This window comes from Myodes glareolus, chromosome 24 (assembly GCF_982192425.1).
Source record: "Myodes glareolus chromosome 24, mMyoGla1.1, whole genome shotgun sequence".
NCBI classification, from domain to species: Eukaryota; Metazoa; Chordata; class Mammalia; order Rodentia; family Cricetidae; genus Myodes; species Myodes glareolus.
This window is the reverse complement of record NC_142049.1, coordinates 18,064,984-18,136,327: the sequence shown is the minus strand read 5'-3', so window position 1 is coordinate 18,136,327 and position 71,344 is coordinate 18,064,984. Positions and strand designations below refer to the sequence as shown.

General features: G+C 46.5%; 2 protein-coding genes across 3 annotated transcripts; one reads left to right on the top strand and one right to left on the bottom strand.

Annotated features, from left to right (window-relative positions):
- Window positions 1-42,943: 42,943 nt before the first annotated feature.
- On the bottom strand, window positions 42,944-52,228 carry Mrpl46 (mitochondrial ribosomal protein L46). Its single transcript, XM_048434859.3, has 4 exons — window positions 51,977-52,228; window positions 50,524-50,713; window positions 49,554-49,727; window positions 42,944-43,328 (listed from the first exon to the last, which is right to left on the bottom strand). Exons 1-4 carry the CDS (start codon window positions 52,202-52,204, stop codon window positions 43,078-43,080), a joined length of 843 nt encoding a protein of 280 aa, XP_048290816.2. The 5' UTR covers window positions 52,205-52,228; the 3' UTR covers window positions 42,944-43,077.
- A 70-nt stretch (window positions 52,229-52,298) lies between these two features.
- Mrps11 (mitochondrial ribosomal protein S11) lies at window positions 52,299-61,661 on the top strand. Of its 2 annotated transcripts, XM_048434861.3 has the most exons (6): window positions 52,299-52,604; window positions 52,729-52,836; window positions 57,840-57,938; window positions 59,571-59,700; window positions 60,678-60,743; window positions 61,319-61,661. In XM_048434861.3, exons 1-6 carry the CDS (start codon window positions 52,540-52,542, stop codon window positions 61,424-61,426), a joined length of 576 nt encoding a protein of 191 aa, XP_048290818.1. In that variant the 5' UTR covers window positions 52,299-52,539; the 3' UTR covers window positions 61,427-61,661. The 2 variants fall into 2 exon arrangements, with proteins under 2 accessions (XP_048290818.1, XP_085538748.1); XM_085682622.2 differs by lacking the exons at window positions 52,299-52,604; window positions 52,729-52,836 and adding an exon at window positions 55,016-55,247.
- The last annotated feature ends 9,683 nt before the right edge of the window (window positions 61,662-71,344 follow it).

The following is a 71,344-nucleotide window of genomic DNA, read 5'->3' as shown; positions in this document are numbered from 1 at the left end:
TTATCTCTAGCAAGTCTTGTACAACTAAAAGCCAGAATGAATCTAGGGCTGCGGTTTGTCAGATTGCGCTGGTGCTTGGACTCAAAGCCTTAGCATGTCTTTGGAAAAATGCATGGCTCAATAAAAACAATTTTTTAAAAAGAAGACAAAATAAAAAGAAAAGAAATTACCCCCTAAAAAATAAGAAAGAAAGGACAGTTGTTACAATATAGTACGACCCCAAGGACAGGAACAGTGTTATTCCGGAGCATCTGAGCGTCCTAACATGAAACCTAGCTTCTCTTTCCTTGCATCATGAAATCGGTTCCACCTTAAGCAAGGTCCCTGGAACAAACTTATGCGAGATAACTACACTGTAAGTTTTCTGAAAAATAAGAAGTAGAAATAAGGGATTAGACTAGAACTCGCAGAATGTTCTAGCTTTCCTCTGATATTCCCCAGCCTGTATCCCAGAATACCAGAAACCAAAAAACCAAATGCCAGGCATGGACAGAGAGAAACAAAGGAAGAGCCACCTGTCTCATGAAAGATCAAGAAAGAAAGCTCCAGGAATAGGGAGTAGCTAAGAGCACTTGATCTTTGATGTGGGATTCCCCTCTGTATGCTGTGAATATCATTGGTTAATAAAGGGCCTGTAGCAGAGCTATAGGGGAACAGAGCTAGGCAGGGAAAACTGCAATGCTGGGAGAAACGAGGTAGAGTAAGGGAGAAACCATATAGCCCTACCAGAAATAGATGCCAGAACTTTATCCAGCAGACCACCGCCTTGTGGCGATACACAGATTAATGAATATGGGTTAAATTAAGATGTAAGAGCTAGCCAATAAGAAGCTAGAGCTAATGGGCCAAGCAGTGATTTAATTAATACAGTATCTATGTGGTTATTTCAGGGCTGAGGAGTCAGGACCAACAAGTGGCCTCCTTACAACAGATCTTCAAGCAAGAGAGCCTGAGTTCAAATCTCCAGCGCTCACCTAAAACCCTGGGCATGGCTGCACGTGACTGTAAACCCAGACTTAGAGAAGAAACAGGCAGATCCCCAGAGCTGGCCAGCCATTCTAGCAAAAGTGGCATGCTTCTGATTTAGTGAGACACTGCCTCAAGGCGACAAGGCAGAGAAACACCCGGCACCCTGCTCTGGCCTCTGCATCAGACTCACGGGTGCACACAGCAGCACATTCGTGTAACATGCAACACACACACACACAAATATACACACACGCACACACGTGCACACACACACACACTCATAAAAAAACAAAAGAAAGAACGTAGGTTGCTCAAGGAACATGAGAAATTTCTCCCTTTCTCTCTACTTCCGGCTCCTGTGCACCATTTAATCATTCTCTAAGACTCCAACTCTCAGGTGTTGCCATGACCTGGGGACACGAGGAATGGACAGTGGACATTCTAATAAAACATCCACTTCTAATCAGAGGAACCATATAGTTCCAAGAGAAATAGGGGGTTGAAGGAAGGTCGCTTGTTGGATCCTGGCCACCCGGCTAGCTTAGACCCGAAATAGTCACACAGAAACTGTATTAATTAAATCACTATTTGGCCCATTAGCTCTAGATTCTTATTGGATAACTTTTATATTAATTTAACCCATTTTTATTAATCTGTATATCGCCATGTGACAGTGGCTTACTGGCAAAGTTTCAGCATGTCTGACTCTGGTGGTGGCTCCATGGTGTCTCCCCTACTCCACCTCCTTTCTCCCAGCATTCCATTCAGCTTTCCCTGCCTACCTAAGTTCTGTCTTGCTATAGGTCCAAAGCAGTTTCTTTATTCATTAGTGGTAATCACGGCACACAGAGGGGACTCCCACATCAATAGGGAACCCTGTAGCTTTTGTGTCTGTCCTTTCCCTTTTGCTTAGCTTCCAAGGTGAGGTCAAGTCACAGTATATGCAGTCACAGCCTTCTGAGAACCAAAACGACCAGGAACCCGAAAAGTCCCTGTATGGTCGCAAGCAGAAGAGTCCAGCAAACTGATCCTACAACGTTGCCTTTAAATCCCGAGCGCAGTCCTGAGTTTCACATCTGTGGATCAGACCATCAACAAAAGATCAAAGACCAAGACCTGAAACTATAGAACAGGCCACTAGTGACCCAGTTGCCAGACTGGCCACTCAGTGACACACATCGGGTTAGCACAGGCACTGAGGTGTGGCACCATGGTAGAGTGCTTGCCTAGCATACACAGGGCCCCCGGTGCTAGCAGCACTGCACCATGAACAGCAAATACTAAAAGTCCAAGATGCATTGAAAGATCAGCCCACGGGAGGCTGATTAGAACTCCCTGTCCATGCACAATGGGGTCGTTTGCCTGCTAAAACCAAAGCATCAACATTCTCCACAGAATTTATAGGAGACCTGGAAATCTCCTAATGTGATATTTTAGACGTTCAGGATGCAATCCAGAATTATCCAGCATAAGAAAAAAAAAACCCAAACTTGCACTGGCAAACAATCAAGAGATGCCAGTGTAGAGATATCACAGATAATGGGAATGGCAAAGACTTTAAAACAGTCCTTACAAAGCTGCTTCAGAAGTAAAGATCCACTCAAATCAAAAGACGGAAATCTCAGGCCAAAAGAGATAGAAGACACTAAACATAGAGAGTTGAGAACTGAAAAACACATGCACAAATGTAAAAACTCACTAAGCAGCTCAGACTCAGAATTAAGAGAATCAGTGGATACAGCTATTGCTTCACCCTCAAATGGTTCTGTATTTTAGTATAATTCCACCCAAAACCTGAGCAGGAATTTTTACACATAAAGCAAGCTAAGGATGACGTGTGTGTGGAACGCAAAAGCATAACGGTCAAGATGGTCTGGAAATGAAAAACCGAAGCTGCAAGAGAGTCACATGACCTACTGAGGGTTCACTGTGAAGCTACAGGAACTGACACCAGGGGAGCCTGGGAAATAGTTAGGACATGGGTCAATGGCCCAGAATGGAGGGACTAAAAATCAAAACACCCAGAGAGATAACTGGTTATTATCACAGGCACAAAAACGAGTTACTAAAGCAAGTCTCCACTTTAACAAAGTGTGCTGCAACAACCTGATGTCTCAGTGCAAAGGAAAGCGAGTCTGACCCTAAACCTTACAGCTTTTTTCTTTTTAGGGAGAAAGGCTCATTTTTGGTTTATTTGTTTCATGTTTTTGGAATTTTTATTTGATTGGTTGCTTTTGAGACTATAATTTAATTATGTTTATCTTCCTTCCCTTTTCTTCCTCTAAACCTTCCCCGCTCTCCTTCAAATTCGTGGGCTCTGTTTTTCACTAATTCACAGCTTATTTTTAATAACTCAAAATGATCAGAAATCTAAATAAAAACTTTCGGAAGAAAACACAAGAGAAAAGCCTTCATAATTTGGTTTAAACAAAAGTGTATTAGACATGACAGCAAAAGTGGGTCTTTAAAAAAAGTTGACTTCATCTGATTTGTGCACTTGTTCTGTGAAAGGCATTGTTAATAATGAAAAGACAAGTTGTAAGCTGGAAGAAGATATACTCAAACCACACATCTGACAAATATTCTTTTTCCAGAGCTTTTATAACTCTCAAAAACCCGTCCATAAGAAAACAGAAAACCCCATCATAAAACATAAAAATGCTTGAGCAAAGAGAATATGCAGATCAAAACTAGTACCATGAAAATATATCATTGTTCATTAATGAGTCACAAATTAAAATCAGGCTGTGTTACACACCTGTTAGAACATCGCACACAGAGCAGAAACTGATAGCACCCGGTGCTAATGAGAAGGGTAGCGACTGAAGCCCTCAGATGTGGGTGAGAGCAATGTTCGCGCTAGAAAGCAGGGTAGCTGTTCTCAGACCATTTCCCATACACTCACCATACGACCTAGCAACCCGACTCCTGACGCACCTAACCCAAAGAAAGGAAAGCGTAACACTCCCACAAGGCCTTGTCCATGGATGTCTCTAGGAGCTCTGTTCATGAGTACCACAGCTAGATGTTCTTCGGGTGAAGAATGTCTACACAAACATGGCCCTTTCATACAATCAAATAAATATTTAGCCGTCAACAAGAAAGGACTGTGGATGCATACCACAGACAGAAGTGGATCTCAAATCCATGTGCTGTATGAGGGAGGCCCATCAAAAGCCACATGGACATGATTCCATTCACGTGACGGAATATACACATGCATAGCAATGGTGCAGAGATCATTGAGTGGGCTTAGGAGTGGGATGCAGGTGTAAACAGAAAGACACCACACCTGGAAGTTTGGGAGGTGGTAGACTTATTTTGTATCTTTATTCTGGCAGTGCTTATGCAAATCTAGATGTGTTAAAACTTGAAATTATATTCCAAAGTCAATTTTACTGTATGTTCATCTTTAAAATTAGAAGTATAGTAAGGACTGGACATGGTGGTACATGCCTATATTCCCAGCACTTGGGAGGGAGGGTTTACAGGAAAAGAGGCTCAGCAATTCAAAGCAAGCCTCAGGTACACAATAGGTTTGAGTCCAGCCTGGGATACATGAGGCCAGCCTAGGATATATTTATATAAAGAACATGTGTGGGAATGAAGCTTCATGGATCTGGAGCACGAAGAGAAAAACGTAAGTTTTGATGATATGCTGACATCTGCCAGAGATTCTAGATTCCAAGCATGTATTCAAATACTGGTTGAGTCTATTCTACTCATTGGGTTGGCCGATCGATTGAAAACCAGAGTCTATATCAGAACCTGATATCCAGGAGGGAAATCCCAAAGAGTTGAGGCTGTGAGCACCTGTGGGAAACTGTGTTGTGCTCACAGACCTGTCCCAGAGATAAAGGGGTGCAGGAGGGACCATGACCTTGACAAGTGTGCAAACCATTGGGGCACGGATCCTTCAGAATCCCCTCTGAGGATATGTGCTCACGGTCAGCTATGAAAGCAGGAGGCACAGCCATGAAAGCAAGCCCCTTGCTTTAAGAAATCATACCTGGAACAAGGAGCGGCGAAGCTCCCAGGTGTCCTCGGCTGCCAGCGAAAGGCAGACCTGGTTCCCATAACAGGCAGCTGGGCCAGCACTGAACAGAATGGCCGGCCTGTGGGGATCTTGTAAATAATGAAGATTCTGCAACTGGAGAACGTGTTGCCCCCTAAGGTTCTACTCGACGGGCCTGTCAAAAAGAAATGCTGGACTTGATAAGCGGGAGATTGATTCGAGCCGCCATTAAAGAGACTCCCTACCTCTCACCCAATTCCCAGACCAAAATCAGTTCTCAGAGCCAGGGCTTTCTGATTGAAAAAGAGACTGGGTACCCTTGAAGAACAATTGTGTAGCACCGCAGAGTGTACTATAAATCTTTCGCCTAATGGTTACCAAAAGGACATACAAATGCTTTTCAGGGTAAGTTGTTCCTTGGTCAGGGCATGGGAAAAGAATACGTTGTTAACCCTGGCTTTCAGCTAACGCTGGGAACGGCTAAATCGCTCCAGTCTATTGCCGAGGTAGAGGCCGTGGATACAAGGGTTAAGTGGAGTTGGCTGTGAGTCCCGATATGGTTATTTTGCCACTTTATGATTATCTAGTTGAAAAAAGTAATACTCAGCCACAGCCAGACGTCCCGCGTTAATCCGGGCAGCTATTAAGTAAAGGCTGTTTTTGCAAGGAGGGTCAAGCAAGCGTCCTCAGGACTCTCTTTCCAAACATAATGACAAAACACTCATTATGGCATTCCTGGGGGCAATTCTGGGACGAATGCCACCCTCAAAGATTTCAAAGGTGGAGGTCCCATTTAATTTTTCCCTTTTGGCCTTTGTAAATAAAGAAAGAGAGAAATCTTGGACAATAATAGTACACTATTATATTGAATCATTCCGATCACAGCTACCAATCCAGGTGTGTTATATTTTCTGGGGAGAAACTAAGCCTGATCCCTGGAAAATAGTACTTCAGCCATGATCTCAAATATATGTTTTTCTCTATCTCCAGGAGCAGAGGGTTCCGGTGAAAGGGTTTGCTTTCACTTTCCATCAACTGGGGGCAGGGAGTGAAGCAAGCGATTCACGGGCACTTTCACATGTCTGTGACATATCAACTTCAGGGCCCATGTGGTACTTGATCCGAAAGGGCTTTCACTATTAAATATGACCCCAGACCATCACAGGGGGCCACTCCACTGATCCATCAATGTTGATAGTAGCTGGTAGCAAAAAGGGCCAACTAATCTGCTTGCTTTGGAGGGAGAGTGTGCCAAGCAGTGGAAAACAAACTTCATGAAAATGCAGGGAGGGTTCATCCCACCAAGTTTCTGGAGTCCAAAGTTTAGAGTCCAAAATGAAGTCCGCATGTGAACACTTCCAAAGAAAGGCAATGTTGGTTGACAGTTCACTTCAAGTTTAAAAGCAGCAGAACATATTCCATCATACTTTGATCATAATACGCCCATTCATCAAAAACCCATCAGACGGCCAACTTTCTGTGGGCTGTAGAGTAAGGGAAGTTTGGGGGAGGGCCAAGATACGATGCAAAACTCTAATCCTGAGCTTCCATTATCAGTAGATCTGTGGCTAACAGAAAGCAATGCAGTCTGAGGCCAACCCCAACAGAGAACCACAGTTAGCAATGTCTGAGGTCTTGAAGCAAAATCATGCCCTTTCTCAGGGGATGAATGCTTTTTGGAGAAACAGTTCCTGTCTCATTGCCAGGCCTGGTAGGAAATCTGGTGGCCTTGAAGTTGAGCTGCCCGTCAGGATTGTAGCGAATAGTCAGACCTGGGTAACACGCATGCTCTGAACAGTGAGAACAGAATGAAGTCTGAAGAATGGACTCCTCCCGTATTTCCGTATTCAGAAGTCTTATAAAATGGAGGAGGCGGACACTCAAGTCATTCCCCCAGTGCAGACACCTCATGAGTTGAGTGAAGAATCACTCTAAAAAATGTAAAATATTCTGTTAGTGACTGCTCCACTTGAGACTCCTTCTCAAACCAAGCAGCCATGGTTGGCACATGCCTGTAAACCCCCGCACTTTGGAAGTGGAGGCAGGGAGTTCACTTCAAAGGTTATCCTTGGGCTATGCCATAAGCTAACCAATAGTCTAGCCTATAAGAGGACCTGTCTCATTTAAATATATATGTGTGTGTATGTACCTAGCTACATACATACATATATGTGTATGTATGTATGTGTATACATGTGTATATATACTAATGTGTATATATGTGTGTGTGTGTGTATAGATATATATATATATATTAGTTCTCAAAGCCAAATCAGAAGTCTGCCAAATGAAAAACAGTAATGGATGGAGGGCAGGTAGAAGCAGCATCGTCAATGATACCGGAAGCTCTGGCTCATCCGTAAGCATTAAGCTATACATGGGATAGTAGCCAACACGCCCTACAGTTGAAGCCCCAACAACTCCTCTAGGTTTAGGATCCATCCTATTAGCACCGTCTGTTTGCCGAGCTAAACTCCAGGTCTTTCTTCCTTACGTCTGTGAACTTGAGGCTCTCCCTACACTTTCCCCACCTCTAGTCCCTTCCTTTTTCTTTAAAGAACTAACAAAGCCTGTTGTGGGTACCAGCTGGGCATGATAAAACCCCTGACATTTGCAAAGCACTCCATAAATGTAGCACTCCATAAATGTCTTCATTATGTCAAGAAAACCAGAGCTGACTTGAGCCTCGCTCATCCTATTGACAAACAGTAAACAACCCCATGTTGCTGGGCAATGATGCGATCTTGAAGATGAATGACCGCAGGAGAAGTGGAGTGTAGGCTGAGCCCATGGTCATATGCCCTTCGCCACACAGTTGTGCCCAATAGACCTCTTTCCCGGCTACTGATCCACATGGCCTGGGTGATTCTTCTTCCCTGGACAGGAGTAAAAACTGCAGACTAGCTGTGACCACAGGCTGGAACTGCCAGTGTATTCAACACAGAATTCTTCCCTGAGAAAATCTGTTCTAGGGAGGTAATTGCACGGGAAAGTAGATTCCTGTAGAAGGAAATATATTGATGCAATTAACAAAGGTTTGAAAACAATGCCCTGCAACACAGGATTGATTGCACAATTACACCGATTATGATATTAGTTCTCTAGTGGCATGCCCAAGTAAAATAATACAGATATTATATTTATTATCCAGGATATAATAAATGAGAAGATTATGTACAATGGAATCCTGTTCCTGTCAATCATAGAGATTTATTCGAATACACAGGGACAGTTGGAAAAGATGCAGTTACATAATGCATACATTTAGCTTCCTTCAATTCGACCCTAGAAGGTAGGGGCTGGGGAGACACAGAGACAGAGAGACAGAAAGAGACTGTTAGTGAAAGAGATCCAACCTGACTCTCTACTCAACTGAGCACACAAAGCTGCTGGAATTTCAGTCCCTTCCAGAATGTGAGATTCTTCCCGTGCTCAGTGTTTCAGGAAGTGTAAACAACCTGTCCCCTAATCCAAGCCAACTACTTCTTTCTACAACTCACCCAGCAAGACAGTGATCTTGCCCAGCCCAGAGGAAAACGGCTGATTCGTCTGGGTCTGGAGATGGTGAGTCTGCCCCCAGTGTGGCACATCCCTGAAGAATTATCCAGCCAGTGGTTCTCGCTATGGGCTGACTTCAGATCCTACTCCACCCCTGGCCGGAGAAGTTTTTGCGAACAATGATGATTCCAGCTAAGCCTGTTTCTTCTTCCTTTCTGACAATCTGTGTTTTCTAGTTTCCTTAAAATAAACACGAGCAAGATTATATAAGTATTTTAAGAAATATATTTGTAAAGGACAGACAAGACCCTCTTTTCTATGGGCATTTGAGAAAGGGATCCCAAATTTAGCAGTCCGTCAGGGTTCTCTGCAGAACCCAGTGCCTTTCTACAGGAGCCGGCAACGATCCTGTCCCTTTCTCTGGGTCCTTATCAAGGAGAATATCCCTGTGGGTGATAGCATTAGGCCAGGCTGGGCAGCACTGGATGACTGCAGGGCTCGGGGTGCCAGGCAGCTCGGGGCCATCTCAGCCCATGGCTCCCAGGCTCCATCAACTCCTGTTAGACCTCATTACCAGCCTGAGCCCAGACAGGCTGCCTCCATGCTGGGCCCTTGATTTTTCTATTTTGAGAGGGTAACTCGGGCCAAATCGCCAAATCAAGTTATGCCCCTGACGTCTTAGGTTTGCAGCAGTCTGACAGTAGCCCCCCCCCCCCGCTCAACCTGCCCACCCCCAATCCTCACAAGCTAAAGATGGTTGTACCCTGGTCTCCCGGGAGCATATGAACACACACTTCCATACATCCAAATGCTAACATGTCCACACATACACGCCACAGGCTCACAAGCTCTCATGTCAATAATTACCCTCAATGACTGATATGAATTCCCCACCCCGGGATCCTCAAATAACGTCTAGAACCCACACACCGTGTACAATCTGGGAGTTTGCAAAATATTCACGGATGAGAAATTTCTACTACCAAGCTCCAAAATTTGTGCCTATATGGGATGTTTACATTTAACAAATTATCGTTATATGTTTCAAATGCCATATAATTGTGCTATCCTCAAAACATTAAAGGACTTAGGAACTATTAATTCTTAGGGCACTGCAGGCGGCATGCTTCGGTAATGCAATGTACTTAGAACCGAATGATGAATGCCTTTTCCTCCGTGTCTTGTCAGCTTATCTCTCGGACTGCACATGTAACCTCATTTGGGGATAATATCAAGAGCCAACATCTGAAGCCCTTGGTGAGTGGGAGGCCCGGCCAAATGACTCCTGTCAACCCCCGAATGTACACACACTGGTAAGCCTGGGCCACACACTAGCTGCGTGGAAAAATCCGGAGGGCTTTGATTTGTTGATGATTCAGTCACCTCGTGCTGGATAAGAACAGACCGTCTGTGCTATCTGGACCCTCCCCTCTTAGGGCAGGGGCTGCTCCTGTAAAGCTGGGCTGGCTGACCACCATGGCTCGCCTGGCCCTCCTTCCTGACACAGTCCTGCCTGGACCGGTCCTTAGGGAAGGAATTTGAAATCCACCACATCTTCCTGTTCGCATCCTCTGTGGCAGAACTGCCAGGGACAGAAAAGGAAGCAGGGCCACCCTGTTCCTTTGTTCTCATCTGGGTACAAAAGGCTTTTGTTTCTACCCACCAGTGCCTGGAAAAACACAGTGCACACTCACACACAAGGACTTCCTTGCAGGCGTACCCTCATTCACATGCGCCCACACAGATACACATGTGAGCGCCCGTGCATTGTAAAAGTCTCTTTAACGGGAAACCGCAGTCTGAAGCCTCTTCTATCTCTTATTAGTGGTCACTTGAAAAGGACATGTGTCCTCTCCGAGTCTTAGTTTTACCTTAATTGAAAGCAGAGTCCCCCAGAACAGCCTCAGAAGTAGCTGGTAGGCTCTACCTGAGGTATTCATCAAAGTACTTAATAAGGTATAGGTCCCTTTCTTGGATGCTCTGTAGGACTGAGTTGAGGAAATGAGAGTCTTCCTGGCTTGGTGGCACAGGCCTGTAATCCCAGTTACTTGGGAGGCTGAAGGCAGGACGGTTGTTAAATTGGAGATCTGCCTGGGCTAGAGAGCGAGCTCACAGCCAGCCTGGGTAACTTTGTGAGACTTTGTCCCCAGATAAAAAATACAAAAACTGGGACAGTGCTTGCCTAGGATGGGTAGGGTCCTGGGTTCAATCCCCAGGAAGAAAGGAAAGAAGGAAGGAAGGAAGGAAGGAAGGAAGGAAGGAAGGAAGGAAGGAAGGAAGGAAGGAAGGAAGGAAAGAAGGCGGGCTTTCCTTTTTAAGTAAAAATAACTTCAATTCATCTGCTATCTTGCAAACTAAAAACTAACAATAATATTTTTAAATAATCTAAATTTGGTCTCTGGGGGCATAGCTGTTGGCAAATTTCTTGCCACGCAAACCTGAAGTCCTGAGTTTGATCCCTACAGAACACATGGAATCCTAATTCTGGGAAATCAGAGACCGGAGGATCCCAGCATCTTGCTGAATCAGTGAGCTGCAGGTTCACTGAAGCCCTGTCTCAAAATATTAAACTGAGAACAAACGAGGGAGACGCCCAATGTTGGCCTCTGACCTCCACATATATAAGCACACAGGCTCACACACACTCAAATATACACACATACCCTCTCATATGTATGTATATATGTACATATATGCACACAAACACATATAAATAAATGATAAAATTTAAATTTAAATGTCTTGAATGCCAGAAGGCCACATTCCTGAATTTGAAGGCAGATGGATGGAACCAGGAAAAAAAAATCCTCCTGAGTGAAGTAACCCAGACCCTGAAAGACAAACATGCACTCTCTCATAAGCATATATTAGCTGTAAAGCAAAGGAAATCATGCTACAATCCACAGACCCAGAGAGGGTAGGTAATGAGGAACATTCAAAGAGGGATGCATAGGTTTCCCTAGGAAGGGGAAAGAGAAGACAGACTGGATAGACTGGGGGTGGGTGGAGAAGGGGAATTGAGGGATCAGATTAGATGTTGGGTAGACGGGGCGAGAGCTAAGAGAGATGACTGGAAATGGGGGGGGGCATTTCAGGCCAAGGGAAACCCCCGCAAATCTACAAGGATGATCCCACTAAGACTCCTAATAAAAGTGCATCCATAGCCCTAATTGGCCCTCTCCTGTGATACTGGTGACTACCCCAACTGACAACAGAGAGCTTTCACCCAGTAACCTATGGAAACAGATGCAGAGACCCCACAGATCAGCATTAGACCAAGCCCAGGGAATCCTGCTGAAGAGAGGGAGGAAGGATCACAGGAGGCAGAAGGATCAAAAATATGATGAAAAAAACGCATAAATAACTAACCTGGCTCATAGGAACTCACAGAGTCTGAACCAACAACCAGGGAGCCTGCAAGGGACTGATCTAGGCCCTCCACATATATGTGAGAGTTGTGTAGCTTGGTCCACTTGTGGGACTCCTAGCAATAGGAGCACGGGCTGTCCCTAATGCTTTGATTGGCTCCTGGGAACCTGTTCCTCATACTAGATTGCCTTGCCCAGCCTTAATACAAGGGGAGGTGCTTAGTCCTACCACAACTTGATATGCCATGCTTTGTTGATACCCATGGGAGGCCTGCCCCTTTCTGAACAGAAACAGGGGAGGAGATGATTGGGGACAGGTGGAGGGGAGGTAGGGAATGGAATGGGAGGAGAGGATGGAGGGGAAAATGCAGTTGGGATGTAAAATAAATAAATAAAGTAAAAAAAAAATGAATTCCGAGAAAACTCTATTCCTCTGTTCAGTGGTGGACAAAGAACGGGGCCTGAGATCTTGCTCTAGCTCTCATTAAAATGACTTGCATGGCATTGGCAAGGCTGGAACATGCTTAATGTAATGCATGGGGATGAAGTAGCAGCACTGGGCCATGTCTTAGGTCAGAGCAAACAAGATTACTAACGCTTGATTAGTAGTAATATTCTAATGAAGGCTTTTGATCATGAAGTATCACACGTTTTATAGACACTTGTACTTGAAAAATAATTTTTATTTCACTGGAGATTCTCAATGTATTACGTTTATGTATTGACTTTCTTACTTACTTGCAGGTGCAGGTGTGTGCATCTGTGTGCCCAGATCTGCACGCTCGGAACCAAGGCTGTGGCGGTGAAGTCTTGAGACACAACATAGGCAAGCACTGGTAGAACTGTCTTGATAACCAGAGGTCAGAGGACAGCCTATGGGAGTCATCTCTCCCCTTCTGTCATGGGTCCTGGGCACTAAACTCAGGTCTTGAGTCTTGGCAGCAGGCACCCTTGCACCCTGAGCTATCTTACCAGCTCCTGATGATTTAAAAATGGATCTCATTTTCAAACATAAGTCCTAACACTGATATAGGCAGTCCTCATTATCTGCCTAATGATGGTTCTTCTTCCTGGGTTTGGTGTAAACGCAATAAGACACTCTCTCACCAGGCTGGCCAGTGGCAACCACAGCTCCCAGTTAACTCTGAAATTCCAAAGCAAAACAGCAATGTTCTGCTCTGTGCTTGTATCTAAGGTGGGATATTCTTGCAGTTGCAGCCGAGTGGGTTCACTGCATTTGGGGTTTCAGAGTCTCAATTCACAATGAACTTACTGGAACCTAACCACATCATAAGTGGAGGAGAATTCGAAGGTGAGCATCGTATGAAATAAATACTCAGTCTACTAACACAGAGTCCTGATAGGTGAAATCAGCAATCTTCAGATCAAAATAGGAAATCCAGCCCAAACTGGCTTCAACAAAAAGAATTTGATAACTAAAATGTCTACAGATTCTAGGGGGTGGACAAACTTCACGACATGCATACTACAAAGGGCTGAAATGGCGTCACTAAGAACAGGGAGGCTCAGCCTCCTTCATGGACTATTGAGTGTCCAAGACACTCTCTAGGGATGTCCAGAAGACAGTGGCTGCTCTGAGCCTCACGTTCTCTCTCTTCACAGTCAAGAGGGAAGAGGCATTTTCCCAAACTAGCAGCGACGTTTGGCTCTCTCCCTGGCTCTGAGTTAAGCTGTGGCCCATGCTAAAGCAGCTTATGCCCTGGGGTTGCGACCCTCGGCCCCAGTTGACTTCTAGGGTGGGCTCAGCTTTTTCTGGAATTTGAATATTGAAGGTGGGCCATCGGTGGTCCACACAAAGCTTAAAAACCTGCTGAAGATGCAGGGGGCCATGCAAGGGACCAACAGACAGCATTGGAACTCGTGAAGACAGCTAGACAGCTAGCAAAGCCACACCTGAGTGAACCTTGGAGAGGCAAAGCCCCAAGGACATGTCCTGAGGACCTCATGCTGCTATTGTTGCCTTCGAGGTCACCACATCCCTCATCATCTATGAGCTGTATGTAAACTCTCAGGGGGTTTCTAGACCCTCGCCGGGCAGTGTTACTGGTACTTACAATAGTAGTAATTGACTTTTTCCAAGCGTTGCTGCCGGAGCAGATTAGTGATTCAATCACCACCCTTAGAAAGAATTTAGACATATAGAATGGTAGGTTAAAGTGTTTCTGTTAATGGCTTTGAGGTAGAAAATCTTGGGGAACAATTTAAATGTTATAAAGACACACTTTTAGTAGTTGAACAAGGGACTCACTGAGGTCCGGGAACAGGAACAGTGGCAATGTGGCTATTACTGGCTGACATACCTTTCTTGCTAGGATGGGTTGGTGGTGGTGATTAACTCCTTGTACCCATTTCTTCCCTCCGCTTCCTGATATAAAACACAGTTGATGAGTGGGGCTGCACCCTGCGGATTTAAAGTAGAGCTGACTGATGGTTTATCATATACAGAAGTTTACAGTTGTGTTTCTTTTAAGATTTCTTATAGGATTGACTTTTGAGATAAATAATAAAGTGATCGACTCTTTCTTTATAACCACAAAATGCAGGCTGACAGTTCAAGAACTGGCTGAGAAAAAAGTACCTTGCTTACTTGCACTCTGTTAATCTATAACAAGTTGCTTGGCTATGACATATGTGGCTTCTTGGGACAACTTGTTTTTCACCTGCAGTGCATACAATGTTTAGTCATATAAGGGATATAGAAAACATGCTGTTTCTTACTTGTATTCATTGCAATCATTCACTTAAAAAAATGAAATGGAACCACGTTGTAATTTTTGTACTTCTTGAAAGATTTATCTGGGGCATATAAGCTGTAGCGGAATAATAAAGACACAAGAGAAGGAAACACCCAGAAAGATGTAGAAGGAAGACATCAGGAGAGACAGAAGGGAAACATCAGGGTAGAAGAATAGAACAGAAAAAAGAACGGAGTGGAGCAAGCAACAGAAAGAATAATAAAATGAAGAACTAACCTTTGCCCCTCAAAAAAGTCTTTGTCTGTCTGTCGTCTGTCTGTCCAGTAGTTCATCTGTTCTGCATCTCCTCTTCAGTTTCTCTGATCTTCTGGAAGCTTGCCATTCATCAGCACCCTAGGTGGAATCATGCCATGTTGCCATGTTGGAAATGTGTGTGTGTGTGTGTGTGTGTGTGTGTGTGTGTGTGTGTGTGTGTGGTTTCCTTTTCTTAACAGCTTCACAGAGTTAAGTTTTATTACCTCAGATAGAAAAGTCAAGTTGGGTGATCAGTTCGCCAACTGGGTGAATCCCTTCGATCCCTGAGCTGCTGCAGGCTGGTCTTCACGGCAGCCATATGAAGGAATCAACGCTGGGTGATAAAACCCTGGGTACACCTCTGGGCTCCCAAAGAATCCTGCACAACACTCTTAAATGATTCATTCCCGCAATTTTTTTTTCATCTTAGACTAAACTCGGGAAGACAGAGACTGCCATGTGTTGCCAATCCTTATGAAACACCCAGGGTCCTGTGGTTGCTCCCCCTAACCATACATCCAGTGAACACACCTTAGGGAGCCTGAGTGAGGACAGGCTGTCTAGGCCAGGACCCCTCTACATCATTGGCTGATAGGAGAGAGCTCCTCAGTTGCCTTCTCTGCTCTGCATGGTACCTGGGAATTTCCAGGAGAGCTTTTACAGCAGATTTCCTAGCCCTGCCCCCCAACTCTGAGATTCTGGTTCAGCAGGTCTGTTGGTGCTGCGGGTACCTGGTCACACTTTGAGAGCACCCACGGGAAAGCCTGGCACACCCAAGGAACCCGGTACTACTCAGTACCAGGCTATCATTCATGATAAAAACAACCGCATGCCAAATGGCACTCCAGCAGCTGCTGTAATAACTGGGAGTTTCCACGCAGCTTTGCTCGGTGGAGTTTGTAATGAAAGAACTAGAATTTTCAGAACTATCTGGTAAGAGATTTATTCAATTATGGTAATTCAATTTTTAAAGGTATTTGTCCCTTCGTGGAAGCAAAGCCATGCTTTTCTAATTAAAAGCTAATTACTGGCTAATACACAGGTCTCCCTGCTCGCGGCACAAGGAGGCCACGGGAGAGAAGGAGCCTGGTGGCTGCGCTGGAGCCTCAGGTAGAACAGATAGGCCCCTGGAGGGCCTAGGGAAGGAAGTCAATCCTGTGGTCTTCATCTGTTTCACAAGCACTTTAAAAGAAAGACTTTTCAATACTCAGTGTGACTTGGGTCACTCCATCCCAAGTCCTGATGCAGGTGTAGTACAGGATGAAGCACAAATCTTTCACTCCGCCAAGTTCTGAGCCAACCCCCTTGTCCCGTTCCTGCTCGTCTTATGCTGTCTCATATAATTTCTAACATGGCCATTTTGGACTACATATATGTGCGGCATGCTGTTCTCAGTTCTGATAATGACGAACTCTGAATCAATTCAGAAAAACAATGGAGAGGTCCTCTCACCCGCGATACCGTTTATCCATTCAACCAGGACCTGGGTTGGTATACAATTAAAAAAACTAAACAAGCACATTCGTCTCATTAATATGCAAATTTGCTTTTTGTCTCTAATAAACGGTAAAGTGATATGTATACCAAATAATTATTTTAAAACAAATATGTACTTAGTAGTCAGTAAATGTTCAACCTGTGGAGATATTTCTATGACTTCGTATGGAGTCATGTGACACTCCAGTTGTCACATGAGTCCTGAGTAGTAAGCGTTAAGAAATTTTGCTCTCGTTCACCCTGTCTGTTATGTACTGAACTGTATAACCTACCACCTGGAGATCACAAGTTGGAGCCCTAACTGTCAATGCCCCTCAAGGCGCCAGTACCTGGGAATATGATCTTTATACAAAGGGCCTTGATACAACAGCGCTTTTCTGTAAGGAGAGGCCATAAGCACGTGTACCCAGAGAAAAGGTCACGTGAGCCCTCTACACAGCGGCCGGCCGTTTGCAAGCCAAGAGAGAGGAAAGCCACACCGGAAACCAACCCCGCTGGCACCTTCATCTCAGAACTCCAGCCTCCCGAGTACCATGGGGAAAAAACTTCGGAAGAAACTTAAGCCACCCTGCCTGTATGATGTCACGGCACCCCTCGCAGACTAGAGAAGAGGCCTTTCTACCTCCAAGCCCCTCACCACGTGTGGCTGTTTTGCCCTCCGCTCTCCCGAAAGGCCAGCCTTCCCTCTCGCACTGGGCCGGTTAAATCCTGTTCATCCTGCAGGCCTCAGCTAATAGCTCACCTCCTCCCACAGACCTTTCCTGATGACTCTCTCTCCCTTTGTACTTTTCCTTTACAGAACCCGCGAATGAAACAGGTTCCGTATTTCAGAAAGGGGCCCGGGTCCAGGCAAAGATGAAATACATGGTAAAACCAGAGATGACGGTGGGATAACTTTGGCTTTAACTTGAAAGGGGAAAAGACGGGTCTCAGAAACAAAACTAAACAAAAATCTTAACCCAAGTATGATGGTATACACCTATAATGCCGCGCTTAGGAGGTAGATGGGAGGATTCTGAGTGAGGCTAGCCTGGATCCTCAATGAGCTCCAGACCAACCTGAGAAACATAACAAAATTCTGGTCTAAAAAAAAAAAGTTTGCCCTTAGCTTTATTATTTACACCAACATAAATTCCTGATAGAAGAAACATTTGGAAATATAAAATAAGGCCACAAAAGTACCAGTTGAAACTTTACGTTCCTGAAGTACAAAGGGTCTTTAATTATTTTTTAAGTGGGCATTCAAGTTATTTGGCATTCTTATGGTATCTTTTTTAAAGATTTATTTATTTATTTTATGTATATGAGTGCGCTGTCTTAATACACACCAGAAGAAGGCACCAGATCCCACTATAGATGGTTGTGAGCCACTATGGGGGTACTGAGAATCGAACTCAGGCTCCCTGAAAGAGCAGCCGGTGTCCTTAACCACTGAACCATCTCTTCAGCCCCTATTAAGGTGTCTTTTAATGAACTGTGCTTTAGTAGATTCTCCCGACTCTCTTGTAGCCTCAGATTTGATCTTGACCTTTCCCTCCTCAGCGAATTCACTCAAAGTTGGACAGGAGGTGGGGGTATAGCTCAGTGGGAGAGCACAGTAGAACATTTACCTAGCACACACAAGGCCTAGGGTCTGATCACAACACAACACACAGCTACGATACAAACTCGAGCCTATGATGGAAGAGATTGACTATATTAACCTCAAAAATATAAAGCTTGGGGACCAGAGAGACGGTGAAGTCTGCAGAGTGTCTGCCACACAAATGGGAGGGCCTGAGTTCAATTCCCAGCACCCATCCCACCCAGGTGGGACGGCCTACTCTAATCTCAACCCTAAGGTTGAGACAAGAGACTCTCAGCAGGTTGAGCAGCCAACCCAGAAAGAGTGAGGAGCTATGTGTAAACAATAAGAAAACTTGTCTCAAAAACCATGGTGGAGAGTTCCCAAGGAACAACACCTAGAGTTAACCTCTGACCTCCACGCACATGCACACACACATACACATGTACATACATAAGAACACACAAAGTGTCTTCATGAAAAATAATGGGAGAGTCTTAAGGCGATTCATAAACCGAAGGAAATGCTTGCAACACGTCACAGACAAAAGTTAATTTGCATAATATACAAAGAGCTTCTAGAAATCAATGAGATCAATAATCCAATGGGAGAATGTGGGAAAGACAAAGCAGTTAACAGTAACTGAAATGAAATGGATTTTTAAACACATGAAGAAGATTTACAAATTCAAATGGGATGCCATTTCTACCTATCATGTTGGCCAAGTTGACAAAGCTTTAATAACAGATTGTTGGCAAGATTTCGGAGAAGCTGACACCCTCATTTATATTCACTCTCCGCGCATGTGACCTTTATGGAGGCAATAAACCATAATATTTAAAATGTGCAGACTCTTTAATCCAGTAATTGCAATTCCAGAAAATTATCCTATGGCATGGCTCTGCCTGCACATGCAAGAAATGACATATGCCCAAGAATATTCATAGTGCCATCGTTAAAAAATCGAAAGGGTGGAAGCAACCTAAATATCCTTTGCTATCAGGCTGGTTAAATAAACTGCAAGATAATCCATATGACTGACTATTGTGCAGCCTTTAAAATGCAAAAGATACTTTCATGCGCTGGCATGGTGTATTTTCTAGGATATATTGTTATATGGAAGAGCAAGCTATTGAAAGGAGTATATACCATGCTAGAATGTGTGTAAAAATAAAAGAATATGCATGCATATACTTCTGTGTGACTTGATTAACTTTGGAATGAAATGCCAGGCCTGGTAACCAAGGCTGTCTTCCAGGGTGGGGGGGTGATGCTTCTTTCATGCATAATCCTCTGTAAGGTTGGAATTTTGCATGTACTGTGTATCAGAATGAATTTCTGATTAGGAATAAATGAATTAAAAGCCATTTCAAGGGGGGAATACCAAATTGGGAGGTGGGGACAGAAGCAAAATGTTACCAGTGACTTTGTGTTGTTCTGAATGCCTTGACTCTTTTTCCTCTTGTATTTTTCTATATTTAACCCAGCTTCTTTAATGAGCACATATTGATTTAAAATGGGACAAAGAATTTTTTTTTTAAAAAAAAAAAAAAGGCATTGGCAGAGCCAGTAATCAGCATCTCTCGTTGGAGCCCCACGTGTTCCCAGCTGGATGCATCATGAAATCTCCATGCCACAGTTGTTAGTCCTGTACCACCCGTGCAAAGACCCTCAGAGCCGCTGTGTGTGGCTTTGGGGAACGAAGCCCTCCCTGCTGTTGCACGGGTACCTCTCCAAGCAGACTGGAGGGCGGGTCCCTTGTAGGCAGCAGCGTTCCACTCCAAGAGGAGGGAAAGAAGCACGCTGGGCCCCCAAGCTTGGAAAAACTACAAAATGGTTAACATTTAAACAGTTTGCCAAAAGCGTCTCATTCAACATCTTCCTTGGTTCTCAGCAACCTGTGAGGTGCGGCTCTGACAGCCAGCCCCTGTTAAAGGTAAAGAAACTGGCATTCTGGGAAAGGGTGGCTGGTCACATTATCAGTTAACTGCCCTAAGGCCAGGTCTCAATTCTCTTCTAACTGCAAACATCAGACTTCCCAATCAGCAAAAGATGCTTCCCTAATCGAGTACATGGCAACCTTGGGGTGCCTTTGCTTCCTGCACACACAGCTGGCTTACTCCCCTGCACTTCTTGCTGTTAAGTGTGGTCTCTGAACACAGCACAGCCTTTTAATCTGTGGGTTTGATATCTAGGACCTTACTGCCCTGGGGGAAATTGCCCCTCCAAAGTTAGCAGACCCCGGAGGTAGTAAACAACACCCCCCAAGAGATGCCTTTCACAGCAAACTAACCAATCCAAAGCCGCCACCACCTCAAGCACTTGCTTTATTGGGCTCGGATGACACAGGACACCATTTTCCTGCTTCCACCTCCTCCCTACTGACCCCAGTTTCCACCAGTTGTCCCATGATACACAACATGTCCCCTCTTGAATGTCAGTAGTCAGGAATGACAGTCATCTAACGATCTACTGACCTCTCTGTACACAGCCTACATTGTTAGACTTCACAAGATCAAATTTCGAAGCAACAGAGAGAATTGAAAGATGTCACTTCTAGACTTGGCCCATGGAAGCCTTCCATGTAGATAGCGAGTATGTCCTCTCCTCTCCTCTTCTCTCTCTCTCTCTCTCTCTCTCTCTCTCTCTCTCTCTCTCTCTCTCTTTCTCTCTCTCTTTCTCTTTCCCCTCCTTCCATCATCTCTCTCCCTTCTTCTCCCTTCCTCCCTTGCTCTCCTCTATCCCTCTGTCCCTTACCCCTCTCGTTCCTCCTTCTCCATTCTTCCCTCTCCTTTTCTCTCCCTAATTCAGAGCTTCTAGCCGAGTATCTTGAAGTCCTAGAGCAAAGAGCTACAAAGTGGAAGGAGCCTGGGTGTTTGAATTACCACATGGCAGGCCACCTGTCAAACACTCGTATCACACATAAATCTGAGCAAAAAATAAACTTCTAGCGTGTTAAGACGCTCCAGTCTTGGTGTCTCTGCTCTGGCAGCTGAACTATCCCAAGTAATTGAGTTGCCAAAACATGTCTTTGGTTACCTCTCTCCACACGGCTGCTAAGACTCACCTCTTCCCTTTTCTCTGTTCTTCCAGAGCCTAGGGCTCTACAGATCCCTTCAGACTGCCAAAGGCCCCTAGATGAGCATAACGTTATGTCAAATACATGTCCCTAAATTCATTTCCACAAATGTCTCCTAAGCCCCTACCATATGTTTGGGACAGAAGAGGATAGGAAACAGAGCCCCAGACTGGGGGTCGACTAGGTTCCAACTGTGGAGGTCAGAAACTTGGCAAAGCCCAGAAAACCCAGGGACAAAACAGAACTTACCAGGCACCTGCGTGCAAGCTCTTTAATGACTAGCATACAGGTGTTAAGGTCAAAAGAAAAGAAAGAGGAAGAGGAGGATTGAGAATGAGGAATGAGGATTGCAATTGAGAATGGCTGAGTCAATGCAGGGCTGGTGAGAGGCACCATGGGGACTCAGGGAGAATCCTGAGAACCTTGGGCCAGGCCAGTGGAGTACCAGAGCTGTGAAGGAAGGGAGCAAGGGCAAACTCTGGAGACAAACGACACTCGTGTAGCACATGGTTTTACAGAAGACACTTGGGCTAGCTGTCCTCTGTCCCTGAAGCTAGCACTCCCTTACAGACATCCCAGATAGGTGCGGAAGTAGTCCCTTCCCAGCATTCTCAGCAGGGTAGGAGCATCTGTTTCTATGCCTCTTTGCTCAGGCTGTGGTCCACTGACCTGTGCCTCCCTTGCAGTTACATAGCCCTTGGGCGTTCACACGTGTGTTCAGCAGTCATCCATGAAGTGGGAGATACAGCATGGGAGACACCATCTTGATCAGGAATCGCTGAATTGCAACAAAAGGAAACTCCCTCCCAAACTAGCTTCATTGGCAGAGTTTGTTTAATTGAGGGACTGTGGGATCCTCAAGGACGCGCTGAAGAGGGAGGGAACATAACCACGGGAGCTAGAAAGACGGTCCCAGGTTCTGCCTCCCTCTCTCCCATCTCTAAGCGGTACCTTTGTCCCAAGGCCTCTCTGTAAATGACTTCATCTAGATAATGTGATTCTAGCTCATCCATCACTGAGACCTTCCATGGCCATCCTGGGGCCAGGCTGACTGGCTCAGACACTGGGGCTTCCCTCCTCAGCCTCACAGCTCGCCCATTCATCTCCTCAGGGTCCTCTTTTCAGATTCATGGGCGAAGTGACGTGATGGAGGAACTGAGCAGATCAGGTCCAGTCAGCAGAAACAGAGGGTCCATTCCAGGGTCTCCCATTCCTCTCTGATAATCAAGTTGTGGGCCGGGCATCAACACCACCTCATTCACACGGCCACTCCAGCCAGGCCCTAGGTCTCTAAAATTCCATCTACCCTTAACAGGGAGATGACAGATGGTCCTATTTACCAAATAGGGAAATAATGAGTCCACAGGAAAGTGGCCAGAGACATGTCAGGAACTCACCTGGGTCTCTATGGAAGTGTTCCGCCATGTTTAACTCTGTCCTGGGTAGACAAATGTTCTTGTCAGAAACTGGAGAGCGAATGCTCGGACAGTTAAAATGATGTGTCTGCCGTGCCAAGGTACATGAGGCTGGAATATTGGTAAACGTGCATTTCCAGTATAGACATTAAGCAGGGGAAAGATCTCCATGCCAGCTATAGGTTTACATCACATCCTTCTACCAATGGGTACTTCTTATCCACTGTTCTACCCACCCACCCACAAAGGGCCTACCAGGTACATGGTAAGTACTTAGGGCCTGCTTTCTTGGAATGAACTGAATATCTTCAGTAGAGTAGATCCAAATTAACACCATATGCAAGAACATCACATGATTTACTAAGAACTCATGTCCATTACAGATTCCAAAGATCCTGGAAGAAAAACACCATACTCCTCATTCTGTATGAATCAAAGCTGAAGATTGGCCCAGCTGATTGGTACAGCCTACTGGCAAGGGTTGGCACGGAGTCTGAACCTCAGAACTTCTCAGCCTAAACATGGGCTCTCTCCTTTGTCTGACAGACACATCGACACCAAGACGTGGGTCCCTACTGCTGCAGCCCCGACTGACTCCGCCACAAAAAGCCATTTTCCACTTCATACGCTAGCCATTCGAGACTCCATTCCTACAGATCGGGGCCTGGTCCTGCTTCCATGTCATGTCACGGAACCCTGGAAGTAGGAACAAGTACTCAAGTAGGCCCTGTGGTGCTTTATGGCATGATGAATCTATTAGAACTTGTCCCTCTTGCCCCCCCCCCATGCCTCTGCTGAGTTTGAGGCCAGGTCTGAACTGATCTCTGCACCTCATTTATGGACAACATAAAATCCAAGGTTTTGTTTTCCCCAAGATTCCCCCTGAGCCGGCATTTTTAAAGTAGCCTTAGCCACTGAAAAACATTCCTGTCCATTTGGTTACTGCCTCTGAGAGAATTGATATGCTTTGGAGCATTTGTTTATTTAATAATTCCAAATTAGATTTAGAATTTTACGGCATTGGTATTAAATATGTGTCATCTATTTTGAACCATATATAAAACTGTTTATAAGAATTGTGTGCACTTCCGAGTATTTATTTAATCTGCTGAATTAACCTTTGGATTTCAGCAAAGTGCCTCATTAAGCATGTCACTTCTTCACGTAACACACCGCATAAAGACATCCATGAGAATTATATTGTTTTCTAGCATTTATCTACTTAACCAAAATTGGGTGCATTTGAGTGCATCTAATTAATTGAGGATTTTAAATTTTCGAGAAAGGTAGAAATGGTTAATCAGATGTAAGAGCTCTGAGAACTCAGAGGACCAACTTATCCGGCTTCAGAGAAGGAATCACATGAACTCCAATGCGGAATCGAAAACCCACCATACTGAAGGGAAGCAGAGAGCTGGGGTGGAGAAAAGGCTGGGAATGGGGAAAACCACGTTACTGAGTTGAGGTTAGGGGCTATTCCAGATACCAGCCATCAGCCACCTCTAGTCAGTGTAGCGGGCTGATGAGCATCCCCGTGCGCTCACAGGCTGCCCCCCACTCCCAAAAGAACAGATTACTTGCTTTCTTTTTCTCTGATCAAGCCCCAGGGAAAAGCTTTTGACAGAGCTTCCACTAACTCCCAAAGAACGATATACCCTGTGATGAGTTTTATCATCGGACTCATTAAAAGTTTCATCAGAGAGGGCTAAGATTAACTGTTCCCAGTGAAACGGACGGGGAGATGATCGCAATCATAGCAGGTAAGAGCTGTAGGGATGAAGTGGGCTTCACCTGGGAATGGTTCATTTCCCATCAGCCCCTGCGCTCTGGGCCCTCTGTGAGACATCCTGCACCACACCACGGGCAGACCGGGTTTGGAGAAAAGGCAGCATGGCGTGGTGTCCAGGATGTGGGGGTTATACAATACAAAGCTCTTGGTGCTTGAGAGTCTTGGCAATGTAGCTTCCCCAAGTGTGGGGGTGGGGACGGGGGTGCACATACATGGGCTATGCATGCCTCTGTCATCTGAACTCTTCCTCTTCTCCTAGAACTGAAGGCAGGCCTTGATGCAGCCCAGAGACTTCAGTGGCTGGAGGAGTGTCTGTGAGGACCCACGGCCTCATCAAGCATATTCTTCGCATTTTCTTTACCGTGACACTTAGGAAGAGCGCAAAGAACTCAAGTTCAGCATTGCCTTAGTATCAGCAGATGGTAACAAAACCCTTTACATTGTTTCTTCAGGAAAATATAGGCCAGGGGCTACAAACGTGAAGGCTCAGGGGCTCTCCTAGCACACAGAATCGTTTCCTTTCTTCTGCGTGGTATTTTTTTTTTAAATATTTGAAATTTTCATTACCTTGAGAATGGAATGATTTCACACTAAAGAAACAAGATGTGGGCTTACGGATAATTTGGACAAACCCATGGAAAACAGGCATGCTTTCCCATCGTAACCATGGGAAAACACCGGCTGAATTAACAAGTCAAGCCTACAGAGACTTAAGGATGCAGAGAAACCTAAAGGAGCTAAATCCTAAAGATGGAGGCAGGTATTTCACAAGTCAGTAGGGACTAGAGGCTGATTCCACTTCTCCTTATTATCTGCGGGGTTGCAGAGAAGGCAGCCTGTGGAGTTAGGGGTATTTCACTGAATTAAGGAGACCCAAGATTACCTGGAGAGGCATATTGAATTTGAATGCAGAGATGACAGTCATGGCTGACCTTTCTTCCCCACAGGACTCTCCCTGAGACTACTGCAGTGTGCAGATTTGAGCTAGAAACCGGAGCGAGAGCCCTTCCACATAACTAAAATATGGACCGAGGAAAAGATAGCATGCTAATATCACATAATCATTAGATTCTAATGGAGCTGTTGGACACCACTCAAGATATCTGAAACCAGTGGCACCGTTATTTTATTTTCCATTGAAATTTTTAAAAAAAAAAGAATATTATCTTCCTGGGGGCAAATATTTCCCGATTTAATTTCTGCCACTTTCGTTTTATATACCTGTGATTGAAAATTCTAATAAATGTAATGAAGAATGACGCCTGGAATCAAGAGAGAAATGGTCAGTAGAAGCAGACCTGCAGGTGGCCTGGGTAGCAGAATTAACAGACAAGGACTTTGAAGTAGCAATAACAAGTATTTTAGGGAATCAGTGAAAAGCATAAAGGTAATAGGTAAAAAGAGAATTGCATTTGAGAGTCAGGAACTTTAGAGAATAATCAAATAGAAATTTTAGACCTAAGGGGGGAGATTAAATCTGAAATAATTAAGCAATTTTGCAATGGGTTGAACAGACTAGAAGAAAGGATCGGTAAACTCAAAGTCATGTCAATAGTAAAAATAGAAGTGAAGGCACGAAATAAAAAGGGAGATAAGGATGTGGAAGAAGAGGAGGGGGAGGAGGAAGAAGAAAAGTAGAATGTGTCATTAAATACTTGGATAAAGAAACAATGTAAGTCATCCTTGTTTTATCTATGTAAATATTCCTTTTCTCCTAAAAACCTCTGATAATCCTTTTTTTTTCTATCGATTTTATCTGGGCAAAATGTCATATAGTTGAAATCAAGTAGAACATGACCCTTCACATTTTTATTAAAATAATAAACATTTGTGAAATAAAAAAAAGAAAGAAACAAGCTCATATCATACTGTTTTTAGGAAGCAGACTTTAAACGTAAGGACACAGCTTAGAAGTAAACAGACGAGAAAAGACAGTCCATAAAATCAGTGATCTTGTCTGCGTCAGGCAAACGGTCCTTTCACCGGAAGTCACTGGGGCTCACTGTAATGGAAGGATCAATTCATCAGAAAACCTTCGACATCATGAGCCTGTGCATCCAGAGGCTCAAAGGATACAAAGGAAACAAGCAATATAGTATAAGCTAGAGGAGACACAAGCAAATCTGCAAGCATGACTATCTGGGTAAATTTTCCCAATAATGGATGGAACAGCTAACCAAAAAGTTAAGAAGTAGGCAGACAATCAAATACTGTCAACACCATCAACTCCAGGTACATCTACTTAGATCTAAGTGAAATTCATCTGAAGAGAACAATATTCAGCATCTCTGGACTATAATTTTTGAGCAATTCAAATAAAAGAGGGCTGGGAGTATAGCGAAATGGAGCGGTTATCTAGTGCGTTGCAAAGCCCAAGTCCAATCTCCAGTACCAAAAATAAACCTACCCAAAATTACAAGGATGAGTTACCAAAACAGCCCATATACTTGGGACATAAAACAAAAACTGATAACTCTCAAAAGACTAAAATCATAGTGCATATGACCATAATGAAACAAAATAGAAGTCACTAACAAAATAATACACACATGGTAGAAGATGAGGGCCAACTATCACAGGCTGTCCTCCGTATGTGTGTATGTGTGTCTGTGTACACACACACACACATACACAAATAAATAAATAAATAAATGTTAAACAGCAACAATGATGATGATGAATTACCTCAAGTTTAAAAAAAAAGAAAGACTCCTCACCGATCAGGGAAAGGCAAATCAAAACAACTATGAGATACCATCTTACACCAGTCAGAATAGCTAAACTTAAAAACACCAATGATAGCCTATGCTGGAGAGGATGTGGGGTGAGGGGAACACTCATCCATTGCTGGTGGGAATGCAAACTTGTGCAGCCACTGTGGAAATCAGTGGGGCGGTTTCTCGGGAAACTGGGAGTCAACCTCCCTCAGGACCCAGCAATTCCACTCTTGGGAATATACCCAAGAGATGCCCTATCATACTACAAAAGCATTTGTTCAACTATGTTCATAGCAGCACTATTTGTAATAGCCAGAACCTGGAAACAGCCTAGGTGCCCCTCAATAGAAGAATGGTTAAAGAAGGTGTGGAACATATACACATTAGAGTTTTACTCAGCGGTAAAGAACAATGACATCTTGAATTTCGCATGCAAATGGATGGAAATAGAAAACGCTTTACTGAGTGAGGTAACCCAGACCCAAAAAGAGGAATATGGTATGTACTCACTCATAAGTGGATTCTAGCCATAGTTAAAGATCTTTGAGCCTATAATTCGTGATCCTAGAGAAGCTAAATAAGAAGGTGAACCTGAAGAAAATCATATAGTCATCCTCCTGGATATAGGAAGTAGTCAAGATTGCAAGGCAAACTTGGGTGCATGGTGGGGTGGAAGTAAGAGGAGATGGTTAGGGAGAGGGGAGAGGGGAAGGATTGGGGATGGTGTGAGGGAATGAGATGGGGGGAGGAAGGACGGATATGGGAGCAGGCAAGTATATATCTCAACTAAGGGAGACATTTTAGGGTTGGAAAGAGACTTGTTTCTAGAGGGGTTCTCAGGCCCAAGGAGAGGTCCAGATTCTTCCCTGGGCAGCAAATGAGAGGGTGCCTGAACTGGCCTTGGCCCATAACCATACTGATGAATACTTTGCATATCACCGTAGAACCTTCATCTGGCAATGGATGGAGATAGAGACAGAGACACATATTAGAACACTGGACTTAACTCCCTAGATCCAAATGAGAAGCAGAAGGAGGGAAAACGTGAGCAAGCTAGGCAGGATCAGAGGGAACCTTCATCCGACGATGGATGGCGATACAGACGGAGACCCACATTGGAGCACTGGACTGAGCCCCCCAAGGTCCAAATGAGGAACAGAAGGAGGAAGAACATGAAAAAGGAAATCAGGACCGCGAGGGGTGCGTTCACCCACTGATACAAGGGGACTGATCGAATGAGAGCTCACCAAGGCCAGCTGGACTGGGACTGAACGAGCATGTGATCAAACCAGATTCTCTGAATGTGGCTGACATGGAGGCTGACTGAGAAGCCATTGACAATGGCACTGGGTCTTGTTTTGTTTGCATGTACTGGCATTTTGGGATCCTAGTCTGTTTGGATGCTCACCTTCCTAGGCCTGGAGGGAGGAGGGAGGAACTTGAACTTCCCACAGGGCAGGAAACCCTGACTGCTCTTTGGACTGGAGAGGGAGGAGGAGAGGGAGTGGGGGGGGGGAGAAGAGGGAGTGGGGGGAATAGGAGGGTATGAGGAGGAGGGGAGGAAGTGGAAATTTTTATAAACAAACAATTAAAAAAATAAATAAATAAAAAAGAAAAAGGAAAAGGAAAGACAAGAAGCTAAAAAGGAAGTTTGTTGCACAAGTTCTAATTGGTCCTAATAATAAAAACCTGGAGCCAGATATCGGGTTAAATGCTGAAAGACTGAAGGGACAAAGGAGCAAGCCACAGCCAGCTAGCTCTTACTTTGCTAACTTCTCAGCCGTAAAAGGGCTGAGCTCCTGTCTCCTCCTGCCTTATATGGCTCTCTCCGCCCAGCCATATCACTTCCTGCCTGTCTGCACAGACCTCCAGACCTCTATGGTTAACCAGTGGCTCGCTCCCCATCTGAATCTCCAGGCAAGCTTTATTTGTTAGAGCACAAACAAAATATCACAGCAGGCGTTTGTTTTGGTTGTTTGGTAATTTGCTTTTTGTTTTTCTTTTTCTCTTGCAGGGCTAAGGATTGGCCCAGGGCTAATCTCACCTGCCAGATAAGAAATCTAGGACTAAGTAACGCCTCAGCCCCAGAAAACAAACTTCACAAAGGATGAAACTGACTAACCAATAAGTATATGAAAAGGTGATCAAAGCCATCATTCATTGGGGAAACACAAATTAAATCCACATTGGTGTGCCACTATGCAGCCACTAGAATGACTGAGAGTGCCGATGGCGAGGGGAGCCACCAGAACCCACACATACCGTGGCAGTGTATTGATGGATGCCATCTTTAAAGGAAACGATCAGTTCTAAGCTCTAATCCCATTGCCCACTCATGTATATGTGTGCATCTAAGACAAACTGGATGCATGTGTACAAAAAAGAGGCCCTTGAAAGTTCACAGTAGCTTTATTCATGGTATCCCACAAAGGGAAACAAGCCAGACATGTGCTCCTCAGCAAGAGCATGCACACACAAACAAGGGCATTTGGTTATACTCAGCAACAGAAAGGAATGGCCCAGTGGTGCATGGGACATGAATATATCCCGATTAGTGGAACTGGGCATGGAAAGCCAGAGTCTTGAGACACTGAAGTAGAAAGATTGTGAGTTCAAAGTCAGCCTGGGTTACATAGGGAGACCCTATCTCAAAACAAAATAAAAAAAAACAACCGTCTACTTAGATCAGAAAGTGAGTGCCTGAGAGGACAGTTACAAAAATACACAGCCTGGACAGTTGTTGCCGGAACTTCAGGGCCAAAGAAAACTCATCTCTGTCTTTTTCAAGTCGATAGTTACCCCTGGTGGGGGCAGGAGAACCCAGTGACCAGAAAGAAGCAAAGGGGGGCATTTCTCAGTGTGGAAATGATCACATCCTTATACGAATGAAGGTTACAGATACAGAATGTGTGCGTATGTGAGACCTCATTGCGTTTGTATTTTATTGGATGTCAACTCTCCCTCAAAATTAAATCCCCACGTATCTCTGGTTTCTTTTGACAAAACAAGACAGGCTGTTGACCCACGACCCATGTTCCTGCATGGTCACAGGTGGCTGGCCTAGCATATGTGCCGCTTCACCACAACCTTCACTGCGCCGTCACCTCCAAGCCCGCCCTGCCCATTTTTGCCGCCCACCTGGCTCTGTCTTGCCTGCATCCAAGGACTTTGGCACACCCGCCGGGCTGTGAGTCCTGAGGGAAGCGCAATAGCAGCCACCGACCCAGCCTGCCAGGGCCAGCTGATCCGATTTGAATTGTCTTCTGCCTGGCATTTGAAAAGAGGAAGCCTTCCTTCACAAGGAGCCAACAAGTCAATGGGGCAAGAAGCCTCCACAGAGCTATCCTAAATAAACTTCTGAATAACCAAGACCGCTCAAGCAACTAATTGGAGAAATAAAAGAAATATGGCATTCCAAGCCAGTGAAGCTGGTCATACTGGCTTTATTTCTAATCATTTGAGCAAACCACATACAAACTCTATTCTAAAGGAGACACAAATCCCCAATTACACCAGTTCAGCTTCCAGATACAATAGCTGGCCTTTGTCTTAGAGCCATCTAAGGGGCTGTAAGGGGAGGAGTCTCACAAAGAAGCTGACGGCAATAATCCGAGCATTATGCCCGTAAATCAGATAGCCACTAGATAGGCTGACCTGACATCTTTGGGGGACACCTGTGATACCCAAAGCGTTTCTCTCCTGGTCCATCACAGCCTTGGCCAATCAGAAGTAACACAGGCTAAATGACGGAAGCAGGGGCTCACAGTTGTAGCGAAGGATCACTGAGAGAAGAAGATGCACACTGGAGGAAGGCCAAGGCCAATAGAGTCAGGGAGGGGCTTTCGAGAAAGGAACCATTTACCATCCAGTAGGAGCAGCTGTCACTTTATTTCCAGTGCTGGCCATCAGGCCCGGGGCCTTGTGCAAGCAAGGCAAACGCTCGCCTTCTGAGCTACATCTGAACCACGTAATACTTGTTAAAGAGCCCTCTCCTGCCCATGGATAGCAGGTCTGAGCTTTACTGGAGCCAACCAATTGGGGACCTTCTCAGCTCTCTAGTTTGTGGGACCTCAGAGTTAGCCAAACCTGGTGGGAATATTTGCACCGTGAAACTCGCATGGGGCAATTTCCACAACACTTACCAGCCACCCACCATCTCCAACTGCTTATTTCGGAGCATGCCGTCAGTGTGGACTAGCGGCTACAGCCACACTCATATATAGGATGAATGGGCCCTGGGCATATCCAGTCTCCTAATGGAGATTCCCCTTTAAACATAGACTCTTAAGGGCTACGGGAACAGTTCAGTGCTGAAGTGTTTGCATAGCAAGTGTGAGTCTATGGCCTCAGTCTCCAGCACTACAGAATGAATGAATGAATGAATGAATGAATGATCAAGCAAGCACACATGGCTGGCAAGATGGCTCAGCAAGTAAAGGTGCTTGCTTCCAAACTTGACAACCTGAACTGGGTCCCAGGGACCCACGTGGTATAAGGAGAACACCAACCAACTTCCCCCATTGTCCTCAGACCCCCACATATGCACTGCTGCACACGTACAGATAGATAATAAATTTTAAATTTAAATAAGCACACTTATTATGCGTAATAAATAACCCCAGAAGGTGTGGGACTTGTCAAGGATCTCACGGAGACAGGTGAGTTCACTCTTGGTGGGCTAAAGCCAAAAATCCACGCACTTTGCCCCTGCACAGCGTTACCCTGAGCCTCTCATCCCCATAACAAACCTTCAGGAGACTCTCCACTCTGTCAACCATGAATGTATTATCCAAATTCCCAGCCACAGACACCCCGCATCCCTTGTCTGGAGGCAGAGAAGGGCCAGGGTTCCATTGCTCGGCACTTTTTCAGAAGGATGGAAAATCTGAGCATCGCATCTGGAGAAAAATCCCCTTCCCAGCTCTCCAGCCCTAGAAGTGTGCCTAATGACGCTTTCCAAAATGCAGAGTCGGGTTTTCATTACCAAAACAGGTCGGCAGCCCATATGCAGCACGATTGGTAATGAACGGTTTTCCACATCCCTGCTCCGCTGCAGCTGTTCTGCTCACCTCCCTGATGCTGAAGACACAAACTCTCCTAGCCTTGCCAAGACCCTTGGAAAACGCTGGCCTGGCCCAAAGGATGAGGGGAATGGGGAGCAGAGGGGTTTCTGGGAGGTCCTGGCTAAGTGGTATCAAGGACCAGATGGCTAAGGAGATTACTACGACTTCGTTTCCATATAATCCATAAACTTGGATGGGTTAATGTTTCTTCCAATGCATTATCTTGTAATCCCGGGGAAAGCTGTGTAAGGCCAAGAACCTGGTTCTCTGGCCTCCGCAGGCCTGGCATGCTGGGTAATCCCCTGCTCTACCCAACAGGTCTTACAAAGGCCAAGGAACTTGGCCAGCAGGGGAGGTAATGCTGGCCAAGGGACAGGCCTGGTTCCTCGGAGGCTAGTATTGAAAGCAATTGGGGAGGCCCATCAGCTCCCAGCAAACACCAGAGGTCCCAGGCTAAAATCAAGCAGGCCCCACAGAACACCTGAGGGAAAGCCCAGTGAAACCTGGGGATCAGGGTTCCTCGTCTCTTGCTTTTGCCTCCATCCTAAGACCTGGTCGAATGACTAACCTTTTTCAAGCCTCACTGCCCCCAGATATAACAAGATGGCTAGAAGCAGGTGAATCCACTTATAATATACCAGAGTGGTATATTAATAAATAAAGTGTGCCTAAAGACCAGTGCAAAGCACCCACACTAGTCAGCCATAAGGTCAGGCAGTGGTGGCACACACCTTTTATGCCAGCAGCCACACTAGTTAACCATAGAGACCAGGCGGTGGTGGTGGTGCATGCCTTTAATCCCAGCACTAGAGAGGAATATAAAACAGGATGGGACAGGTCTCCCTCGGTCTCAATCTGAGGATTCATGGGGGCAAGACTGCCCATTTTTGGTCTAAGGTAGAGGTAAGAGCCAGTGGCTAGCTGCTTTGCTCTTCTGGTGTTCAGGCAAGCTTTATTTATTAAAATACAAATAATACACCACTCTCCTTCCCTTCACTCCCTAATGCATGTGAAGCCAAAGTCAGCACAATGTCCCTGTCATATGCCAGGAGCTGTGACAAACAGAATCACCCAAGCCCACTCCATGCTAGGGTACCCCCCCACACACACACTATGCTGACTGCTTTGAGGACTGTAGGTGTCCTGATTGAGCCTGACTTCTTGGCACCTGAGGACTGGACTTAAGATCCAATGACTAGTTAGCAAACCACATCACTCCCCAGCCCTACTCTCCCCTTATCTGTCAATTAGAGATGCTTCTTCAACCTGCTTTCCTCTGGCATCTCGTGAGTATCAGAGAAATTTGGGACTCTGGACCGCAGCGTGAATCTACCGAGTCATCCCTCCTTAGGGAAAAATACGTGAAGTCGATTCAAGTACACAGTAACCTGCCTGCCTGCATGCTGGTATCCAGGCCCTTTTCCCGGTTCTTCCTATCCTTTCACGTTTTCGCCCTCCTGAGTGCCCGCACCCTCTTAGTGATCTCAGCTTAGTCCTGTCAGCTCCTTCTAATACATTAAGCTAATGCATTAACGATTTAGTTGGTGACTTCTTCCTTGCAAAACAGCTGCATGTTTGCAGTGGCCACCGGTGTCTTGACTCGGATGGCCACCTGGCGGTAATAATGTGGTAGAAAACATCGGAAAAGAAAGAAACCACTGAGCTTTCTGACCCACAGCGCAGCGTTTGGCCAGGGAGTACCTGGGTGATATAATACATTTGTGTGTGGCGCCTCCCTGTGGATATGATGGGTACTGCAGAGACCCACCAGCTCTCAGATGCTCATGAACAGCTGCCCCAACCAGGGTATGAATCCAAATTTCTTACGCTGCCAATGAAGAAAACGAGGCCCACATGCTGGCATAAAACTTGTTCAAGATTAAACAGTTCCCTGGGCATTTTGAAAACAGTAATAAATGACTGGCAACAATACCTCATAATTTTGAGAACAAGCAAAGAGTGGTTTGGCCAAGGACATGTCAGAGCTGAGAATTTAGATTTCGATTCAGTGACCAGTTCTCACACAATAAATCTTTATGGAGAGAGAGAGAGAGATGACCCCACGCTTCCCTGGGGAACCAGGTAGTGATGATCCACTTGCTTCTGAAGCCACATCTAGTCAACTGATTCAAAAATCTGGTCCTATGCAATGCCCCTCTGAGTTTCCACAAGGGCACTACCCATTCCCCAAATGGACTCTATCCAAGAAAATCAGGACTGCCATGAGGCTTGTCGCTGTTCCCGGTATTCACCTAGAGAAGGCAGAAGAGGTCCCTGAGCTGTATCCCAGAAAAACCCTGAACCAGTGCAGGGGGCGGGGCTTGCACACTGGACTCATTCACTTAGCAGAAATTGAATAGTATGAGCCAGGGTTCAATTCAACCAAGATCTGGCCACAACTGGAAAAAAGGCTGTGGGCTAGGAATGAGAATATTCTCCTGTGCATGTCGCTCCTGAGTATAGCCGCAGAGGAGTCAAAATTAGCACATGCCTGAGACACCTAAGTGCCAGCATTGATCACCAAGTATTCACAACAGCCAAGTGGGGGATGAGCCTCGGTGCCCATTCACATATGAACATAGAAAGTAGAGTATGTGCACATAATGGGGCACTATTCAGCCACAAAGAACAAAACCATGTCATTTATAGGGAAATGGATGTTAAGTGAAATAAGTCAGACTCAGAAAATAAGTATCACGTGTGTTCTTTTATATATGGACCATAAAGAAAAAAAGATAATTGAGATTCCCCCCTAAAATTGAAGAGAGATTGAGAGGAAAGAAGAAAAGGATGAGGAGGGAGTAATATGATCAAGATACATTACATACATGTATGTGTCACAGTGAAGCCCATTATTATCATGATGTTGGCTCAACAACAATCAGGATGCAGTTTGGAAAATGCAGCCCATGTCAGGAAGTTCAAAAGAGAGTTTTCAATATGGAGAAGGAGTTACAGAGCTGTCAAGAGGGTTGGAAAATGAAACAGGGTGTGGAGAGGCAGTTCAGAGGGCAGCAAGAGTAAAGCCGCCACCACCACCATCACCTCCAGGTCTGGGGACAGTGGAGGAAGGTGATGATATCAGAAGCGTGTCATCATGAAGGAACATGGACCACAAAGAAGGCTGCCAACTGAACCTGGGGCCACAGAGATGCTGAGCAGGCAGCATAATACAGAGTGGAGAGGATACTCAGCTTCTCTTCCCTTTAACCTCTTGCCATTTTATTTTACTGGCTAAATCCAGTGAGAATCCAGTCAGCAAGAAAGCTTGAGAAAGGTATTTTTACAGGGGTTATCATACACACACACACACACACACACACACACACACACACACACACACACGTGTGCTCAGGATCTGAGAGCAACAGACAGAGGACCTGAGATGTGTGATGTGAATATTCACGAGCACACGTGTGACGCGAACACTCAAGAAGGTGCACGTGTACTAAGGAATCAATTTCAAAGTACGCACGAGGCCATGTATGCATGCGAATGGAGCAAGTATAGACGTATCGGGGGGACAGACGTATCAGATCGATCTCAGAGGTTTGTATTGTGTGTGGCAGCAAAAGCATCAATAAGGTTTGGGTGTGATGTGCACAGTCAAGGGTATGTGGATGGGTAACAGGAATACTGATAGCTTTCGGTGTGTGCGTCTGTGTGTGCTGCGAGTGTCCAGGGGGGAGAATGTGATGTTCATGATCAAAAGCACATGACGTGATGGTCCAGGGAGAGAGAGAGAGAGAGAGCACTCACATGAGAGACTTTAGAGCGAAGTAGGGAGCGAGCAGAAGTGTACAGAAACGTTCTCTGTGCAGCATGCGGTAGAGCGATGTGGCTGTGGGGTCTTCTTTGACAGGCATTCATGCTAAACTGTTCTTGCCCACTTGCGCATGCAAGATGGCTAAGAAGACGGTGCCTGGGAAGCTTGTACAAGAGGTATGGCTGCAAGAAACAAAAACTTGTCTTCGCATCATCCAAATGAGTGTCACCTTCGATGTTGCCACCTGAAAAAGCTAAATTCTTGCTGCTGCATCCACGGCCTGGGTAATTTTTAGAGTTCTTTTCGGAATCCACCTAAATGCCAAATGACCTCCAATAGCACTCAAAATCCCAGTCTTATCAGTCAAAGCCGAACCAACCCAACTTAGTTATTAATATCAGCTCCACTATCGACTGAAGAGCTTCCCCACAGGGTGAGATGGGCAACTTTGTCACCTTTGAGACCAAGATTCCTTTGGGGTACATGTATCAGAACATAAGCTTCCAGTAGGGTGTAACTCAATGGCAAAGCACTCACCTACCACGCGTGAGGCCCTGGGTTCAAAGCCAGCATGAAAACAAACCAAAAGGTCCAGAAAAGTCACTGCTTGGTCACGAGTTGGCATGTGCACTGGGAGCTATAAAAACACTGGGAACCCAGAAACACTGCGGAATCTGTAGTCACATCGTTCACACCGTTCTCACCGTTGGCTTTTATGAACTCAAACTGTTGGACTGAGACAATGCTGTAAGCACCTCTGCCCTTTCAAGGGCTCCTGCCCCTGCTCTGGAGTGAGCCTAGGGCAGGTGAGACGAGTCCATCGGGATACCCAGAGTGGTTCCGATTCTTCTGGTACTCTCACATGTGTCACAGGGTGGTCAAGTGTGAGTGCACACCTGCAAGCCAGCACTTGGGAAGCAGCGGGAAGGTCAGGAATCCAAGGTCATTCTTGGCTACAGAGCGACTTCAAGGCTAGCTTGAGGTACCACGGGACTGAAGCTACATATAAGAACAGGGAGTTGGGCCGTGGTGGCAAAAACCTTTAATCTCAGCACACAGGAGCCGGAGGCAGGCGGATCTCTGAGTTCAAGGCCAGCCTAGTCTACAGAGCGAGTTCCAGGACAGCCAGGGCTACACAGAGAAACCCTGTCTTGAAAAACCAAAAAAGAGAGGGAGGGAGGGAGGGAGGAAGGAAGGAAGGAAGGAAGGAAAGACTGAGCAGAGTCAGAATTCCATTTTTTCTAGATTTCTAGATGTGGGGACACAAAACTGTAGTCAGCTGATCCTGACTGACAGATACAGGGATCCTAGTATTCTGTGTCACAGACCCAAACAGAAATCAGTTGATTAAACTTGGGCTCGATCAGATAAGCATTATTGGCCCCATCATCTGAGGACACACTGGCCATGATGGACATACATGACACCTAAGATGGATTTCCCCAGCCAACTTTGACAGATGTGCATTGTGACTTAGATTCCAATCAACATGTCAAACGTGATTCTATGTGAGATCAGGAAATGTATCCCTTTGCCTTCAGACAATCGAGCTGTTTGTAAGACTCAAAGACACCAGGATGGATTGTTCACCGGCTGCCCTCACACCCCACAGAACTGTCCCAGTGTCTGCAGATGGCTTTGTGTCCATGTCTTCTCTGTCCTCTCCTGGCTCCCTCCTCCTCATTCTTGGGCTCTCATGATCTCCACTCAGCCCTCACTAGGAGGCCTCCCTTGAGCCAGGTGGGGGTGGGAGCCAGGCACACACTCCCTTATACTTGTTGATGGGTTTGTTTCCTGCCCCTCAGAACTGAACCATCTCAAGGATGTTAGCCAGTATTTTAATCACCATTTGATCCCCAGCATTTGGCAGTGAAACCATCTCCTCCGCAAATATTTATTGAAGGATCACAGAAATGTTTCGAGAACGCACTCTCATGTGTGAAGGAATTTTCTTGTGTGCCTTCTCGGCATTCCTACTGCTGTGTCTTAAGCTTACTCCTCCAGACGACAAGTGGCCTCCGGTGTCATACACACTAGAAGCCCATGACTCTTACTGTTCTCTTCTCTGGGTTTGAGAATCTCAGCCCCGTCAGCCTCACAGTTCTGTACTCCAAATCCTGACTCTCAACCTATCCAGGACTCCACCAACCTGCAGGGGGTTGGTCCTTGCTTACTGTTTCAAGAATTCTGATTTAACAGGGCATGTCCAGGCAGTAGAGGTGGTTTCAGAATCATACGCCCCTGTGTTCAAATGCTGCCTCCCATAAGATGCCTAGGAAGCCTCCACGAAGTCTCTTTGCCTCCCTAAATGTGTCTACTGATCTCCACACGGCAAGAATAAAACTTGGCCACTCAGGGCTGATCTGAGTGAGGCAGACAGTGTGGACAAGCAGACATGGTCTGAGCTGTATGAAACAGCCCCAGTACATCAGAGTCTGGGTCCCCTCTCCTTCTGGAGGATACAGTATCCACCTGCGACATGCCCGGAGATAGTCACGAGAGCCCAGAATCTGTCCTGTGCCAGCTTCCAGCTGCCCTTTGCTCAGAAGTCAGGACACCAAGGGCTCTCTACTCGGCAAGAAGCTGCTTGAAAGGCCAGGTGTGGTGAAGGTCTCCAGGGACACCCTAGGTACCCAAGAAAAAAAGTGCACACCACATCCACAAACGTGTGTCACCAATGGTCCTTCCGTGCATGGCTCCGCCCACCAGTGAAGAAGCTGGGAGCTACTTCTCCACCTGTTTTCCACTCATCTAGCCCAGACCTCATCATCTGGAAGTGTTTCCCCAAGTCCTCGCTACCACGGTGTGCATTCTGCCTATTACCCATCACTCCCAAAGGCCATTAGTTCAAGGAGTCCTCTTCTGACTGCATTCGGGTGGTTTTACCCTTACTGGGCCAAAGAACAGCTTAAAGGGAAGGCTCTCTGTGGCGGTTTGGATGAAAATGGTCCCCATGGGCTCGCAGGGAGTGGCACTATGAGGAGACACGGCCTTGTTGGAGGAAGTGTGTCACTGGGGACAGGCTTTGAGGTCTCAGAGGCTCAAGCCGGGCCCTGTGTCTCACGGTCTCTTCCTGCCGCCTGCTGGTCTGAATATAGAACTCTTGACTCCTCCTTCTCCAGCACGTCTGCCTGTGTGCTCCCTGCCATGAGGCTACTGAACAAAACCTCTGAACTACAAGCCAGCCCCAATAAAGTATTTTCCTTTATAAGAGTTGTCACCATCATGGTGTCTCTTCACAGCAATAGAAACCCTAAGATACTCTCCCTCCCCCAAATCAGCCCCTTCTTCGGGGACTAAAGCAGAGAGGATTCAGTTTTAGTGACCAAGGGTGTACGTCTGTCTATGCCAGCAAAGCCTTCAAATGTTCTAGTTGATAGCTTTTCAGCGTGGCATAGCTAAGTGTGCGTGCATTCATCCATAGCTAAGTGTGCATACCTGCATCCAGGAATCTATTTCTGCACTAGTCAGGCCCCCCTAGCCTCCTGGGGAGCAGCCAGCCTGACCCCTTAAAGGAGGCAGCCATGGATGATGTCCAGAATGAGCCCTGGGCAGCACCCATAATGGATGCCTCCACTGGAAGCCGTGATGACCATTTTTCTCCCTCGTCCCATTCCATGCTCTGGAGTCCCAAGGCCGGTGAAAGTGACTGGTCATCAGCCATGCCTCTAGGAAGGGTGGGGGCTGGGATTTCAGGCTAATGGGTTTTATCTCACCTTGTGTGCCTGGAGCTCAGCAATCCGGGAACGCTTACTAATTGGGTTCCTGACCTTTCAGCTGGCGTGTTTCCCCTTCGTAGGATAATAGAATGGGTCGCCAGGTCTGCCCTGCTTTTAGTGCCCCCATAAGATTGGCTCTGGGGAAACTCTGGATTCCCTGGCCCAAGGTGGGGCAAGGCTAACGTATTCTAACAGCCAGATATAATTACAGGGCAGATCCACTATACTCCTGTTTTGAGCAGAACCCAGTAATGTACAAATTACCCGTGTCCCTTTCCAAACAGGTCAGGAATACTTGGCTATCACAATACACACCACAAGAAAGGTGAGGGGAGTCCTACGAGATATGGACCACACAGCTACTTTCAGGAGCATTTGGGAGCCTATGGAGGGAGAAAAATTTGGCATGTTTATGTCAAGCCATGCAGGGTGCTAAAGAGCTTTCAATAAATTAGCACATCACCCGGGTGAGAAGCAACATCATCTTGGTTTTACAGGCAAGATAGTTAAGGCTATCTGCAGAGATGAGCCTCAGTACGGCCCAACACCTGGCAAGAAACCCCGAGCAAGGTAACTACTTCTTCAAGTCTACTCCCTCGTCAATAAGACAGGGGTAAAGAAGCCTGCCGGCTTGGCTGGTTTAAGCAGAAATGTACCCTGAGGTAAGGAACTTCATTCTGCTCCCAGTTCACAAGAGTTTCTTCACTACGCCCATGGTTAACAGTTGCCAAAGCACGTCAAAAATGCAACCTGCTGTTTCCAAGCCCGGTGTCGTACAGAGCTGATTCCCTGACATGTTTCTGAAGTTCAGTTAGATACAAGCATAGGCTGACCAGCCCCACTGTAAAGAGGTAACATGCAGCAGCTCACACTAGCGCAGGAGCAGCCCGACAGGAGGGGGCTGTGAAGGCAAATTCACAAGCACGCCAGGGTTTCCATTTCAAGCCAAGAAAAGTAGTCTCAGGAGATTGGGAACCACTGGGAAACAGAACGAACAAGTCGGGGACAGGGTAAGTCTCCATACCGCTGAAGATTTCTGAGGAGCCTGAAGGTCTGTTGTATGTGTTACACACAGATACACACACACACAGAGATACACACATGTAGGTGTACACACACACACACACACATGCATACATACAGGCACCCCCACCCCTTCCTAATTACACACCACTCCTGATTCTTGAACCCCCTCACCATCACACACGGCACCTTCTCTTTTTCTCATGGTCTACTTCGAAGTCACTCAGCCCCTGAAATAGAATCATCACTTCTAAATTGGCACTTGCCTTCTTCCCCAGGATACTATACTGAATAGTTTTATGCCAACTTGACACAAAGTAAGGTCATTTGAGAGAAGAGAACCTCACCTGAGACTGTGCTTCATAAGATCAGGCTCTGAGCAAGCCTGTAAGGCATGTTCTCAATTAGTGATCAATGGCGGAGGGTCCAGGCCATTGCGGGTGGTGGTCCTGGGTGCTGTAGGAGAGCAGGCTGAGCTAAGCCCTGGGAGCAAGCCAGTCAGCAGCTACCCTTCACGGCCTCTGCATCAGCTCCTGCCTGGATTCCAGCCCTGTTTGAGTTCCTGTCCTGACCTCCTTTGATGATGAACAGCAATGTGGAAGTGTAAACCAAATAAAGCCTTTCCCCTGCAACTGGCTTTTGGCCATGGTGTTTCATCATAGCAATAGTAACCCTACGACAAATACACAAGAAACTATTTCTGGTCACATTCGGCAGACAGTGGAAGGCAGGCTCAAGGCAGAAGTCATTTCTACCACCATGCTGATAATCTTTGCAATTTGCAAAGATCAAACTCCAAAAATAAGAACGCCGTGGAGAAGACTATCCAAAACCCATGAAATTCTGCAGCCAGAACAGTAAGACATGGACACAGCTAAACTCCTCCACTCCTCCACCTCATGCTATTTTCTCTCCCCTCTCTCTCCTTTTTTTTTTTTTTTTTTTTTTTTTTTAAGATGTAGGCCCTTTAAAACACAAATCCTCAGAGACCAGTTCCAGCAAAATTTAGAAAGGCCAGGATGGGACCATCTTCATCATTAAAAAAAAAAAAAAAAAAAAAAAAAAAAACACAAGCAAAGCAGGTTGGGGTACCCTTACAACTCCCTCTTTTCTACTCTTTTTTTCCCAGATAGCTGACCTCCTAGAAAGGCCACTAGTGATTCTTGCTACTAAGTCAGTCCATTTGTTATAAAGGAAGGTGTGTCTAAAATCATCAGCTTTTCTTTAAAGTACTAAATCTTGCCCTAGTATCTCAAAATATTGACGTTCTGGGGGTCATCTCACAGGGACTGCAGATGTTGGGTTATCCTGACACCATTTCTCAATCTTCTGATTACATACATGTTATTTACCACTAGAAGCATGGCTGTAGACTGAGCATGTGGCAGTGTGAAGTGCTGGCCTAACATGCACAAAGCCCTGAGCTGGATCCCCAGCACCACAATAAATAAAAATACAGAAACAATGTAACAGGCTCTTACGACTATATATGAAAATAGCCCTGGTGGCTCAGCCTTCTGGGTTAGAGGTGCCCACTGCTCTAAGAGCAGGCCAAGCAAAGCAGACACAACACATTCGTAAATCCTGAAAGTGCGCCCTGACCTGGCTGTGCCCATTCTCAGGCACCACCAGCTGCTCCTGAAGAGCCAGCCTCCCCCAGGAGACATCGGTTATTAGAAAAGTCATCAAAAGGCAAAAGGCAAGGAAAGGCAACAGGATTAGGGACCCAGCCTTGATCAGAAAAAGTAAATTTCCTGACCCTTTGCAAGAACAGCAGGCGCCTTCTGGTGTGGAAACAGATCATACTTCACAGGCTCACACAGAAGGGCCAGGCAGTTTACCCAGAAGTCTGCGTGAGAGGAGACCAGGAAGAGTGACTGTGACCAGGAAGGTCTGTGACTGTCTGACCGCTCTGAGCAGACACTGCCTCTGAGTCGCCTGAACTCTGTGCTCTGTGGCAAGTTGTTTGTGCTCTGTACGCCAGCTCCTGGGGATGAGCGATGACTCAAACACCGCACTCAACAGTCAAAGCCCCAGCCCCAGAGGCAAGACAGCATGCTCCCTGGGCACTGCCAGCTACCACGACTCTGATGCACGTCACGGCCTGGCCATGAATCTTCCACCGGTAGGCTGGAGAGAAGAGGATTTTCTTTCAAATGCTTAAATGGTTAAGAGGTGATTAATCTCTGTCTAAATATAAAACCTCCGACATGGAGGGAGAGAAAGGTGTGTCCTTCCTATCAAGTGGAAAGGGAAAAGGAAAGTGGAAAACAGCTGAGAAGCTATAGAACTAGGCTTTTTTAGCCCAGAAACGTTCTCAGAACTGGAATTTAGGCCAATTCATTTCCTCTGTACTTTCTTCCTGGCTCAGTAGATCTGTTAGTCACTGTAACATAATGCTTTTACTTGCTATATAGCAAAGCCAATTGTCCCCAAAGGACAAATCAAAATCCAGCACAATGACAAACACATTTAATTCTCAGAACTTAGTTTGGCGCTTGACGGTCCCCGTCAATGGGCGTGAGCGTTGTTCCTGAGGTCCCAGCACTTGACTTATGTGCAGATCAATAGGCAGCTGCGTCCATCAAACGTCCAGAAGGAATCTCCTGACCTGAGCCAGGTACTTGGGCTGCAGATAGTCACCCAGCTCTTCCTTACTAACCCACACGTGACGGGCCTTCTTCCCAGTCTGTGAGAAGTCTCCTGTGAGCAGGAGAGCTTTGAAGAAGAAGACTTTGACCCCAATGTCACTCTCTGTCCGGATTGCCTTGGGGAGTTTGAACTTGTAGTGGCCACAAGGTGCATTTCCTAGGAACTTGGCTTCCATGTTGTTTTCTGAAGAGAAAAGAAAGAATTGGAAGATTAGGGTACAGCCATCTGCTTCTTCACCCAAATCACAGGAGGCTCAGAAAAGCCACTTCTAACAGAGCTAAAGATGATCCCCATGAGTGGGGCAGCCCTGAAAGGAGGCTCCTCCCCTCAAACCAAATGCTGTCTAGCCCAGGTGCCAGGCTGCCTCTGTGGGCCTAGAAGTCCACAGTGCAGTTAACATCATCTAGAAGTCGTAGCAGCTGGCTTCGCGTTTAACCCTGTCACCAGCTGCTGAAACAGGACCGAGAAAGTTGGCAGCTGTAGAGCCACGCTCGTCACCTCTAGAAGGTCTCCAGCTCGACCGTTAGGGGAGTGGGAATGAGGGAGCTTCCTGAAGTAGTCTTGCTTTCCTTCAAGACCCTTAGCTAGCTTAGACTCCTCTACGTAGCCCCAGCGTTTCAAGTACTGGGATCGAAGGCATCACCACATCCAGGGCAGATCTGACTTTCTACAGTCTGCAACCACGAAGGAGCTAATAACCCGAATCTAGCACTTCAACGATGGCAAAATGGAGAATTACTAAATGGAACCTGAAGAACAGTTAGCTAAACAGAAAGACAGAGTTGGAGACCAACCTCAGTACTCACACTGATACTGTGGCCCCAAGACTTAAGAGAAACTTCATTTTTTTATAAAAGATTTGTTCATTTTGGATGATGATTTCATGAACAATTTGTATTTTTTGAATTACGATGTATTTCCAAATTTTCCACTAAGAAAACAATAATTGGTATTTTACATATCAAGAGGGGCCGCCTTCAAAAACAAGACTATTATTTTTTAAAAACATTATATTTGTCCATATAAAGCTCAAATCTTTCAGAGAAAAAATAGAGCGCACAGAAAGAATTGCAAGAACAAAATTATAAACTTGAGTATGTACATTAGTGATACTAAAGTTCCCAAAGCAAGCAGTTCCTGGGAGGTTGGGGCAGGAGGACCAGCAGATTGAGGTCATCTTCAGCCATGCAGTGGCTTTGAGGGCTGCCTGGACTACATTCCATCCTGTCTCAAAGAACAACAGAAAGACAGACTCAAAAAAACATTTTCAGCACATCCAACAAAGGAATATTATCTTCAGGTACCAAGAAGCACTTGGGAGCCAGGCATTGTGGCACATGCCTCTCATCTTTAGCACTGCAAATTCAAGGCCAAAGTAGACTACTTAGTGAGTTCAAGGCCAATCTGGGCTACACAGTAAGGTCCTATCTCAAAAGAAATGGAATAAAGGACTTAGGAGATGACCCAGTGGGGACAGGTATTCGCCACCAAGCCTGATGATCTGAGTATAGTATGTGCATGACCACACACACACACACACACACACACACACACACACACAAAAGTAATTTAATTTTTTTAATTAAAAATAATCATGTTCTTGAATATGTACAGAAACATTTCTAAAAGAATGCAAGGGAAAAAATTGTCAGTAAGCATTACCACTAAGAAGGAAAAAATACTTCTCATACCACACTTACTAGATACCAATAACCATTAAATGAATGCATGAATTAGTGTTCTCCAGCTTAGCAAAACATTGCTAGCACCAGATAGATTTACATACATGTGCATTTACATGCTATACTAAATGTCTGGGAGAGGTGGGATTATACTGGTATATTTCTTTATACTTTCCTCAACTCTCCAAACTTAATTGAATAAAGCATATTATTTTTCTACAATCTGGAAAACACAGATTAAAATATTATCAAGTCAAAAAATAAAAACATTTCACTACAAATAAGACAGTTCATAGACTTAAGAAATACAGTGAGTAACTTAGCTAGGGATTCTATAGCTTCGATGAAACGCCACGACCAAAAAGCAAGCTGGGAAGGAAAGAGTTTATTTGGCTCACACTTGCAGATCATAGTCCTTCTTTGGAGGAAGTGAGGAGGGTAGGAACTCAAACAGGGCAAGAACCTGGAGGCAGGAGCTGATGCAGAGGCCATGAGGTGAACTGCTTACAGCCTTGCTTCCCAGGCTTGCTCAGTCTGGTTTTTTACAGAACCCAGGACTGCCAGCCCAGAGATGGCACCACCCACAATGGGCTGGACCTTCCCACATTGATCACTAGCTGAAAAAATGCCTTATAGCTGGATCTCAGGTAGGCCTTTCCTCAACCGAGGCTCCTTCCTCTCTGATGACTCCAGCTTGTGTCAAGTTGACACACAAAATTAATCAGTCCACTGAGCATATGAAAAGATGGTCAGTCTCAATAGCAAAGAGGTAAATACTAATTCAAGAGAGATTATTTCTACTGACTGAACAGCTACAAACTAAAACAAGGGCTATTTCATGTGCTGGGGAGGTCCAGGTAAGCAAGCACTACCAAACAGTTCCTGAAGAGGTCATTACCATGTGCACACCTTTGACCTGGTGAGCCCACTCTAGAAATTCCATCTTGCAAAAGTGTGGAGTCAGCAGAGAAGGAATGTATTTTCACTTTTCTTACACATGTATTGTGTAAACTTTCTTTGCTGTTCTATTTTAAATTTGCTACTTTACAAACTTTGCAATAAATCTGCTATTAATATAAGTTTTATATATTAAATATAAACATACCTATTGATATCCTTTTTTTACTTCCTTTAGCATTTACTCAATAGGAATGTCTAGAGAAAGCATAGTGCCCTTTCCACAAGGCACAGAGAAGGCAGAGCTGAGCAAGCATTGGCCACGCACACTCGTGAGAGGGAACCTGAAAGTGTGTACCTAAAGACCTTGGCAAAAACCACAACCGCCAATTCCTATATGATGGCTGAGAGACTGAGAGGAACAAAGCTCCCACGTTCCACTGTACCCTGTTGCCTCTTTTACTGGCTAAAGCAGTCCCAGTGAGAAAGGACCAAGGGGCATGCGAACTTTTGACATTTTCCAGGAGCACTTATCCTGGTGGCAGAGCCAATCAAGTGGCTAGGTGCCTGCACTATCACCAAATCCACTTATCCACCACCAGCCAGTGTCCACCATGTGCCAGGTACTGCTGGGAACTCGTCAAGAGAAACAGAGTCTGTCCCGACCTTCTCGCTAGAATGAATGAAGTGTGTAAATAAACCATTATGGTGCAGTGGCATGAGTGAAGGAACATAGTCTCCACTACAGCACAAGTAGCCAGGGAGCAGGCAGAGCGCCCGGTCCACCACCAGACAGGCCTGGAAAACAGCAGGCACAGAAACTGTCTGCTGCACAAACTGCTTGAACGAGCAAGAGCTGGAGGAGTCCTTGACCTGGAGACAGCACTCTCCAAAAGGGAGGGTGTGTGCACAGCAGAGATGTGTGACGAAACACTGATTTGAGAAAGACAAGGCTCTGCTGCCTTACAACTTGGAATATAGATGAACTCACTAAGCTGCCGAGATTGGGACCAGAATAAGAACTGGTAGGCTCTGTGTGGGAATGGGCATATTTATGATGAACACTTAAGACTCCTTTGCAAAGAAGTGACAAGAGATTTTATTCAGAAAACACATGTCAGTAGCATTGGAGAACATAAAACAAAAGCAAGGAGGAACTTTTTTTGGTATTCCCAGTACAGTGTTTCTCAACCATGCTAATTTTGCTCTCTGGGCAATACGTAGGAACACTTTTTTGGTTGTTACACTGGGGGTAGGGTTGGGAGTGGGAATGAAATATTGCTACCGGCAACATTGAGTAAAGACCAAAGACGCTAAACCCCTTACAACACACAGAAGAGACTCTCACAAGAATTAGCTGGCCCCAAACACTAACAGTGTCGTAGTCTAGTGAGACATGAAGGACACGACAGCTAAAACTGTGAAAACAAAGACAGGATGGTTTGGAACAGACCAGGTAAGCCCCAAAGAAACAATCATCAGAATGAGGTCCAGGGTAGTGCTGAGGTTTCTAGTGTTGAATCAGTGGATAAACCACGGTACCAAGAAGCACTATACCACTGACCTATATTCCCAACTGCTTCTTGGTACCACGGTCCCATCGTCTCAATCTCTAGTACTGAAAAGCAAAACTTTTATTTTGTGAGTGTAAGAATTCTGATTACCTAACCTGTGCAATCACGTTGGGAGAGGTGCGGGTGAGCCAGTCCCAAAGTTGTGAGCACAGGAGAACTGTCCCCATTACTCATCTGTCATGTGACAGCATGGGTGGGGGAGAGATGCCAGCCCCATCAATACCTGAAGCAGATGAGGGAGCTGGCCTTGAGGTAAGACTGACAGGAGACCCGCCCCTGCCCACCACCAACTGCCAACACTCAGGAGAGCAGGCCCTGCACCTCAAGCGGGCAACACAACTGAGCCAACCCCATTGTCAGAGGCATGGGTGAGCCAGTCCCGATATTCTGAGCATAGAAGAGCTGTCCCCATTACTTAACCTGTCATATGGCGGCATGGGCAGGAGAGAGATACGCACCGCCCAGCAATGCCTGAGACAGGTGGGAGAGCTGGCCCTGAGGTCATAAAAACAGGAGAACAGTCCCTGCCCCTCATCAGCTGCAGCACTAGGGAGAGTGGCCCCTATGCCACACCTGGACAACACAATAGAGCTGGCCATGTGGTGTGGGAGGTCCTTCTGTACATGTGTTGCTTTTATTGGTTAATGAATAAAGAAGCTGCTTTGGGCCAATGGTTTAACAGAATATAGCCAGGGTGAAAGAGATACATAGAAAGAAAGTAGGCGGAGTCAGGGAGAAGCCATGTAGCCACAGGCAGGGACAGACATTCCGGAACCTTGCCAGTAAACCATGAGCCTCATGGCAAAATACAAAATAATAGAAATGGGTTAACCAAAGAGATAAGAGCTACCTAGCAATATGCTTAAGTGATTGGCCTAGCAGTGGTTTAAATAATATAGTTTCTATGTGATTATTTCCTAGTCTGGGCAGCCAGGACTGAACAAGCGGCCTCTGCTAACAGCCCTGAAGGTGTAGGTGTGAGGGATCCAACCCTGAAGACAGGACAGCTGGAGAATTTGCCCCACCCCTTGCACCTTGCATATCAATGCAGAAGAACTCTCCTGGTGGTGGGGGACAAGGGAGAGTTGACAAGCTGACCAACCCTGCAACTACCCAAAACCAGGGTTATGTGTCAGCCCACTACAGCATCCACCCCATCTGTGATCTGCTGGAGCATGTGAAGGGGTCAGTCCTACAGACTCAAAGCTGCAGGATTCCATGACACAGAGCAATGGCAGGATAACCAAGAAGAGTTCCAGTGAGGGACCAGCATCGCTAGTGTAGCAGAAACCAGAGGCCTTGAACCAGACCAATGACTCTTTGCAATGAAACTTACAAGTAAAGAGTTAGGGATAAAGGGCTCACCGTGTGACTCACTGTGTCACACTGCAGCTTCCATGATGACATCATGAGAATGATTGGTTTTCCTTCTCTTTTTTTCTTTTTTCCCTTAAATTTAATTTAATTTTATTGGGGTGGGGTTGTAAGGGCAGAGAGTGAATCCAAAGTGATGGGGAAATGAATGAGATGGAGATGTGTGATAAGAAAGACACAAATAATAAATAAAAAGAAGAAAAAGAAAGAATTCTGATTAATGTAATTGTAGCTAAGTGGTTAAAGCAATGAACTAGAAATCTGTCTCCCAGCACAGGAATGAGCTTGCCCACTAAGGACTGGGTATTGTGGCTCAAGCATATAATCCCAACAGTCAGGAGGGGAAGGCAAGAGGATCAAAAGTTCAAGGTTATCCTCAAGTACAGCAAAGCAAGCTCAAAGCCACCTTGGAAGAGAGAGAGAGAGAGAGAGAGAGAGAGAGAGAGAGAGAGAGAGAGAGAGAGAGAGAGAGAAAGGAAGAGAGAGAGAGAGAAGAGGGGAAAAGGAGGACAAAAAAGAAGGAAAAAGAGGGACAGTGAAGAAGGAAAAGGAAGAGGAGGGGAGGGGAGGATTAAGAATGGTGTTCAATGCACTAAGATCTCAGTACACTAACACGGGGCACTCACTGGTTCTAAGGAAAATTCTTGCCAGAATTTTGTTTGTTTGGTTTTTAGGGTTTTTGTTTTGGGGGGAGAGGGTGAGACAGGGTCTCACTATATATCTCTGGCTGTCCTTGAACTCATGGAGATTCCCTGCCTCTGCTTCTTAAGTGCTGAGAATTTTACTCATCCATGTCCATTAAACATCTCCCTCTCTATCCTTATGTCCAATCACAGTCAACCTGAAATGAACCTGGAGTCTTTGGAAGTTAAAAAAGTTACCTGATAGTTTGGTCAGGATTCGTTCAGCTGTCCCTCGAAGGGTCTCCCCAGGCTGCCACTCTACTTGAGGGAGCATCCAAAAATCCTGATCCCCAAGCTTCTCTCTGACTAAGAGGACAAGGTTCCTGTCAAGCTTCCGATGCAACGAGGTTCGGTCATTTTTTTTATCAGCTTCTACAAAAAGGATGATCAGAAGAGAGAGAAAAATAAAAAATAAAAAAGTCTGATCTACCAAAACCATGGATTTTGAGTTTCAGAGCCTTCCTTCGGCTTCCTCAAGCCCTGTCCTCTAAGAACTTATAGCCAAAGTATAACCCTAACTTAAACCGAAAGGTAAGCATTGGAACCAGAGCTGAACTTCTCTCATGAGCACAGTGCACTTGAGGTGTTTGGAAAAGGAGCAATGCCTGTAACAATTCAAACATAAGTACTGGAATACAGCTCAGAGGCAGCGCAGGTCCCCTGCAAGCATGAGGCTCTGGGTTCAGTCCTCAGCAACACAAACACACAGTTCAAGAAACAAAACAAAACAAATACACAAGCAAACCTGCCCATTGGATTTACCAGCATGACTGGGATCTAGCTACCCCACTGCCTCTGTTCTCTAGTCCTCGTCCTGGGAACAAGGACAAGAGGCTCAAAGTGACTCCTAATAAAACAGGCATTAGAGAGAGAAGACTCAATTCCTCCCACTCTCTGATCCAGAGCAGAGGTAAAACTCAAACAATAATTGCAAGCTTTAACAGAAAGGGAAAGACACTTTACTCCCCCTAAAAATAGCTCAAGTCTTTTAAAAGTTGGGTTAGGGGGATTATAAGGAATAGGGGGAAAATGCTATTTTCTCGGAAACTGTTTTGTTTCTTGACACTACTTGCTATTAAAATGTAAAGCAGGAGTCAGGTGACTGTCCTTCACCTGGAAATCAGAATACCTCACTTTCCCTTCCTTGAGGGTGGCCTAGGTCACAAACCTGTCACTCGAGCTCCAGGTTTGAATTGTAGGAATGCCTGCTCCCATGCATCTTCTAAGTCTTGTGCAAGCGTAACGCCCTGCTCGTCTTGGTCATCGTCGTAAAGGTCAGCTTTCTTCTTTGCCAGTCGCTTAGCTTCATCCAGAGCACGAAGCTCGTGGTCCGAATACAGGCTTCTCTCTGTCTCCACCTGGAGAGTTGAAAAGGAAAAGGAGAAGAAAAAACTGTATCCTTGGCAGGCTTGGAAGCACATCACTTAATATGCTCAGAAAGATAATCAAAACACTACACAGATGCAAAGAAGAGAAAAGGCCCACTGGACTATCAGCTTGAGGGGAATTTGCCAAAACGTCAGAATGTGATAGAGACCAAGACCGCCAGGAAGAACGGGGTGGCGAGGCACTGTGGACCCCACCCCACACTCTAGGTCTATGGGTCTCTGATCAGCATCTCTTCGGGCACTACAACATCCCTTCTTCCTAGAATATCTCCCCTCACGCTATTCCTCCCAGATTTCTACTCATCCTTCCCATCTCAACTTAAGTACCGCTTTCTCATCAAGCCGTCCTGGACACTTCTCACGAAAATCAAACCTATGTGGTTCTGTGTAAAATTCTTCCAGTACTCTGTGTCTTTTCTTTTTTAAATAGCGCTTACCAAAGTCTGTAATTAGTCATATGACTGGTTACTGGCTGCACCCCTAACTCTAGTACAGGAAACTGTCTAGGAACCATAGCTATGTGCCTATCTTATCCATAATTGCACATCTATCAGTTTGAACAGCGACACACAGTATGAGCTATGAATACCTGTGGGGGTACTTGACCACCCCTAACTGGTCAAGAGGATAAATCAATTGAGCAAAAAGCAACGAAAAGAGCTTATATTCGTATTCCCAAGACAATAGCCCCTCGAAGTGTAGGGACAGGTAAGATCTTTCATCACTATCTACAGAGACTCAACACCCTGACAGCAACGACACTTGCGGTTTTGCCCATATTTTCTCACTTGCCCTTCACAGAAATTGCTTCCTGAGATTAAAAAAAAAAGCAAACTTTAGCACGTGCATCTTATGGAAGTGCCCACTGTCCCCAAGGCTTTCTTCCTAACGCTCATCACTTCGCAAAGACCATCCTGTCATCTGTTAGCGCCTAATTTACAGGAAGTGATTCCTGTTCACCACCGGCTCCCTGCTGTGTTGGATGTACAAGAAGGAAACCATCCACACAGAGTGCCCAGGAGAAAATGGGCCAATTCAATTAAACTCTGTCGCACACCTGCTATAAACTAACCCAATTCACTAAGGTTAATTCCATCTTGGAAATGTCACTAAAGATCAAGAGGTGAAATGACTTGCTCAGGGTCACACAAGGTACCAGAGTCACCATGAAATCGTGACCCGCTTGGAACTGCTGCTCCCCGCACCGCACCCCGAAGCCCGCGTCCGCTTTACCTTCTGTAGTAGATCCGCCATCTCTTGCTGCAATGGGGTGAGCGGCTTGGTGATCAGCGGTGGCCGCTGCAGGCACAAGGCACCCAACAGGCGCCATGGAGACCTGCTGCTTGAGGGCGCAGCCTCAAGGGACAGGTGGCGAGAACGCGGACTACCCGCCCACAGACTGTCGAGACGTCGCCAGCCTCTAGTCACCCCTAGCAGAGTACGCCCCATGGGCGCCGCCATCTTTCCGCCTTCCCACAAGGCACCGCGGCTACCCGCGCGGCTTCCAGCCAACCCCACGTTCCCATGAGGCAATGCGGACCGGCGAGGGGGCAAGGTTACCTATGAGACCGAACCATTGCAGTTGGGAGAGGGAGGTGAAATTCTTGATTAAACCATTAACAAGGGAGAGAGTTCCATATAGATAATTTTACAGAGCATTTAAACTTGAACAAAAATACATAAAGTGGCATTTCAGAGCAATCGGGTGATTTCCCCTCTGGGTGCTCCCCCGCAGATGCTCATGGTGCTGATTCCTCGGCGCTGCGGACGGGAACTGACGAGGGTCAACTTCAATCATGCAGGTTGTAAGAAACGCGGGATCGTGGCTCCTGCGGTCTTGGGCTGGACATGGGATGACCAGGTAAAGGCTGCCCTTTCGAGCCCACTGCCACTCTCGAACGTTCCCGCCTGCCTCCCATGCCTATGTGCCACTTGAGCCCTCAGAGGACCGTTAAACCAGCCCCTCACCGAGCTCTTCTTTGCAGGCTTGTGGTGGTTGCCCCAGCTCAGACTATCCACACCGGAGCCCCGAGGTTAGAAGACGCAGCTGCCAAACAGAAAGCTGAAAAGGAAGCGGTTCCGAGCCGCTTCAGGTGAGGGCTAAGTGGGTCCAGGCTTCTGGACACTTGCGTCCTGTGACTTCTGCCCGCCACCCTCCAGAGTCATAGAAAAAAGTGAATTCCTGTCATTTGCCATCTGTGGGAGTTTGTGCAAAGCAGCGTTTGATCCTTCTCAAAATGAAGATAACTCTCAGAGGGGTTGGTGAAGATAGAGGTGCATAAAGTAGTTGTTGAATTAGCAACTGTTGGCTGAGCGTCGTACATATATAAGTAACCAGTTTTCTTTCCTTGTGAGGGAGGCTTTAGGTCCGACTAGCAGCTTTCTCTTCCGCCAGCACAAAACGACTTGAGGAACTACACCAACTGCATTAGAGTTGGTCAAAGGCCAAGCATTAGTTTTGTGTCTAGCCCTGGGAAGTGGCATCCTGCGTCCCACTAATATAATTACTTCATATGCAGATTGTATATACGTTCACTTAACTTCACATCTCTTTAACAGTTATTGAAAAATCTACTACATCTTAAATACCATAAGTACTGGAAATGCAGAAGGTTTCGTCCTCGCCCGAAGTGGTTCACAGACTTCCAAGAAAGATATAGGCGTATCTGTTTTAACCATAATCTGATCAGAATAATAGAGGTAAGAGCAGGTTGGACCTTTAAACGAGTAAGGCATTCCTGAGGAAATCAGGCAAGACTTAAGGTACCCTGAAGTGCAGAGGTGATCTGAATAGAAATTGAGCTAGGGAAGATCAGAGGCACCATTCCAGGCAGAGGCAGTGGTCTGGAAAGTCAAGCTGTCGGAGAACATGGTGGGTGATACCTCTGGGAGGAGACACATGGTGACTGACTTCCCTGTCACCCTGGAGCTTTTACACTTTACCCTCTGCAGACTGTGAGGGGCTGCTGATGGAATTTAATCCAATCTGTTGCTGTCAGTCGCTAGGCAATCTCAGGTACTTTGGGGGTTGTTAGCCTTACATCCCAGTTCCAACAGTAAAGGCCCTATTCAGCCAGACAGCAACCAAGCAGAGCCACATCTGTCCAGCTTTGGGAAGAGTTGATGACATTTAATTTTTTTTTTTAAGATGGCCCTGCTGTGCAGCCTAGGTTAGGCTCAGATTTATAATCCTGTTACCTTGGCCTCGCGAGTGCTTAGATTCTAAGAGTGTAACCCAGCCCCAGCAACCTTGCTTACTCTTTAGAGAGTCTTTGCCCACTGTATTGATGTTAAGCTATAGGGAGCAAGGATGGAAGCTGAGAGAAGACTTGAGAGCAGTTATGAAGCAATGAAAATAGTCTAGGTAAAAATGATGGTGTCTGGACCAGAGTGGGATTTTATCCATTTTGATGGTATCGACATTAGTTTGGGTCTTTTGTTTTGAGAAAAGGTCTTGCTGTATGACCTAGGCTGGCCTGGAATGTCTCCTGAGTGCTTGGGATTACAGGCATTCGTCAACACCGAGCTAAGAAGCTATTAATATAAAGTTTGAGAAAAAGAGAGGTGTGAAGGCTTAAATTTGAGCACTAAACAACGGAAAATAGGAAATGGTTATAAAGATGGCAGAGACTGATGGAGTTTAGCTCTGTGTGGCTAAGTTTGAGATCCTTATTCTTGCTTTAAAATGGCCTTGTACAACCGTATATAATAAAAAGGAAAACCTGAGACACGTAGCTTCCAAGTAGAGATGTAATATAGACAGAGATTTGGGGAAAGGAAGAACCAGTGAAAGAGAGAACCTCCCCAGGACAGGTAGAAAGAAAGCCAGACAAGATTTTCTTTTTAGTGTAGTACAAAGTAGGGAATGGAGCTGTGTTCAGCACTGCAGAAAAGCTGGGTTTGCAGGCAGATAGCATGATTGCTCATTAGATTGAGCAGTACGGAGTGGGTTGGTGACCTTGACTACAGCCTTCCTGATGGAGAAATGAAAATAACTTCTAATTGGAGTGGGTTGGTTTCAAAGAGAATAAACAAGTATTGTTGTTCCTTCAGGAGGTTTTACTGTAAGGGAGAACAGAGAAGCTCTTGGAAACTTGGGGTTGGGGGGGTGTTTTTTGTTGTTGTTCTTGTTTTGATTTTATGTTTATGACATGACAATATGTTTTGCTTCTGGGAAAGACTGATGCTGAAGTGGGAACATTGCCGGAACAGTGTCCTTGTGGGGCGAATACGCAACCGGAACATTGTGCAGGAGAGTCCTCAACGGCCCTGGGCACAGATGTTTGGTGGTGGAAGCTGGAAGCAAGTCTAATTGATTCTGTTTCTCTGTAGAGGTCATCAGCTGGCCCTGAGGAAACAGGAGGAGCTGGATGGTTAAGGAGACAAAAGGAAGTAGAGGAGGCCTCCTGGAGAATGGGAGGATAATTGAACTGAGAATGGTTGTCAGACATCTCGAAAGCCTACTTGATGCTGGAATGCCATTAAAACGAAGCAGCGGTTCTTGGTAGGGACTTTTAGCAGTGGCTAAAAGCTCTAGTGATCCTAAATTAGAAGATAGAATCTAGTGGACTAGAGCCAGAGATGCTACCACGCTCCCCGCTGTTCACAGGACAGCCTCCTCCAGCAGTGTCTTGTCCCAGCTGTCAGTTGAAAGCCCTGGTATAGAGCCCAGTCGACCATGCAGCGTTTGCACAGACTCAGATTTAATAAGGGCTGGGAGTTTGCCAGGAGAAAGTGATGATGTAAGAGGGGAATCGAGACTAGACTTTAGTCCAGCTGAGGTATATGGAGTGACAGAGATCTAATGAACTCACTGAGTGCTGGCCCTGAAGATACTGAAGCAGACAAGGAGGTGGTAGCCAAGGATGCTTGAAGCCAAGGCTGTGATGTGTGTGCTGGCAGTGACAACTGCTGGCTGTGACCCCAGGGGTCAAGGTCGGACAGAGGACAGATGATGGTTGAAGGAGACAAGGTTTAGAAATCAAAGTGCAGGCTTTTGGAGATCTTGTTGAACCCATCCGCAGTTATACAGAAGTAGTGCCAGAGAACACCAAGCCCTGGCTATGGGTTTTGCATCTTATTTCCATTTTCAAATAACATTTTGAAATTAAAATACAATTACATCATTTCTCCCCCCCCCCATTTCTTCCTCCTGATCCTTCCCTTATACTCCCATTTTCTCTTTCAAATTTAAGGCCTTTTTTTTTAATTGTTGGGGAGGTGTTTTCCTAACTACATAAATATAACCTGATCAGTCCATGTAATGTTACTTGTATGTATCTGACTTCAGAGCTGACCGCTTGGTATTTATTGGATTACCCGTCTGGACGCTGTTTCTCCCACCTGCGGCATTCTATAGTTGCTTGTATTTGCATTTTTAGAGATATAATTAAGCCAGGCATGGTGGTGCACACCTTTGATCTCGGTACAGTGCAGGCGGAAGCAGGTGGATCCCTCCAGTTGGGGACAGCCTGGTCTAACATAATGAGCCTGTTTTGAGGCTGACTCTTGTTATGTAGCCCAGGATGACCAGGAGCACTGTCATAGCTGGTCTTAAACTCAAGGTGACCCTCCTGGCTGGGATTACGGGCAGGCATGCACTCCCATGCCCAACTGAACCTGGGAAGTTTAGAGGCCTGATCTTGGCAATCCCCTAGAGTAAATGGCCCGAGCTCCTGGTTTCAAAATCTTGCTATATAAAGGGAATTGTATCGGTTTTACTCAGACTTAGACTTGTATTTGCTCACTCCCAAGTCAATATAGGGAACAACAAAAAAAAAAAATCGGTGGGAAAATGATGATCATTGAAATAATAGTATCATCCACGGGACTGGGACACTTTTCTTCTTAGTACAGAAACTGATAGGCCAGCCTCCTACAGAGGCCGCACGTCATCGCTAAAATCAGGCCCCCAGGAAAGAGTGCGCTGTGCTGAGTTTTTGAAAATAATCCTGGAGAAGCAGATGGAGCCGGGGGTGCTTGAATGGTAGCGTATTTTCTAAAACGGATTTCAGCATAGTAGAAACATAGCGTGGGTGTCGGGTACCAATCTGCGCCTGATTTAGGTGCGTAGGCATAATGAAACAGCAGCTTTACTCCCATCTGAAATGCTGAGTGACAGTTACGTGTGTGTTTCAATTTTTAAAGAACAAAGCTCAGACCCAAGACCACTCTCCTCAGTCCAAAGCCTGGCCTCCCTTGCTGGTCCTGTGTCTGTTTGGACTTGAATTTTCTACCTGCAGATGGAGACTTGACCCCAGGGAAACCCAGCAAGCAAATTAGACTAAGGCTAAAAGACCCCGCGCCCAGCACAGTATCGAGGCCAGTGTTCCCAACCCTGCAACACTGTGGTGTCCAGAAGGTGTGGGAAGAGGTGCAGAGAGCCCCTCTGGAGCCAGAGACTCTTAGCTTTCATTCTGGTTTCTCTTTGGGTTTTTAGTGCTGCGAAGAGACACCCTGACCACGCAACTCTTATAAGTCAAACATTTCACTGAGGGGGCAGCTTACAGTTTCAGAGGCTCAGTCCATTATCATCATGACAGGGTACATGGCGGTGTGCCAGCAGATGTGGTGCTGAGAGTCCTACATCTTGTAGGCGACAAGAAGTCGACTGAGACACTGGGCAGTGTCTTGAGCACTCAAGACTTAACTTGAGGTTAAGAAACCTCAAAACCCACCCCCACAGTGACACCCTTCCTCCAACAAGGTCATACCCCCTCCAACAAGGACACATAGCGCCATTCCCTGTGAAATTGCAAGGGCCAGTTACATTCAAACCACCACAGGGTTTGTCTGTGCTGTTTGATTTGATATATGGGGTGGGTGTTTGTAAGGATCGAGGCCTTTATGGGTAGGGAAGTGGTTACAGGGACAGAGTCTTACAGTCTGTCCTAAGCTGTGTGTATCCCAGGTTAGCCTTGGATTCAGTTTTCCCATCCTGCCCACCCCGCAGTGTGTGCACTTCCTCTACCACCACTACCCCATGCTCAGATCACAAGTGTGCATCGCCATACTCAACCTATTCTGTTTTGGTTTTAGGCATGTATGTGTTTCTAAGAACAATTGGGAAATTAACCAATGTTTTTTCTGATTGCAGCATTTACCCTCCCGCTCCAGGACAGGAAAGCCCTCTGCGGTGGGCAGGGATGAGGTTTGAGGAGGTCCCGGTCGCACACATTAAAGCAACCCACAACAAGTAAGAAAGGGGGTGCATGAGCAAGGCCCCTGTGGGCTGCTTCTGCCTTAGCCCTTCTTCTAGTAGAAGTCGGGTTGCCAGATGCTAGCCTCTTCTTGTTTGGGGAAACTACTTACGTTTCATAAAAATATCAAATAGATTTAGTACACTGTGATTCTGAGATTTTTCTGCCTTCCTTGTGATTCCTATGCAAGAGTTAGAAGGACTGTATTAGAAGCAGCTGGTCCTGTTGTGAGCGAAGCGATCTACAAATACATAACTCATTAGTAAACTAACCCGACAAGTGCAAACCCTTTAGCCTGCTTCCCTATTGTCCTGTGCACTGCCCCTTCCCTTGCAGGACTAAGTGTAACGGTGAATGAAAGCAGCAAGACTAAAGCCCTTGTCTGCTGTGCACACAGGTACCAAGCAGGCTCCCAGCCACAAAAGTACAGGGCGTTGGTGACAACTTTGCAGGCCAAGTCCCACTTGGAAGTGTGATCTGTGTTTTGTCACAGCCTGCCTGCCACACAGTTGGAGTACAGCACCAGAGGCTGTAGTCCTGGCCTCCAGTGTGTGGCACAGAGGTTACAGGGCCCATAGAGGCTCCCTTCTCCTCTTGAGCTAATGCAGACACAGCTTCTCTGCTTTCTTTGTGTTGTTGTGTCTGTGACCTTTTCAATCCACCCTGCATCAAAATGCTTCTGTCCAGTGTACGAAATGTAAGAGGCCCTTGGAGAGGATGACAGCCATGACAGGGCCACAGGCAGGTACCAGTACTAGCCCAGCAGGTCTCTTGGAGAGCTTGTCTAGCATCCCCTTCACTTCCCCTTCCCATGACACCCAGAAAGCTCTGCAGAAAGTGGGGTGACGATAACCAAAGGGGAGACAGGATGCACACCTTAGGATTTTCTTAGGTCATTCTTAATTATAACTTACCCTTAAAGAGCTAATTAGTAAAAAGTTTCACTTATTTAAAATAATTTTTGATCCCAGAATAGTGTCATAAGCATTTAAATTATCTACTGTAATAATATTGTCTTGACAAATAGTTTTGTGGGATTTTTTTATGCATCTTTGTCTTTCAGAGATAGACACTGAACTGATAGGTCTTAGATTCACCTCATAACAGTCCACTGATGGGGGATGGGAACAGGGTTTACAGGTAACACTATATTGGATATGGGTTGCTTATTCTTGAAACAGAGCTAGGCAACAGGTCTCTAGGCATTCATTCATATACTTTTTAAAAATACTTTTATTTTTTTTTATTTTTTGCTTATTTGTTGGGGTTGGAGCCTAACGACGTGGAGGTCAGAAAACAGTTTGCACAGATGAGTTCTCTCCTCCCACCATGTGGGTCCGCCTGTCACCGTCAAGCCAAACCTCACCTACTGCTGTTTCGGTGTTAGAGAAAGGCTATGAAACCAACATAACCCCTGCCTTGGGAAAGGCTTGAGGCAGATGCGTGTCTTTCTGGTGATACTCTCCTGCCGTTGGGTGATGGCACTCCTCTAGTGTATGATTTGACAGCCTTACTTTAATGTGAGAGAGGGAGCTGGTGACCTTTTCTTTCTCATTCAGGCTCCTAAGGACTGTAGCACGCGCCCTTCCTTCCCTGAGCAGTAGTAGAGTTGTGTCTCTTTTTCCCAGCACCCAGATCCAGGTAGTGTCTGCCACTAACGTGTCCCTGGCCCGTGCCTCCTGCGGCACAGAAGGCTTTCGCAATGCCAAGAAGGGCACCGGCATCGCAGCACAGACAGCAGGCATAGCAGCGGCCGCCGTAAGTACCCGACCACAGTGCTGTGCTCTCCCTGTGGCTGATGGGGGAGAGTTCTCAGCAGACCTGATTCAGCACTGAGGGCTCTGCCTGCCCCTCTTGGATGTCCTGACTCTGAGTTGCTTAAAGCAGCCTTTGTGGAAAAGTTACCAGCTTTCTTTCTCAGCTTCAGTGAAGAAAAGGATTTCATTTGTGCTCAGGGGAAGAAGGCTTAGGAACCAAGGCTGCTTCCATTAAAGACCAGTGGGATGGCGTGAGGGGTTGCGTTTTATTCAGGGGGCAAGTCTTATAACACAAGTCCCAGAGTGACTATTTAGAAGCAAATTAATCAACAACATTTCAGATAGTTTATTATTACCATGTCTTCAGAAGACCCCGCTATTATCTACTCTTCCAGGAGAATCAGATTGTGTGGGATTGGTCAAAGCCAGGCAGCCAGGTCAGCACCCTGATGTGAAGCCAGATTAGCCTTGGATCAGAGCTGCGTGTTTCCTGCTGTAGCAGAGACCTCACAAGTGTGTGTACACTGACAAACAGGACCACTTCCTGGAGGGACACTTGGACCTTTACAGCTAGACATAAGAAAACTATTGATGACTGTGTGGTAGTGATCATCAAAACTCAGAATGATATAATTACCAACCAGACAGAGGACATTCAGTTAAGAGACACAGTCAGTGTTTGTGGGACCTCTGCACGGTAGTGTTTGCGTGAGTTCTGGGTGTTTTCCAGGACCCATAATGAGTGTGTTTATGGTATGGACACATACCTACTCTAAAGATACTAAATGAGGCAATATTTAGAAGTGTCCACTAGGTGGCAGTGCAGTTCTGTCGCCTTGGTTCTTGGCCTGGGTTTGCCAGCATCTTTGGGTGCTTTGCTTCCTTCTGTCTTCTGCCTCCCTGTTGACCTCTGCCGCTGCTATTGCCCCACGTGTTCTGGAGACAGTAGCCAGAGACTGACCTCTTGTTTCTTTCCAGAAAGCCACAGGAAAGGGAGTGACCCACATCAGAGTTATAGTGAAAGGCATGGGGCCAGGACGCTGGGTAAGTAACAGGGTTCTCCACAGTGTGTGTGTATGTTCCTTAGAGCCAGGTGTGGGGAGTTTAAATGTCCCCTTAGTAAATGTTCCCCTTAGTTCCTCTCGGTTACTCCTACACTCATCTAAGCCACTCAGAGCGAGCCTAGATCATGTCATTTGTCTCGGCTTCTCGAGTGTTTGCTCTGTGCCAGCCCTGGGAATGGAAAAGTGGATCTCTGGGGAACCATCATAAACACATCCTCAGCACAGACTAGTGGGTGCGTGGAGAAGTGTAGGCCAAGGTGCTGGGGGCCTTCAGGGGGGTCCTGAGACCAGTGGGGCTAGGAGGTGACATCTCTCTGCCTTTACAAGAATGAGGCCCTAGGGCATGAGCGTGTGTGTCCTGGGAGAGGACAATGCTCGTGTTGCTGGAACACAGGGGTCTAGCCTGTGCTCAGATTGTGAGGTCCAAGGTGGAGGCAGCAGGCATTGGAGCTGTAGGTATCAGTGAGCTTCCCTCCCTCTTGGAGCCCTATCTGAAGATACTAGGTCATCATCATTTTGGAGACCATACCACTTTCCTGTTTCTGATCCTTCCAGTCTGCCATCAAAGGACTGACCATGGGGGGTCTGGAAGTGGTCTCAGTCACAGACAACACCCCTGTCCCACACAACGGTTGTCGGCCCCGGAAGGCTCGAAGGCTGTGACAGGAAGGAAGCGTGCACTTGAACCCGACCTAAGGTCTCGACTCCAGGTGGACCCTGCAGGAAGGCCACTGTGGGAGCTGCGGGGCCAGCAGCGCTCAAGCCCTCGGGAGAACATCACTTCCACTTGCAGCTGGAGCAGGAAGTGCCCTCGGGGCTCGCCTCTCCTGGACGTGGGGGAGTGGGAACTGCAGCACAGCTGCGGCTGTGCTCTCAGAATAAAAGGCCGTTCTACGTAGTAGCTGCCAGGTTTCGTTCCCAGTGTTAGACTTCTGAAAGATCGCGAGTGTAAGTGTGAGCCCGGATGGAAGTCTACAGTGTAAAATGGGCTGCAGTGCACTGTGCCCCTTCTTTTTACACTGCCATAACCTCTTAACCGAGGTGTCCAGATCTTGTCATAGCCAACAGTTGGGCATTTACCCAGGGGAGCGAGAGCTCTTTGCCATCCTCTGGAGCCTGTTAGATTTCAAAGGTGGTTGGGCATGCTGGACATTAGCCCTAGCAGGGCGGGGGGGGGGGGGGGTTCTCTGAAGTTCAGATTTCCTGGGAGTGTCCATCGTTTATACTCGATCAGCTTTGGCAGTCCCCAAACCCAAGAGGAAGTTATCTCGAAAGCAGGCTGACAGTTGTATAAAACCGGATTTGGCAGAAAGGCATGCGGACAGTGGGGGTACTGAGAACTGTGATGCTATAAAACCTAGATATTTGCAGACAAATTGGCACAACTCGGAACCCCCAGGTTCTCCCTACTCCATGTAATCCTTAGCAGATCCTGTGAGGAGTATCCTGATCCCAGTGACTAAAGCCTGCTTATGTTAAAACCACTGTGGGAGGAGGACCAGCACCTTAATATAACACTGTCCAAACTGCATTAGAAGGATTTTGGCTTTCATTTTTATTGTTTATTTATTTATTTTGGTTTTTCGAGGCAGGGTTTCTCTGTGTAACAGCCCTAGCTGTCCTTGAACTAGCTCTTGTAGACCAGGCCAGCCTCGAACTCACTGAGATCCACCTGCCTCTGCTTCCTGAGTGCTGGGATTAAAGGTGTGCGCCACAACTATCTTGCTTTTGGCTTTTTAGAGAATACTACTATATATAGCTCAGACTGGCAATGAACGTTCTGAGTGTTCAATTTATAGCATTACCACACCTGACATAGCGTGTGTGTCTGTATGTGTGTATATATGTGTATCTATACTTATATGTATATTGCACACATATATACATATATATTCTGGGTAAAAGAAAGTGAACTGCAGCGATTTTTTTATTAATCACAATAAAAGTAAAGATTTCAAATAAAACAGACTTAAAATGAGGCTTTGCAAACCATTCTTTGTGGTTTGCTATGGTTTGGCCTTTATTCAAGTGGAGAAGAGACCCGAAGCACCTGGTTGTGGCTCAAGCAGAAACAGATAAAAAGTGTAGGAAAGCAGCTTAGTGAAGGTTCTCTGCAGAGGGTTGGCAGGCCCTGGGGAAGTAAGGGGGATGGGGAGTGCTAACCCAGAGCAGTTGCCGTCCTAGGCCTGAGGTCAGGTGAAGGAAGGTCTAGGCCAGAGTCGGATAGGATCTGAGCTTTTTTGAAAAGTCCAGGCTGGCTTTGAACTTGCTGTGTAGCTGAAGACAACACTGGTTTCCTAGACCTCCTGTCTTAGAAGCACCCCAAGCATTGGCTGCTGATACATGCTACCATGCCTGCTCTCTTTGTTCTCTGTTCCTTGTTTTCTGAATTTGGAAAGACAGGTTGCTACTTCAAAGTTTGAATGCTGTCAGGCCGAAATGACGGGGTGGTGGTCTGGTTGCTTTATGTTACTGTGATAAACACCATGACCAAAACGATCGCGGCAGAAAAGGATTTTATCTTAGAGGTTGCAGTCCATCAGTGAGGGAAGTCAGGGCAGGAACCTGAAGCAAGAATGCTGCTTTCCACAGTGGTCTAGGCCCTTCTATATCAATTAGTAGTCAAAAAAAATGCCCCTACAGCATGACCACAGGACACCTTGATGGAGGAAATGTCTCAGTTAAGGCTTTCTCATCCCAAGAGTGTCAAGCTGACAACTAAGATTAGCCATCACAAGTGGACACCTGTCTTAGGGTTTTTATTGCTGTGAAGAGACACCATGACCATGGCAACTCTTACTCTTATAAAGGAAACATTTAATTGGGGTGTCTTACAGTTTCAGGGGTTCGCTCCATTATCATCATGACAGGCATGCAGGTAGATGTGTTGGAGGAATCGCTGAGAGTCCTACGTCTTGCAACAGAAAGTCGCTACTGTCACACTGAGGGAAGCCGAGACCTCAAAGCCCACTCTCCCACTTCCCCCAACAAGGCCACATGGCCTATTAGTGCCACCCTATTTGAGGGACATTTTCTTTCAAACCACAACACTCAATTTCCTTTTATCACACAGCAAAATCTGTCCACTCACCCAGACTGAGCTATAATAGGTTCTTCTACAAAGACACAGGCTAGACACAGGGAGCACAGAGGTCTGGTGTGGATACTGTTCTGGGGATAAGTTTGAGGCTAGCTAGACAGACATGTAGCAAAATTAGGAAGATGTTTCTTAGAGGAGGCATAAGTGTTACCAATGTTTGTAAGAGGAGAGAAGGGAAGGTTTAAGGAAGAGGGAGCATTGGAGACAGGAGCAGATGAGTTAGTGCATGTCACTTGAAAACTCATTCACAGCCAAGGCAGGAGTGAGAAGTCATCAATTTACTGTTAGAACTTATCTGTCATGGAGGGTCATGGGATTCAGACTAGAGAGGGAGGCTTGCTTACCAAGGGACCAAAAGGAGAACATGGGCTGAAAAAACTGATTGTCATACCAAGGATAAAGACAACCTCAACTGGTGTGATGAAGAAAGGGGGCATACGTAGAAGGCCGTGGCTTAGAGACAGCTCATTTACAGGAGGTACATTTAATTACATGGCATCTTAGTTAATTTTCAATTGTGGTGACAAAACACCATGGCCAAGGCAACTTGGAAATGAAAGTGTTCAGTTAGCTTACAGTTTCAGAGACTTAGAGTCCATGATGGGGGAACAAAGGCATAGCTGCAGGGAGAGCTGGATGCTCACATCTTCATCTGAAAGCAGCAGGCAGAGAGGACAGTGGGAAGCCTCAAAGCCCGCCCTCATCACACACCTCCTCCAACAAGGCCACACCTCCCAGTCCTTCCCAAACAGTTCCACCAACTGGGGCCCAAGTATTCAAACATGAGCTTATAAGGGCCAGTCTTATTTCAATTATCATATGTGCTGTCTAAATAGAGTTGAACTAAGTCATAATTAAAGCAATTATGAGATGTGAGCCAAGGGAAACTATGGCTTTAGATTTAAGTAGAGAAAGAACCGGAGCAAGAGACAAGCACAAGTCTCATCGAGTAATGGTTCCACCCAATGTCTTCTCAATTCCACTTTCCATCCATTCCTCAATTTTGAAGACATCCTTGTCTGGTGCCTGCAAGATGATGCTTTTTTCCCAGGGTCTAGCCTTGCCCTCTTAGATAACTATCCTCCTCGGAGGTGCAGGAGCTGTCCTGTGGGGTCTTATTCCTGGGATCCAACGTGGCTTGTGAGCCCAAGTGAAGAGTCAATGCCTGTTTCCACAGTGGGGACGAGACTGCCCAGGGGAAAGCACAGAACTCGGAAAGAAGATGATGGCCTGGTCTGTAAACACTGTAAGTGAGCCAGGGAGGGGGTGGGAATAGAGCGACAAGAGACAGGAGAGCATCGCCTCTCGGGGTGGTCGCAGGGGTCCAGTACATCCTGTGCAGAACGCTGCCCAGAGGTCAACTGTATGGGGTGAACCCCCGGCGGCCTGGAAGGTCATGAGAGACCAAAGGGAGAGGGTGGGAGAAAGTGGAGACCCAGGCCAGATGCTGAGTCTGGTAAGAGATGTCTGCTATCATGGGATCTTGAGGATCCAGCACTTTCTCTCTGACATGGTGGACTACGGGCTTTGGGTGCACAGAGAGGACACGGAGCTTAGAGATAAGAAGCAGATCTCAGCGAGATGGCAGAAGACCGGGCTTCCAGGGCAGATAGACATCTGAGACCCCAGGGGCAGGTGTGCCCATTGTAAGCCGGGAACAACCACGCTGCTGGGAGTAGCATGGACAAATCAGAAGCAAAATGTCCTTGGACTCAGTACACAGGGACCGTTCCTTGTTCTCGCTAAGATTTCATATGATTATACGGAAACAAAAGAGGGCACCTTCTCCCCCAGCTCTTCCCGAAGCAGTACAAATAGAGCTGCTTCAGAGGGAGGGAGGACTGGCCGTGTCTGGCGCTGTGTCTTACGCAGGGCCTTGGGCTTCATAATTGCTTGTAGGAACACTCCATCCACTAAACAGTTCTATCCCCTGAACTCTGCCAGATGGCAGCGTTCTGTATTTGCTCTGTCAGCACGAAAGCATACCCCACATGGCTCTTAAGTGTGGCTAGTCTGGTTAAAGAACTAAATTTTAAATTTCATTAATCGGAATTCGTTGATAGCTCTATGTAGTTGGTGTCACTGTATTGGGACAGTGTGGCCTTGGGTGTCCTCCCTGTGTACCCATTATGCAAAGACATCATTAAGGCCTGTGAGTCAGGCCAAAGAGTGGGACAGAAATAGCCATCAGTAGGGAGCTAGCGAAAGAAACTGCAGAACATCCACAGGGTATGTTAGCCAGGAAACCAGCCAAGATGTGTGGCTAAGTGACACATGGAGAGGTGGGCGGTGGAGTGACGTATGGGATAGAATTGCAAGTTTTGGTAGAAAAAGAAGAGCATTTGTATGCATGTACGTGTGTGCATTGACAATGTGTAGATATAGATATATAGATGCACATGTGAGCTGGAGTTGGGCAATGTGCAAATCGCCTGCTGAACTGTGTACAGAACATTTGTTGAATAGAATTGGACACTCAGCAGCCCTGTAACACCGCCTGTCCCCCTGGTCCTGGAAAAGACGCTGGCTTCGGCTCTGAAGTTTGTGCTGCTAATTAATCTGATTTCTCCTCTCTGACAAGCCAGGTTCAAATCGAATTGTGCACTTGCTCTCAAATTAGCATAACAAGTCTTGCCAGGAAAGTCACCTCAGTGTCATTATTGCCTGCTGGAAGGAGGGGGTGGACTGAGCAGGTGCTGTTCCCATAGTGCCCTGTGGCAGCTTAACCACCTAGGATTTGTGTAATCCCCTCAGAGAAATGTCAACTGAGGGGCAGCACTGTGTCACAGGGGACCCTGGCTGGGAAGACACCTGCTGTCTAGACTCCGGTGGAGCCCACACTCTCCTCCCCCATCAGACATTGGTGTCCCCCTCAGGGCAATGGACGAGAAGAGGATCAGTGCTGATCCAAAGAGCCTTAAGTTGTGGGTGGAGGAGTACTTGGAGGAGCCACCCAGGAGTGCTTCAAAAACCAACTGGGCATCCTCAGAGCCCAGTTAGGTCTTCCCTGGGCTCTGGATACTGCGCCTGTGGTCTCCTAGTTCTTCTTATATGTTGGGATGGGAAGAGCTTGGGAGTTAGAGTACCATCTGTATTCTTGGAACCCCAGCTGCTTCCTTTTTATTTGTCCTTAATATGGGGATCCACGAAGACTGCTTGCTTGTACTCAACTGGTATCTTCCAGCATGGCTCTGCCTTCATCCCTTGGGCACCTAAGATGGAGAAACCTTCACGCCACTCCATAGAGCCCTGCCTGGGACCCTTGCAGTGAATGCAAGTGTTGGCCCATCTGGCCCTGGCCACGCTGTTGCTCGTACTCTTATTCTCAAATATTTACCCCGAGATTGTAATTAGAAAGTGTTCTGTAAGAACCACTCGCCCATCTTCCTGTTTCCTCTGATCTCCTCAAGTGTGGAATAAGCCAGATTGTTAAAAATATGCAGCCCGAAACTCAAATGGAATTTAAAAACCAAGGGATTCATAAATGGCCCTCAAAAGACTTTCCTACTTTCCTCCCTCCTTCCACAACATGTCTCAGTGACCAGACAGGACTGTGTTGCCCTGATAGCTGTCCTGAGCAGATAAGAGGCCAGCAGGGGAGAGGAATTCCAGAGCCTATGGTCATTTTCACAGGGCAGACTGTGAGCGTAAGTGTGCACATGTGGTGTGAGTGTGTGTGGTAGCAGTAGCACTGATAAGGGGGATCAAAGAATAGGGAACACTGGTACTCGAAATCCTAATAAGGGGCTGTGAAGGCGGGGTGGTGGGTAATGGTGACTTTCAGAGGCCTCAGCAGTGAGTGGAGGGTACAACACACAGTCTGTGGATGAGTTCATTATTTTCCTCATTGATGTGTCCAAAATCCCTGACAAGAAACAACTTATCTGGGCTTACAGCTGAAGGAGATAGGGTCCTGGGGAAGGCGCGGTGACAGGGGCGTGAATCGGCTGGTCACACTGCACCCACAGTCAGGAAGCAGAGAGAGGGGAGCGCTGGTGCTCAGCTCACTGTCCCCCTCTGGTTCAGCCAGAGACTCCCGCCCACCAGTGGTTCCCTCCACACACACACATAGGGTGCTCTATCAATGTGGCGAGTGGTACACAACACAGTGCGGGGGACAGTAAGTGCCACAGACTCCGCCAGCATCAGAGCCCAGCCAGGAACCTGTGGATGCTGCCTCTGAAAAGCTGTCTTCACAGATGTGATTCAATCAAGGATTCTGAGGGTGCAGGAGTGCAGGGCGTTGCACTGGGCCACCTGTGTGGATCCTACGTGCAACCCCCGGCTCCTTACAAAACATAGGGAAGTTTGACCACAGGTAAGAAAGAAGGCCATGTGACTCAGAGGAAGCCTAGAGAGAAGCATCCAGGAAGCCAAAGAAGCAGATTCTTCCCCAAAGCCTCTGAGAGCTCACAGGCCCAGGAACAATTCAGTTATGTCCACCACTGCCTGACTTTGGACTCCTGGCCCCCAGAGCTTCGAAGAACAAAACTCTGTGTTTGTTTTTTCTTTTCACTGTCCTGGAAATCAAACCTAGGGCCTCAGATGTGCTAGGCAAGCACTCTACCTCTGAGTACCAGCTCCAGGCCCAGCAACCTCCTGCTTTTCCTTCTTATTTTGAGACAGATCTCAATCTAAGCTGACCTTGAGCTTGTTCTGTAACCTAGACAGGCCTTGATCTCAAGGGCCTCACACTTTAGCATCCATGTAGCTGAGATCACAGACCTGTGGTACCAGGACCTGCCGGTTCTGTTGTCATGAGGCCTCCAGTATGTGCTCATTTGTTCTGGCAGCCTCAAGCATGCATGCGGGGAGGGGGGGATGGAGGGAGGGAGGGAGGGAGGGGAGAAAGCTGGGGCAGTCAATGAGGATGGAGAGACTGGGTAGAGGGCAGTCATGTGGGCGACAACCGGACTAGGCTTCGGTGGACTGTGAGTGGGGAAAGGGATAGAGGGTGGGTTTTCTATAGGTCTATTTGTGGTCAGCAGGCAGTAGGAGACCTTGGCAGATGCCAGGGATGCAGCATAGGAGGAAGGTATTTGAGAAAAACCTTTCTGGAGCCCGGTGGAGGCGGGGAGACCTAGGAGCCTGGCTTTAACCCTGGCAGAGAATGACAAACATTGGCAAATACTGGCAAACAGGAGCATAGGGGAATGCTGTACACATTCCAGACAGGCTCGGGAGGGGCAAAGATGGGAGAAACACAGGATGCTGCAGGGAGTATCACAAAGGAGCCTGCCAGTCCTCTCCAGTGCCTCGGCTTCTGAGGGGTGGGGTGATCTCTCCACCGCTGCACCCTGGGCCCCAGCACAAAATGTCACAGACGAGGACAGGCAGGGATCCTGAGCACCGTGTTCCTGGGAGCAGGCAAAAGCACATTTTTTTGTCCTGTTGGGACTGGGATAATTGGGGCATTAAGGAAAATGCATTTCTCACCTATTTTCTGTCTGATTGAATCGCACTTTGCAGCCAGTTAGAGCCCTCACACCTCCCATAATCAGTTCGCCCAGATGGAGGCAGAAAACTGGGACATCAGATGACTCCCGAGGTTCCCAGGGTTTGAAAAACAAAATATGTAGTCTCACCCACTTCCCTATCACCTAAAGACATGTCCAGTTGGGGCAGACTAAGCCCCTCACCTGCCACGACCCTCCATAAGCCAGGTGGGCGTCCAGGGCTCCCCAAAGAAAATTTCATGTCCCTCCCATCACTGCCTCAGGACAGTGTCTCGGCTTCTTTTCTAGATCCTAAGGGCACCATTTCAGGAAGAGTCCCTGCTTCGTGGTTATTCCTGTTTGAAAGCCTAAGTCCCATGTGGAGCTGAAACGGGGGGGCAGCTCAGTGACGGGGTGCTTGGCTAGCGTGTGCAAGGTTCTAGGTTCAATCCTCAATCACACATACACAAACATATACACACATGCATGCAAGGCACACACATACACAGCGCATACACTCACACACATGCACACACACACATATATACACATATATTCATACAAACGTTTACACACTGGTGTGGGAGGTCCTTCTGTCTATGTGTTGCTTTTATTGGTTAATGAATAAAGAAACTGGCTTGGCCTATAGCAAGGTAGAAGGAAGGTGGAGTCAGAGAGAAGCCATGTACCCTGCTGGAGACAGACACTGGGAACTTTACCTGGTAAGCCACAGCCATGTGGGATACACAGATTAATGGAGATGGGTTAAATTAATATTTAAGAGTTAGCCAATAAGAAGCTAGAGCTAATGAGCCAAGCAGTGATTTAATTAATACAGTTCCTGTGTGGTTATTTCAGTTCTGGGCAGTAGGAACCAAGATATGTCTCTCTTCTTGCAACATACACACATATACACAAGGCACACACTATATACAACACACACACACAGGAAACCTGGAGGCCTATCTTTATTCCTTCCTTCCTTTCTTCCCTTTCTTTTTTTTTTTCTTTTAACTTAAAGAAAAAGAGAGTGTGTATATGACTGGGAGTGGATAGGGAGCCTTGACCTGGTTTCTGCTCTTAGGCCCCAGCATTCACACTACCCATCCTCCTTAGTAGAGCACAGCCATATTAGAGCTAAGAGAAAGAGAATAGGTTAGTCTTTCAAAGAAGGTTCTTTTTCCTCCAGCACTGTGTAAAACTGGGTGTGATGGCGTCTACCTGTTTGCCAGCACACAGGAAGTGAAGGCAAGATTCAGATGTTCAAGGTCACCCTTGATATGTCAGACCCACATCAAAAAAGTTCAATCTGACAGCTATAATTCTTTCCATGGTCAGAACATCTGCCCAAATATTGAACAAAACCTATGCCTCACAGACTGTGCAAAGCTTCTCTCTGGTCCCTCCTCCATTCCAGGCTGAGCAGTAGAAGACAGAGCCGAGAGGCTGTGCAAAGGATGCTGGATCTGCCAGGTGCTGTTTGAGGGGCCCTCAGCTGACACTGGTCTATCACACCTTCCTTACTGACGGGGTGACTTTGCCATGGTGTCCATGCTGAGTTCTGCGGACACCACCCCATCACCCTGTCCCAACCTCACCCATGCCGAACTCTCTGCCAAAGGCCCCAAAGGTTGCCAAAGCCCCCAGCCATGACCGCCTCTTATAATTGGCAAAACCGCCATGGAAAAAGCCTAGTGTCTTTCCAACCACCACGGGGCGGGGGGGAGGGAAGCAGAAGGGATATAGTGAGGTAGTTTCCAACTCACTTCTTCCTCCCAGCTCTCATGCAGCTAACTCACAAGACATCAATGCAGCCTTGACTGATCCCCACCGTGCCACCAAGTGGTGGAAAGAGTGGCTTGGGGTGGGGGTGGGGCAAGCATGGCTGTCATAGATGAGAACAGGTCTCATGAGTCACAGACTTGAGAACTGGCTTCCTGACCCCTGGAGAGCAGAGATTGGCAGGAACATTCCTGGTAGCAAAACACTAGTGATTGTAACATGACGGGTCGGCTTGTTGGGGTACCTGTCCCCCCTGGTACTCCA

What these genes read in the sequence shown, in the direction of transcription:
- Mrpl46 (XM_048434859.3), bottom strand. Translation starts at nt 52,204, where the DNA reads ATGGCGGCGCCCATGGGGCGTACTCTGCTAGGGGTGACTAGAGGCTGG. An exon ending in TGGCGGATCTACTACAGAAG is followed by an intron (nt 50,714 to 51,976) that starts GTAAAGCGGACG and finishes TCAACTCTCCAG; the next exon opens with GTGGAGACAGAGAGAAGCCT. An exon ending in ACCTGGAGCTCGAGTGACAG is followed by an intron (nt 49,728 to 50,523) that starts GTTTGTGACCTA and finishes TCCTTTTTGTAG; the next exon opens with AAGCTGATAAAAAAAATGAC.
- Mrps11 (XM_048434861.3), top strand. Translation starts at nt 52,540, where the DNA reads ATGCAGGTTGTAAGAAACGCGGGATCGTGGCTCCTGCGGTCTTGGGCT. An exon ending in CAGGCATAGCAGCGGCCGCC is followed by an intron (nt 59,701 to 60,677) that starts GTAAGTACCCGA and finishes GTTTCTTTCCAG; the next exon opens with AAAGCCACAGGAAAGGGAGT. An exon ending in GCATGGGGCCAGGACGCTGG is followed by an intron (nt 60,744 to 61,318) that starts GTAAGTAACAGG and finishes TGATCCTTCCAG; the next exon opens with TCTGCCATCAAAGGACTGAC.